This window comes from Alnus glutinosa, chromosome 2, assembly GCF_958979055.1.
Source record: "Alnus glutinosa chromosome 2, dhAlnGlut1.1, whole genome shotgun sequence".
Taxonomy (NCBI): domain Eukaryota; kingdom Viridiplantae; phylum Streptophyta; class Magnoliopsida; order Fagales; family Betulaceae; genus Alnus; species Alnus glutinosa.
The window spans coordinates 8,334,745-8,406,833 of record NC_084887.1 but is presented as its reverse complement, the minus strand read 5'-3'; the positions used below and the strand labels follow the sequence as shown (position 1 = coordinate 8,406,833).

At 35.4% G+C, this 72,089-nt stretch overlaps 4 protein-coding genes, 1 long non-coding RNA gene and 1 pseudogene across 5 annotated transcripts; 5 read left to right on the top strand and 1 right to left on the bottom strand.

Moving 5' to 3' along the window:
* Positions 1-5,741: 5,741 nt before the first annotated feature.
* Positions 5,742-9,287, top strand: LOC133861791 (uncharacterized). The gene is made up of 4 exons (XR_009899078.1): positions 5,742-5,825; positions 5,984-6,026; positions 6,385-6,517; positions 8,994-9,287. It is a non-coding gene; the product is annotated as an uncharacterized LOC133861791 (long non-coding RNA).
* A 4,963-nt stretch (positions 9,288-14,250) lies between these two features.
* Positions 14,251-16,810, top strand: LOC133862060 (probable L-type lectin-domain containing receptor kinase VII.2). Its single transcript, XM_062297913.1, has 2 exons — positions 14,251-14,726; positions 15,065-16,810. Exons 1-2 carry the CDS (start codon positions 14,339-14,341, stop codon positions 16,729-16,731), a joined length of 2,055 nt encoding a protein of 684 aa, XP_062153897.1. The 5' UTR covers positions 14,251-14,338; the 3' UTR covers positions 16,732-16,810.
* A 3,890-nt stretch (positions 16,811-20,700) lies between these two features.
* Positions 20,701-27,255, bottom strand: LOC133860861 (probable serine/threonine-protein kinase At1g54610). The gene is made up of 8 exons (XM_062296492.1): positions 25,902-27,255; positions 24,740-25,024; positions 24,203-24,520; positions 23,383-23,610; positions 22,833-22,939; positions 22,233-22,347; positions 21,419-21,892; positions 20,701-21,175 (listed from the first exon to the last, which is right to left on the bottom strand). Exons 1-8 carry the CDS (start codon positions 26,325-26,327, stop codon positions 20,990-20,992), a joined length of 2,139 nt encoding a protein of 712 aa, XP_062152476.1. The 5' UTR covers positions 26,328-27,255; the 3' UTR covers positions 20,701-20,989.
* Positions 27,256-38,425: 11,170 nt separating this feature from the next.
* On the top strand, positions 38,426-39,414 carry LOC133860257 (glycosyltransferase BC10-like; annotated as a pseudogene).
* Positions 39,415-41,615: 2,201 nt separating this feature from the next.
* On the top strand, positions 41,616-42,443 carry LOC133860994 (uncharacterized). Its single transcript, XM_062296685.1, has one exon. The coding sequence runs from the start codon at positions 41,702-41,704 to the stop codon at positions 42,233-42,235; it is 534 nt and encodes a 177-aa protein (XP_062152669.1). The 5' UTR covers positions 41,616-41,701; the 3' UTR covers positions 42,236-42,443.
* A 10,454-nt stretch (positions 42,444-52,897) lies between these two features.
* LOC133861706 (mannan endo-1,4-beta-mannosidase 2-like) lies at positions 52,898-70,322 on the top strand. Its single transcript, XM_062297501.1, has 6 exons — positions 52,898-53,057; positions 55,599-56,002; positions 61,406-61,606; positions 62,364-62,486; positions 63,235-63,446; positions 69,634-70,322. The coding sequence occupies exons 2-6, from the start codon at positions 55,604-55,606 to the stop codon at positions 70,004-70,006; spliced, it is 1,308 nt and encodes a 435-aa protein (XP_062153485.1). The 5' UTR covers positions 52,898-53,057; positions 55,599-55,603; the 3' UTR covers positions 70,007-70,322.
* The last annotated feature ends 1,767 nt before the right edge of the window (positions 70,323-72,089 follow it).

The following is a 72,089-nucleotide window of genomic DNA, read 5'->3' as shown; positions in this document are numbered from 1 at the left end:
CATAATCGTGTTAGCGGGTCAAAACACGATTTTAACCGGGTCATAATCGGGTTGGCCCGATTAAGTCTACGGTGAGCTGATTATTTTTGGTTCACACCCTGAACTAACTACTAATAAGCACAAGAAAAGATATATTGGCAACTTTGAGGGAGTTGACCTTCAAAACAATGACGGTACACGACAATATTTGGAACAACGGTATTATACTACAGGTACTTGGAATAGCGCCAACTCTAACGGGAGGGGGTTAAGGGCTTCAAATAGACCATATTAAGTATAGCTATTATTGTTAGGTATGGATAAGCGGGGCAATTATTAACCGCTACTAACCGCTAACCAGAAAATAACTACAAACGAATAATCGCATAACCGCCTAGGCCGGCTGTGGTTAGCGATTTTAGGGGTAAACAAAATCGGTTAATAGCCACTAATTGGTTTTTAATATATATATAAAATAATTAAATATAAAAATAATTAAAAAATAATAATATTTGAGTAGAATTTCTAAATTTCTATTAGCTCGTCTCCCTTCTCATTCGAATCGCGACGCATGTCATTTTGCTAGTATCAACTCATCGCTAAGAAAATTATGAATTCATGAACCATCCTGATTAAGGTAGTAGGACATGTTAGACCAACTAAAGGGTGCCAATGAATATAATGTTATCTGTTCAACTCTTCTCTTGAGCCTAGCTTGGTGGTAATGCCTTCAATATTAGAACTTCATCTTTTAATTCAACGACGTGATAAAATGATCAACATCAAATGTGTCATGGAAGTCGCTGCAACATCAAAAGGATGCAATGTGCTATATGATCATGCACCACCAGTATTCTGCATTGAGTAGGATAAAAAATTTTGTCGCTTTGCATAAATGGGTGAAAAGTAAAAACTGAAAATAAGGTTAATTAATTAACATCGTCTTTGGGGCAAAACGGAAAAGAGATGTTAATGATAAGTATGACTTCTTTTTCTTTCCTTTTGTATGATTTGAGGTGCTGAGTAGTTTCTACTCTATCTTTATAATTGAAAACCGATTAATGGTCAGTAACCGGCCTCAATAATAGCAGAACTGTCAGTTGCAGTTAACCACTGATCAGCTTAGCGGTTGCAGTGAACCAGTAACCGGCCTAGCAATTGTGGTTACTTAAAAATAATAACTGCCTAAAGTGGTTGCGGTTAAGAGGAAATAACTGCAACCGCTTGTAAACTCATAATGACTATTAATTAAAAACTATTTATTATACATGTTTCTTACATTAAAACATAAGTGACTTGTTACCTCACTTTAAAACCAAATCAATTTTCATATTTCATGGCATAATAATGATGAAAAAACTGATCCACTTTTCAAAGCCCATAACTTTGTGAAAAACAAGTTTGAGAAATATTGCAATTTGTTACCAAAGCTCATTGCATAAAATAGTTTTATAATAATTTACTTACTAAGTCGTGCAATTACGTAATTACTTTTTCACTTATGGAATAACACCTAAGTGTTTTGCAGATTATCAAGTTGCCAAGCCGTAGAATGAGCATTTCGCTAGGATGAAGATGCTGAGCAAATGGCTTGTACTGTCAAGTTTTGCATAGATAGTTGTATTGTTCTTAGTATATTCATTTGCAAGATCTAAGTCTATGTTGATGATAAACGATATTGTTTAAAGATATTTTGTTGTCTCAGATCATTTATTTCTACTTTCCGCTATAATATACTCTGATAGATTATTGTTGAGTAGTAAATCCAATTAATTACTAGCTAATTAGCATGGATAGGGGTGAAAATGTGGATGGATAATAACCGCCTGCATTCGCTATCCACACATGCGGATACGAATGTGGTTAGCAAAAATCAATATCCGCATATGTGGATAGTGGTTTTAGGGAATTCGGATGCAATTAATAACCGCATTCGCATTCCCTTATATAATATATATAAAATTCACTATAACGACGTTGTTTTGGATTTAGTAAGTTCAAGACCTTTCAGTTATGTTAGTTTTTTTTCACTATTATCTCAAAGTCATACCTCATTGCATCTTTTTTTATTTTTTTTATTTTCTTTGGTAATCCAAATCTCAATTACACTATGAGACAATGATCATCTATGATTGATAATCGCTAATTGTGTAACAAGTTGAATCTTAATTTCTTTAAACTTGTATATGGTAATAACTGCATTATTTAATCTTGCATATAGATTTAAATAGTAATCCAAAACACTCATTACCTTATATGCGGATAGCGGATAATAACTGCAATAACTTTTGGATGCGGATAATAATCATATAATGCGAATGCGACTATCTAAAAGTGGTAACTGCATTTTGCGGATGCGAATGCAGGTATTGCTAATAACCACATATGCATTCGCATTTTCACCCTTAAGCGTGGGGACACTACGAGTAACACTTCAAGTTAAGTATTTTAATTATTTAATTCTTGGTTGTTACAAGTTCTCTCTTGAAAAAAGTTGTTCCCACCATTTTTACAGCAAGGTTTACATGTTTTCTTCTTGTTAGCCGATGTATTAATTTGATATATCTAATTGACATGCTATCAGAAAAAGTATAGAGAGCCTTAAGGAAATAAAATCGACCAAGGCTAAAATGAATATGTATAGTAAAAAGACAATTAGTGATACTTTTCAACTTGATTAAAATCATGATTTAAAAGATTTAAGACGAAGTGATTATGCATATGGAGTAGTGTACGCAATAGTATCCTTTATTTCAACTGTGCTAGTTTGATTTTAAGAAACATAATTTGTTGTAGAGAGGATCCTTGCAAAACTAAAATCACTTACTTTAGCAATCATGTCATCATCGAGAAAAATATTGCTTGGCTTTAAATCGCAACGAACAATTGGTGTTTGACAATGATCATGAATGAGGATAATGTAGTGCAAAAGCTACATCAATCGTAACATTTAGTCCTTGAATGAGGTTCAAATATCTTGGTGGATCGACTTTCATTGCCACTATCATGGTGCAACCACTTATCTAAGTTTTCATTTGCCATGAATTCAAAAACTAGAGGTTTGAATTCATTTCTGTTATAGTCCACACTAGAGCAACAAGTTAAGATCTTAATGATGACGTATATTTCTTAACGCATTGCATTCAACTATGAAACTCTTGGAAGCTCCTTTCTGTTCAAGGTTCAATACTTTCACAGCAACTATATATCATTTTCTCCTAATCAAGAATTCCTTTATATACGGAGCCAAAACTACTAGATCCAATTATTTTTTTACAAGAAAATTTGTCAGTTGGTTATAGAGGTCATCGTATGAAACATTTGAAAGTTGGTTGGTTTTTGGGAGTGTAGAAGATGATGCTTTTTTCGATTTTCTCCTCCAATAAAGGACAACAAAGGATAAAAATAGAATGAAACATAAAACATCACTAACACTTATGGCAATTAATGTAAATATATGAGATTTTCCGTACTTCATAATTTTGATATCCAATGTTTGTAGTTGTAGTTCTGGGATACCTCCATAAAGCTTTTTATTTCCTAACACTAATATTCTACTTGCATTTCAGAAGAGTCCTTCTGTTGGTACCTCACCCACCAAATTATTAAATGAAATATTCAAATACAGTATAGATCTTTATGGTATGTTTGGATGCACAAAAAAAAAAAAAAAAAAAAAAAAAGTCTACTTGCTACAGTTCTAGGCTTTTTAGTAAAAACAGATATATAACACAACCCTGTTTTAAACCCGTTGCTAACCCAAATTCATCCCAAATTTCAAGTGTGAAAACCCAAATTCCAGCGCAAGACAAATGCCTAGCTTTTGTTTCGTCCAACGCGTCAGACGCGCGAAACAATGTCCTGAAATGCCCCCCCAAAAAAAAGGCCTGAAATGGCCAGAAAAAAATAAAAAATAAAATAAAAAAAATAATCCCTACCCCGAGTTATGGACCTCGTCCTTGGCTGGAATCCGGTGGAATGAGGTGTTGTTGAAGGATGTCGAATCGGCCGTGGAAGGTGACGGTGGCGCCGGGAGCTGGGGAGGGCTGGCAGAGGGTGACGTTGGCAACGGTGCCAGAGACAGTGAGGACATAGATGCCCATTTTTACTGCATTTTCTTGGCATCGGAACTTGTGTTTTAGCTTTAATCCTTTGGGTTTTGGCAGAAATGGTGGATGCGATGAAGCTGAGAGTGGAGCTGTGTCATGGGCAACTGAGAAAGGTCGAAGCTTGAAATTTGCAAGAGAGAGAAGAAATGAAAAGGGAGAGATTGAAGAGAAATTGAGAAGTTGGAGGAAGATAAGGTGAAGATGGGCTGAATGTCGAACTCGTGGCAGCTGATGAGACTTTTCAAAGAATAGTGCTTTCCAGCTAGAGAGCACTCGGTTGGGCCAATAAATTTAAAAACAAAAAAATAAATTAAAAGAAAAAAACCGTATTTTTATTTGATGGCAGATTATTTATTTAATTATAAATAAACAATAAATTATTTATTTATAATTTATTCGTATTTATTTATATTAAACAATTTATTTTAATCATTATTCCATACTAATTTTTATAACTCCAATCATTCTATCATCCAAACATAATTTTCATACCTCCAATCATATCTTACCATGATTTTCCGTGAAAAAAATACTCACATACAACTATCATCTAAGCATAATTTCAAATACAATTTAAACTTTATCAATCATCCAAACATTTTTTCTTTTCTTTTCTTTTTTGCATCGGAATTCGCGCATTAAATAATATTTGAATTCAGATTTCAAAGATCGAATGCCCAAACGTCCGTTAGGAATTATTTCCAACAAATTGTTTCGTGAAAAATCTGCATAGTGAAAGTCTTTCAAATCCATAGATTGAGGTAAGTTTCCTTAAAATGAGTTACCCTCCCAGTAAAGATTCTACAAACTCAAGCAATCTCCCATGGTGCTAGGAGTCTCACCAAACAAATTGTTTTAGAGACATATGCATCCACATAATTAAAATATTTTTCAAATCGCCTACCCCAACGAGCCCATTAATGAGTTTTGTGATGAGTCGAGTCCTAGTAATTGGGAAGGAAGACTCCGCTAAGATTATTTTTTGAAAGATCTAAGTATTGCAAACTTTTTCAGTTTTCAAAACTTGATGGAATGCTTCCTTCCAATTTGTTTTGTGATAAGAAAAGTTCAAACAATTGAGTGAGGTTCCCTAGAGAGTATGGTATGTGTCCCAGCAATCTATTTCCATACAAATACAATCCTAGCAGCTTTTGTAACTTCCCAAAATAAGTGGGAATAGTGCCTGTGAAAAGGTTTCCTGGAGTAATACTAAAATGAAGACTCATGTCCTCCTTGAGTCCTCCTAAAATTGATGTGGTTTTTAAAATCACCATTAGATATGTAATAGATCATCATTGAATTTTGATCCAATGGTAATTTTAAAAGTCACATCAATTTTGGGAGGACAAAATTCAATAGTGATCTATCACATATCTAATGGTGATTTTAAAATCACCATTAGATGTGTTATAGATCACTATTGAATTTTAATACAATGGTAATTTTAAAAGCGACATTAATTTTGTAAGGACTCATGGATCCTCCTTATAGCATTACTCGGTTTTCTAGCATCTTATATATATATAAAAGCTGAGTTTTGTCTAAGTGAGAGCTTAAACTCTGCCACGTGGCATGAACCGGTGATTGTAAAAAACTGAACCGGTGTTTAATGTGATGTGTTTTGATAAAAAATAATAGCTGTCAAACCCAAACGTTTTCTTCTCTCCCGTCTCTCTCCAAACCCAAACGTTTTCTTCACCACCGTCCCTCCCTTCTCTCTCTTAACTTTCACGGACGGTCTGTCTCCCTCTCCCTCTCTTTCTTCTTTATTCTTTCCCTTCTTTCTCTTCTCTCTTCATTCTTCCTCCGTTTTCCTTTTCTCTCTCTAAAGCATGTTCTCTCTCTGTTTTTGGTTTTTGTATTTCTCAGTCTTTTCTTTTTTGGCTTTACTACAGGATTGAAAGTGGGTCATTTTTCACGTTGATTTGGGGGCTTTCGGTACACATATTCTTCTCTTCTCTCTCCTATTACGGTTTTTTTTTTCCCCTTTTCTCTCACTCTCAGACGAACATCAGGGAAGATTTCTGTTGTCACTTTTGCTTTGGTTGTTTTCTTGCAATTCTACTTGAACGCTATATGTTTGATGAAATAACTAAATATATTTTAGGAGAGATTACTTCAATCTTAATATGGGTCATTTATTCTCTTTCAATTTTCAGTTTTTTTTTTTTTTTTTTTCCAATCCTTTTTCTACTTGAACTCTTTGTGTGTGATGCAAGGTTTTTATCAATCATGAATCCAGGAAGACTTTTTTGTGGCCTTCGACTTTATCTTTCTAAATGTGATTTAAATGCAGGAGGGGGTGCAAGACGCAAAGAAGGCAAAGCTATAGTATTCAAGGATTGGAAATGAAGTCGTGTCTGCGCAAGTTACTCCATTTTTAGTTAACTTTTTCTTGAATTCATAGTCTGAAAGTAAATTAAAAAAAGGTATAGAACATTGCTCCTACCAATTACCTACTAGCAGAAGTTTCTTTACAGTGGGTTCTGCTTGGTAGTATTCTCTGCTTTTGAGGGATATTAGCGTGAAACTGCCATGAAGTTTTTTTGCTGCCCTATTTTGGGTTTGGTTTTTTCATGACCGTCGTCTTTACTTTGATGTATATTGAGTTATTTATTTAGTTTTCTTATGGGGCATACCTATGATATTAAGTCAGTGTTATAGACTACTATGGGACTAAAATGCGCGCCCATATTTTTCATTGATCCAGTGTAAAGAAATGGGGTCCAAATTCAATATCAAATACGGCTTTGGCTGCTGTACTAGAGAAAGCCAAAGAGCTTTATGTGCCAAAGGATATTCTTGACCACAATATTAAGAAAGGTTTTGAGAAGGGATAAGATGCGTACATGGAGAAAATCTACGATGTTGGTATATGCTATGATGTTCAAATTGTTTAGAGATAGTTAGTCAAGGATTGACACGTCAATTATTTTACTTCATATTGATACATCTGGATGACTTTATTTGGTTCTTGAAAAAGGCTTCTTTATTATTTCCAGGTTTTTCTTGATTTTTCTATTTTCTAAAAAAAATTCTTGATATGTTTGTTTGTTTTCTATTTTCCTTGAATGAATTCTGAATCAGAGCGACAATAAAATTTGGATAGTGAGTATGATAGCAGTATGTTCAACTTGGTATAGGTATGTATTGGTTGAGGGATAATTATATACTTTAACATGAGTGCCATTTATATATATATATATATATAAGTAAAAAACAAATCAATTAGTCTATTAGAACTTTTGGTCAAGAACTAAGTGTCGTAACCCTCATGTGTTTGCTATTAGTTAGTTTCTAGCTTTATTGATGCAAATTTGTGTGTTAAAAATTTGATGATGACGGGATTCAAGGCTTTGAAAATGAAGTGGCAAGGGCTTTTATTATTGCTTCTGCTTTATTCCACCGGTATACATGGATTGTATTTACTCTTGACAAAATTGCAGTTAGGATTTTGATTGTTCATAATTTGCTCTTCTTCTTTATAGTGTTTGTTATGAAAAAACAACTTCATAAAAAATGTGGTATAGGCCAATGAATGATTTGTTGGATAGTTGCATTTGAGGGTTGCTGATTTTCTGAGTTTGCCGGGGTTAAATTTACTAAAAATATTTATGCAGTGTCTACATTTTTTTTGGTTAGTTCATACAAAAATAAAAAAAAAAATAAAAATAAAAATGACTTGAGACACCATAGAGTTCTATAAAAAATAAAAACACGAATGGTGTTTTGTAGTAGATCGAGAGAACCAAGTAAATCTAAGATAACTGTCATTTGTTTGAAACCACTTTATGTTGTTTGATTTCAAATATGTCAAAAATTAAGGAATGTGTATAATGTGCTGTGAGAACTTTTTGGTTTCTACATTATGAGTTGGCGTTGTTTAAATATTGATGTGAGAGATATGCTTTGTATTGCCTAAGTGGTTTAAAATTTTATACTGCTTCAGATTGTAGTTTCTTTTCTTACAAAGAATATTTTCTCAGGTTAATGATTGTGTATTGCTGGGTTTGTTGTGAGATATTATTTTTGTTTGTAAATTTTTGATCTTTTTCATTTGGTTTCTTTGTATGATTTTTAATACACTTGGGCATTCTATCTATTTGATGAAATATGAATAAAATATGATTTCCAGGTCTAGGGGAGATTTACTATAATGGCTATAAGTTCAACAAGTTTGTTTCTAAAAGACATTAGCTATTTAGCTTATATAAGCCAATATTACTTGCATATTTCTGAAATGATTGTGAGAGAAACACTTCACTTCTCAGCATGGTGTCAAGGCATTGGAGGAAGAGCAAGTAGGCTTTGTTTTGCATCTTATGGCTACAATCACGCTCTTATGAAATTAGGTTGATCTTATATGAATTTTTTCACTCACTATGCAAAAACCGTGGTTTCATGTAATAGAATGAGTTCACGACAACAATTTGTTTCATATGTACCCATTCAGTGCATAGCAATGCTAGAAATCATAATGGTAGGGCTCTTATTGATGTATTTTTGGCAATTCTGCTTCTTCATGGGTATAGTTCTAGCATTTTGCTGATAAATTGTCCAGTTAATTGCAATTCATTGATGTTGGAACCATTAAAAAATACCTTGACATGTTAAATTATTTCACATATTTATGATTAATGTTACTAAACGTTAAATTTGTGTAAGTCATATTGTAGTATGTAGATACATAGCATTTAATGTAGATAGCCCTGAAGTTCAAGAGTTGTTTGTATCCCTATTTATTAACCATTCATATTTTTTTTAATTTGTCCATTGTATTTGTATACATATATGCTTTTGTTCGTATTTTTCTTTGGCTCAAAATCATTACCTTATTCTAAGATTTCAACTTATTGATATGTTGTACATTGCTACTTTTGGTTTCACTTGCTTTTGGTTGGACAGATGGAGGGTAGTCTTGCAAAGAGCTCTACTCAAAAAGTTTGAAGCTATCAATTATGTATTTAGGTTCTTCTTCAACTTCCATAAGTGAATAAAGTGATTCACATTGTATGGCTGTAATTTATCTTTTTTGATATGAATCTGGTGGAACTGGGTACTTGACTTGCTATCTTTCTTTCCTACTTTTCTTTTTTTCCAAAGATGTTAAGAAATTAATCCAAGTCCTTGGTTGAGTTACTTCCAATTAAGATTATTCCCATGAACACCTCGTATCTGAACATTTAGTAGGTTTTCTAGATCAGTTGGATCTTGTCCCTAAAATTGTTTTGGTTTAGATCAAGTACTTCAAGTCGAGAAGCATTGGATAAAAACATTTCCTCATGAAGATGGGATACCTCCTTTTAAACTATTTTGGTAAACTTGAAGCCCGACAAGCTTCTTCAAAGAGCCAAGCTCATTAATTAAGAATATTCCCAGCAAGTTTATTCCTCAAAAAGTCCATGAATCTAATTAATGCTATGTTTGTTTCGACGTAAAATGGTTTCTGTCATAAAATAGTTTTAGGAAAGTCATTTTTCTGAAAAATATTTTTCGCCGAAAGCATTTTTCGGTGTTTGGCGCGTACAACAAATCATAAATATTTTTCATATTTTCATTCAATCATATTAACCTATAAAAATTAATTTTTATTCAAAACTTATAAATATTAATATAATATAATATAAAAATCATCGATGACGAGATTCGGTCACTGACCGACAAGATTCTGACAATTTTTACCTGATTCCGGCTAATATAGCCAGAATTCAAGATAAAGGTCGAAATCCAGACAGTTTCGTCGGAATCTGGGATAGCCAGATTCCTGTAGTTTCGCCGGAATCCGGCACAAACGACCGGATTCTGGCCATCTGGCCTGCCGACCAGGATCCGGCCTCTCTGGCCAGATCCGGCCAGCCGGCCGGAATCTGGCTCTCTGGCCATATCCGACCAGATGGTCGGAATCCGGCATTTCTGGCCAGATTCGGCCAGATGGCCGGATTCCGGTCATATTGGTCACCGGAATCTAGCTGACCGGATTCCGACGAAGGTGGCCGGATTTCGTCGCCAGATTCCGGCCACATTAACCGGATGTTGTCGGATTCCGATACCGGTAATATTTCGATGGTGGTCGGCTGCTTGAACGTGAAGGTCAACTGTGCCGTTTAAAATAGATCGACCGCGTTTGGCGTCTTCGGAAAAAAGCGTAAATCATTTTCCGAAATTTACTAAGCATTTTTGGTCAAACAGAAATCATTTTCCGGTTGACTATTATTTCCACCCCTACCAAACACCAAAAAATGCCAAAATCATTTTCCAGAAATCATTTTACGCCAAAACAAACGGAGCATAAGTTGAAGACATATGGTGAAGTTGCTTGTAATTTTCCCAGTCAACAAGTTATGCCTAAGAATGAGACGTCGCAGCTGGAACAGGTGAGTGACTTGTTGTGGAATTTCTTCGTGTAAGAATTTTTCTAAGAGGTTGACCACCCTAAGAAAGCTAAGCTTGCCAATGTATGGTGATACGGATCCAATTAAGGAATTGTCATTTAGGTTCGAGGCTGTAACTCTTTGCTGCTTGCGGCAGCGGTAACAGCAACGGCAAGTTGCAAGCGTAGTAGGCTTATAGAAAAGAGAAAAATCACACCAAGATATGTAGTGCTTAATGCAAGTAAGTTGCAGCTATGAAGCTTCATTGGAATGGAGAAGGGAAGCAGAGTATTTGTGAAATGTGTGAGAAGTGGTTTTAAAGGACTTGTTAGAAGAACTGAAAAAGACTTCCCTAGCATGACTAAAAGTCTTTAATATTTTTGTTGTTTGCTTAATTGCCTATTTTTGTTGTTTGTTTCTCTATGAAAACAAAAATAACGCTATTTTATATTTGTTGGACATTTTTAAAGAATTGGTAATGCCATACTTTGTAGTGAATGAAAGAATAGAAATGCTTGACATCCTAACATTTTTTTTCCATAATTTGGTTCCAACTTAATGTGTCACAATCCTATAAGATTATGGCATATTTCCAAATATGATAGATCTCATAGGATTATGACACATCAGATTGGAATTAAATTCTGGGAAAAAAAAAAAAAGTGTTTTGATGTTTAGCATTCTTTATGAAAGAAAAGATAATATAAAGAAAATTAAAGCGAAATAATAAAATAGAGACAAGAGATTTTACGCAGTTCGGTCTATGATGTACGTCCACATGATAAAGCCCAAAGGGCTACATTTTACTCTTATTTCTCTTAATAAATTTACAATACAAATGATCCCCATTCATAAGGATGTACGGAGAATACAAAAAGGTATGGAAGAAGATCAAATCAAATTAGAATCGAATACATTCAATTATGATTATTATAATCAAATCATACAATCTCATATATTCTCCTACCATATCCGATCACAATTATGTGGAGTATATATTCTTTAACAGTAAATAACGTAGTGTTCTCTTATGGCCTCTTTAGTTTTGCAGTGAATTTGGATTTCTGGAATTGAGATATCTCACTTCTTGGGAATTTTAATTATTACAACTGGAAAGCAACGTTACAAAGGGTATATTAGCATAAATTATATGTTAAAAATTAAAATTAAAGTATAAATATGCTAATTTGTTGTGAATGCATTTGTGAAGTTTGTGTCCCACATTGAGAATGTATAAAGAAAAAGAGTAATTAATATATCTAAGTGGACCTATGCCCATAAGCTTAGATTTTGGGCTAAAAGTGGTGTCTTAGTATATATATCAACTTATTCTTGTTTGACTCCCTTAGTGCTTCTCTCCCTAACAATTTGTATCTGAGAGCTATTGTTAACTTCCATTGCATGACACTCTTGGACACACAGGATAAGGGAAATTGGGTCAAAGTGGAAATGATTCACTCTTGAATTTGTAAATGACTCACACAATAGAGGGGGTTGGCTCAAAGTGGAAGAGATTCACAAGTGACGAGGGGATTGTTCTGCGTGCACTTCTAAGCTAGGTTGTTGTCCCCACATTAGTAAAAATATAAAGAAAGGGAGTGATTGTTGTTACCTAATTGAACCCATTAGTTTAAGCTTTTGAGCTATAGTGTTGTAAATATATATATATATATATATATATATATATATATATATCGGTATGAAAATTTCTTTTTTTAAAATAAAAAGGGGGGGGGGGGGGGGGGGGGGGTTTAATGAATTTATTTTTTGTCTCATCTGATTTATTTCGTATTGTAGATAGTACCTCGTTTATGGTTAAACACGGAGATGATACATTCTCCCAACTTCCGTCCAAACATTGTTAGAAGTCCACGTCATATGCCTTAAAAAATCGACACATGTCTTTATATATAATTAAAAAATAAAATAAAATAAGAAAAACAAAAGAAAAAGGAAAAGAAACATAGGGTGGCTAACTCACCCCACAAGCCCAAAATGAAAATGAATAAATAATAATAAAAAAAATAAAAGAAAAAACCCAACTCAAGTTAGGGTTTGGCCTGTTTGGGGTGGCCAAACCCACTCCAGGCCAAACAAGGGCGGCCGAGCCACCCCAAGGCTCTTCGGGGTGGTTTCGGCCACTCCTATTTTGCTCTTTGAGATTAGCCACCCCCAAACTGGTTATAGGGTGGCTCAACCACTCATCTTTCTTTTTTTCAAAATGGGTTTTTTTTTTTTTTTTTTTGGTTAAGTTTTTATTATTTTTTAGTTTTTTTATTTTTAATTATACATAAGGACACATGTCTATTTTTAAGATATGTGACGTGAACTTCTGTTAAATTTTAGACGTAGGTAGTAGGTACTATCTCTGTCTTTAGTCATAAACAATGTATTATTTACGATATAATTAAAATGAAATATATTAGACAAAATATAAAGTTGTTAAACTACAAAAAGTTGAAGGTATTTAAAAAAAATAAAAGAAATAAATAAATAATAAAACCGTATGTAATAGCTTGACTATTTGATTGAACTTGGCCAAACTTGGTGCCCTTTGATTGTCGGTTGCTGGTTGCACCACCAAAATTTAACGTCATTGTACTTTGTCGATGCAAACATTATTTAAAAGAATATAAAAAAATCGCTATGTTTAGCAATGCGTTCTATTTTTTAATTTATTTTTAAATAGTAATAAAAATTGATTGATATATTATAAAAGTGAAAAATATTTTCAATCTTTTATTAAAAAATTGTTTCATAATTTTAGTACAATTTTCAAGAATCGATGAATACTAAATCAATTGACGAACATATACTAAGAAAAGGAAAACAGACAAATGAGCTTGTCGGGAATATGATGGCGGAAGTTAACTCCGATGCCTAAATCAGGCTTTAGGACGTAGTTTGTATGAATGTATTGAAATCAAAGAGTATCGATCCCCTTTACTTAAGTCCCACTCTCCTTTTATAGGAGAGTTCGTGGTTGTACTTGATCAGGTATCAATGTCTTCCAGATGAGTTTAATCCTGAGATTTTCAGGATTTGGGTGTGTCTTTAGGACTTAATGTAATGTAAATGTGAATTCTTTCTTGAAATTTTTGTAAAATAAAAATGAAGAAATTTGCTTGACAATGTGAAAAAGTAAAAAGAAAAGAGTTAATTGTCAAACTGGATATAATAAGAAATAATATTTAGGGAAAAAACCAAAAACTAAAATAAAAAATAACATCATTTTGATAGTAAGGAATAATGGCATTGTTTGGTAACAGGAGGAGAATTGATAGTGAGAGTTAGAAGTGATAGATGTAATATAAAATAAAAAGAATTTATATAGAAAAGTAAAAAAAAATTATATTGTTTTGAATTTTTTTAATTTAAATAATAATAAAAAATTATTGATTTAATATAAAGTTGGAATGTTTCGAAGTCGATTATTTTTAGAATAATCGAAGAGTGGGTAAGAAATTTTTTTTTGCCAAACAAGCCCGATATATAGCACAGGGTACAACCGTACATGAGTGATGCTTCTTCTCTTGGAATTGTTTCTTGAGGAGTGCTACACATCCCAAATTTTTTTCCTAAAATTTGGTTCCCAAATGATGTGTCACAATCTCATGTGATTTATCATTTTGGGATATGTGTCATCATCTCATGGGATGATGACACATCATTTGAGAACCACTTTTTGGGATAAAAAGTTGGGAACTAGCGCATTTCCCTTGTTTCTTTAGCCCACAGGTGTTGACCCTGACTCTATCTTACTTTTTGAAAAATCTTCTGCAGGGCCATAGCCTTATCTGTCTCTTGCTTAATATATTCAGTATTCTTCTTGATCTTCCTTCTTTTTCCTTCTCCCTGTCTCACATTCTCTCTTTTCTCATGTCTTCTCCAGCTCTCCCTCTCCTCCTCACCCTAATACTTGCAATCCTCAGCTCAACTTCAGCGTCGACTGAGTTCATCTTCAACACTAACTTCAACTCCACCAACCTTCTCCTCTTTGGCAATGCCACCATCAACTCCTCGATCCTCGGCATCACTGATGAGACCTCCTTCTCCATAGGCCGTGCCTTGTACCCTTCCAAAATCCCCACAAAACCCACCGACTCCTCCACTCCCCTCCCCTTCTCAACCTCCTTCATCTTCTCCATTGCACAAGTCAAGAACCTCCTCCCTGGCCATGGCTTTGTATTTCTATTCACACCCTCTACAGGCATAAACGGCACAAGCTCATCTCAGCATCTGGGTCTTTTCAACTTAACCAATGATGGTAATGTAACAATTTAATGGCACATATGAAAACTGTTACTCTTAATGTTGTAAACTCTTGGTCAATTAAGAGAAGTGGGCTTTTATTTAATTTCTGCTTGATGGGAACTAGAATTATTGGTGAATAAGGAAATTATCATCTCTTTACCCTATAAATATACACAATTTTCATCAGCTTTGTGTAACTTAGGAGGGTGAAGTGAGTAAAACCATTTTCTGGTGTTTAGGCTTTTAGATTCTTGTATATATGTTCTTTTATCCGGTTATTGTGATGAAAATCATGATATACAGTTAAGATCTTGAAATTTATTGAATGTTATGTAAATTTTTATTTTACAGGTAATCCCAACAACCATGTCTTTGGTATCGAGTTCGATGTGTTTAAGAATCAAGAATTCAATGATATCAATGGTAATCATGTCGGTGTGGTCGTGAACTCGCTTACCTCTTTGGCTTCATATACAGCAGGGTTTTGGAGGGGGGAAGATGATGAGAAGTTTGATGAGCTGAAGCTTAATAATGGGGAGAATTATCAAGTGTGGATCGACTTTTTTGAGTCACGTATAAATGTTACCATGGCTGTGGCAGGCATGAAAAGGCCTCGGAGGCCTTTGATAAGTGAGTTTGTTAATCTCTCTACTGTTCTTTTGGATGACATGTATGCAGGGTTTTGCGCAGCAACAGGACAATTGGTTGAGAGTCATAAGATATTGGCTTGGAGCTTTAGTAATTCAAATTTTTCTATTGGTGATGCTTTGTTAACGACGAATTTGCCTTCGTTTGTGCCTGCAAAAGGGTCGGTTTTTCGATCGAAAGGGTTTATTGTGGGGGTTAGTGTTGGTAGTATTTTTGTAGTTGGTTGTGGGGTTTTAGTATTTGTGATTTTGTATGAGAGGAAGAGAAGAAAAGGGAAGATAGGGGAAGGAATTGAAGATTGGGAAATGGAGTATTGGCCTCATCGAATCAATTACCAAGAGATTTACGCCGCCACCAAAGGCTTTTCTGAAGAAAATGTCATCGGCCTTGGAGGGAATGGGAAGGTCTACAGAGGGTTTTTGCAGGGAGCAGAAGTTGCAGTGAAGAGAATCCCTTGGGAGAATGAAAATGGGATGAGGGAGTTTTTAGCTGAAATTTCAAGCTTAGGGAGATTGAAGCAGAGGAACTTGGTAGGATTGAGAGGTTGGTCCAAGAATGAGAAAAGCAGCTTGATTTTGGTCTACGATTATATGGAAAATGGAAGTTTGGACAAGAGGATTTTTGAATGTGATGAAAGTCTGCTGTTGAGTTGGCAGGAAAGGTTGAAGGTTTTGAAAGATGTGGCTTGCGGTATAACCTATTTGCATGAGGGTTGGGAAGCTAAAGTCTTGCATAGAGACATCAAGGCAAGCAATGTGCTGCTTGATAAGGATATGAATGCTAGATTAGGCGATTTTGGACTAGCTCGAATGCACTGTCACGGGCGGTCGGTTGACACTACAAGAGTGGTCGGGACCGTGGGGTACATGGCACCGGAAGTGGTTAGAACCGGCCGATCATCGACTCAAACAGATGTGTTTGGTTTTGGGATATTGGCTCTAGAGGTGGTGTGTGGGAAAAGACCAATTGAAGAAGGGAAACCAGGCTTGGTTGATAGGGTATGGAGGCTAATGGAGACAGGAGAATTGCATAGTGCTGTAGATGAGCGGTTGAAGAACATGGACGGTTATAGCATTGAGGAAGTTGAGAGGGTGCTGCATTTGGGTTTGTTGTGTGCGTATCCGGACCCTCGCGAAAGGCCTACAATAAGACAGGTTTTGAGGGTGTTGGATGGAGCAAACGAGGGGGCTGAGTCTGAAGGGGATGCAACAGAGGCGGCGAATTTGCTTGACAGAATTAGAACAACTGCAATGTGGTCTAATTTTAACCAGAACATTGGTGGCAGGCATCCTACGTTTGATGAAATTCTCAGGTCCGTTTCTTGGTCTGCTACACAGTCTGATTCAGACGTCATCCTAGCAGGCCGATGAAAATATCCGGCAGACGCTCTAAAACCTTCGTATCGTGTATATTTAGTTAGTATAAAATAAAAAATCACATCCAGCAGCTTGTCTTTTCTTTACGTAGAATACATATTTTGTATGGCTGACAATTTTGACACAACCCGACACGAAATTAGCGGGTTTGGGTCTACCCTAAACGGGTTTGGGTCATTAACGAGTCGACCCGTTTATCTCAGTCTGGCTGGTCGACACGATTGACTTTTTTTTTTTAAAAAAAAAAAAATTATATATATCTATTAAAAAAAAAAAGGGGGGGGGGGGGGGGGGGGGGAGGGGGGGGAATGAGTTCTTTTCTTCTTTTCTGTCGCACTCTGGATAAAGTATTCAAGAATTTTTGGTGGGGTTTCTCCAAGGATAAATCTTGCAATCTCTCCCTTAAATCTTGGCGTTCTTTATGTTTACCAAAAGATCGAGGTAGATTGGGTTTTCGGCTTATGAGAGATGTTAATTTATCTCTCATTTCAAAGCTTGGTTGGAATCTGCTCAATAACCACACCAGCTCCTGGGTCTCTCTTTTCCAGAAGAAGTACATCAAATATGGTAATCTCATTTCTTCCCCTCTTTTCTCATGTTCTTGGATTTGGAATGGCATCAAAGCAATTGTTCCCATCATTGCTAAAGGTGCTTGTTTTTTTCCTAGCAAATTCTCTTCTTTATCTATTTGGACTTCTCCCTGGATTCCTACTCTTCCTTCTTTTCTCCCTGATCCCCGTTTGCCTTATATGCCCTCCTCTTATCCTTTGTCTATCTCTGATCTTCTTCTCCCCTCCTCTTCCACTTGGAATTCCACACTGCTATCTTTTCTTTTTAAACCTTCAACCATCATAGAAATATTGAAAATTGTTCCTTCCCCACTACATGATTTGGTTCTCTGGACTCCTTCTGCCTCTGGATCTTTCACCACAAAATCAGTCCATCACCTTATCTCTTCCTCAACCCCGGTCTCCCCTTCTCTTTCCCAATCTCATTAGAAAGCTTTATGGAAATTGAACCTTAATCATAGATTAAAATTATTCTTATGGAAAATGGTTTGGAATATAATTCCTACCAAATTTCGCATTTCCCAATCTATCCATTCCTCTAATCTAGATACCTCCTATTCTCTTTGCTCTTTTCCTCTTGATTCTACTCTCCCATCTTTTTTTCTCTTGTCCGATAGCTCGTGTGGTTTGGCGCCAATCTTTTTGGCCTTTGGATAGTCTTGCTTTGCCTGTTTATAATATGACAGATTGGCTTCTCATTATCTTGAACCCAGCTACAATTGGTATTCCCCAAACAGCAATTCATATGTTTCAGATTTTTGCTGCGGTAGCTTGTGATCAACTCTGGTTTTCTAGGAACAAGGCTCATCATGATAAAATAATTCCAAATGCTATTACAATCTCAGCTACTATTAACAGGCTTGTCTTGGAGCATCACTCTGCATGGTCTTCGTCTATGATTCACTCACCTGAGATTTGGCAGAAACCTTGCCCTCCTTTCTATAAGGTGAACTATGATACAGCTATAAGACGTACTTTTTCTGCCCAAGCTGCTGTTATCAGAAGCTTCTCTGGATCAGTCATCGGTTGCAGCTCTATTATTAGCCCCCCGTGCTTTGCTCTTTATGGGGAGGCACGTGCGACTCTTTTGGCTGCTCAATTAGCCACTACTCTTAATATTACTTCCTTTATCTTGGAAGGAGACTCTCTAACTATTTCCATGGCACTTCAAAATCCAACTATTACCCAGGATTGGGACATTACTTCTATGATCTCCCACATCCGATCTATTATCCCATCTTCTACTAGCTGGTCAGCTAGTTACATCAACCGAAGTGCAAACTTCTGTGCCCATTATGTGGCATCTTGGGCCGCAACCAGACTCAATTTTGGCTGCATTTCCATCTCTTCCCCTCTTGTTGTTGGGCCTTCTTCTCCCTGTTTTGGAAAGGCTTCTCTTTCTTCTTTTTTAATTCCTTAAGTCTGTTTAGTTTCCTTATTTCGTACTTTAAAAAAAAATAATAATAAAATAAAATAAAAATAAAAATTCAAGACTCAAGAGTGGACAATTATGATGCAGTTTTTTGTATTTGTAAATTTGTAATGATGATATAGTGTTTTTTTTTTTTTTTTTTTTTTTGTTATTTGATTAGACAATTAAACATATTAAGTGATTTGGTGCTAGCCTACTAAGAGACTAGGAGTAGTAGTTTAGAGATGAATTGCTAAAATTATTATTATTTCATTTAAATACCCACAAAAAAATCCCCCCAAAATAATAATAATAATAATTTCTTTTAAAAAAAAAAAACTTATAAGCTAAACGGGTCATGTCGACCCGATTTGACCCATTATGTTAAACGGGTTTCACATGTTTTGTCGGGTGACCCGTGAAATTATCGTGTTTATGTCGTGTCTGGAGCCCCGACTCATTAACATAAACAGGTCGTATTTGGGTCTAGGCTAAACGGGTTGTGAGTCTTAACGGGTCGTGTCGGGTGACCCGTTTTGCCAACCCTAATATTTTGAATCATTTCTCTCTCTTTTCGCTACAATCATTTCTCTTTCTTCTCTCGGTTTAAGAAAACAATAAAAAAAAAAATACTGTCAGATAATATTCAACAATATTTTTTACAATCAAATTGTCAAAGAAACTAGTATCTTTTTAAGGCAACATTCATTTGCCGACTTGCTTGTCTCTGCCACTGTTTTTGACCAAGAAAAAAGAGGTCTTCCAAAGCAGATTTGGACAGAAATTAGTTTTATAGACAATTTCACCCAAAAATAAATAAATAAAGTATATGGATATTGGCAATCAAGAGAATGACAAATCTGACAAATTCTAACCCCACACCAAAAGAATGAGGAAAAAACAATGGAATTTAACAGGTATCATTGACATTATTCCAATTTGAGATCATGAGATCTTATTTAAATTGCTCATCCAATCTTGACAGAAGGGCTGAAAAATCAAAGCCTTGTTCATATTTATATGATCATATGAGTGCACTAGCAAAGCTGACAAAGTCTGACTAATAATGGTTAGTAAAGTCAGTCATTCATCTCATATCAATCCGTTTGGCAATGCTTTTTCCTCAATTTTATTTTATTTTATTTTTTTTCGATTTTTTACCAAAAAATTAGATACATTAATAGACAACTCAAAACATAAAAACTCAGAAAATATTTAAAATTACTTTTTATCTTTATGTCAAATTAAAATACTTTTCAAAGAAAAAACAAAAACCACCTTCTAAAAGGTTTTACCAAACAAACTACTAATCTCTCAAGAGAAATACCAGCTATTTTGACAGCCTGGTATCACAACCATTTTCTTTGTTTTTTCACTCAATGTACTGTTCACTTGTGTCTCGCCTGAAAGTTATTTAAACCAAATTTTTCAAAGCTATTATGACTAATGGAGTCGGGTTGGCCAATTTTTTAAACCAAATTTGACAATAAGGACTAAATTATTGTTTTTCTATATAACAAGGAACTCTTAGAATACACTAAAAAATCAACTGAACTTTGAAAACGGATTTTACATTTTTCTCTATATTTTAAATGAACACAAATCTGTCATTTGATAAAAATAAAAATAAAAAAGACGCTTGGTAATAGTTGAATTTGACTATTTTGATGCATTTGACTAGCATGCTGAAGATGTTCAAAGAGTTCTTTGTGATATACTTGATACAGAAAAACAATAAATTAATCCTTACTATCAAATTTGGTTTTTCATTTAATTAAAAGGAGAAAGCAAAAGAGAGAGAAAGAGAAAGAGAATCAATTCAAAAGATATGCATTTGGCATAGATTTTTGAAAGAGATGCACTATGCAGAACCAAACCTATTTTACCCAAGAGCAAATATACAGCTAGAATTTTATCACAAGAGAAACAAAGAAGGGAGGGAGGAGAGCAGAGTCCCATTCTGATAGCAAACAACAACAGAGGGAAAGAAATGGTGGTGATATTCTGTGATAAATAAGCAAAATACAATCTAATCATCATCAAATTTCCAAACACCTCGACCATGTCGGGTAGCATTGCAAAAGAGAAGATTTATACACTGCCTTTTTTCTATTATTGTAGAGTGTGTAGTTTAAAAAAAAAAAATAAAACAGAATTATAATTACAAAAGAGCAGAAATAGCTTTGTGCATGGAGCCAGAGACGATTGATTATCCATGACATTGTTGGATGCCATTGTTAATTTATCCACCTACAGGATTAAATATGAGGCACTAATTAGCACTCACTCGCCTCCCTTGAGCATGAACTTTGTCAACTCTCGTCTTGTCAAGTCGTGCTCGTCGAGAAAATTCTTGGATCTTGCGATCGTGCTCTTTAAGCATCTGGTCCACATTGTTTGATGAATTTAGTAAGGGACCAGAGACATACATCTTGCTTCCCCTTGACCCAGGACCATGCTGAAACAACATAATAAAAAGCATCTAGAGTTAGATAACCAGACTAACCTTTGAGATGCATGAACACTAAGTAGAAGAAAATCATAAATGTCATGCATGATAGAAGAAAAGGCGATATTAGCACTAGAAGAAGCATTTGGACTTGCTCAAATTACATTCGTCTATGCCTAGCAAAATGTTGCTTAGAACTTCTGGCAGGTGAATGAGAAATAACCGAAGGAAAAAGCATGATAAATAACTTACCAGAGATGGTTCTTTAGAACGGGCCTTTCCATCAATCTGACAGAAATCTCCATTCATCTGCGAGTGACGTTTATGATCCAGCCTTCTTTTGGACTCCGATTCACTAACTGCTCCTGACAACCTGCCCAATTGCTCTGTTGTATCTGACTGTGCAGGACCAGGTTTTTCTTGGTGATCTTCGGACAACGACAAAGTTCTAGTCGCTACCAAACCAGACAATTTTGATAAGTTGGATGCAGTAGAAGCAGCTGATTGAGAATCAAGTTCCTTCCCAGACTTTGTCCATCTAGGCCCATGAACCAATGGTCCTGATTGGGAAACCCTTTTTTGAAGATGCTCCAGTTCACCTGTTCCTACTTCTTTAACAGGTCGTGCCTGTTTAGGTGGAGCAACCAAAAGACCAGAATGAGCTTCCTCCCTGTGAGAGTGGAACAATTCACTTTTGCTCTGGAAACTGGATTGGCCTTGTCTTCTCTGTAATAAAAAACCAAATGAAGTTGAAAATAACTACACAGACAAAATAAGTAGTAGTTTTAAAAAATAAGTACTTGAAGATCATAATAGAACAAAATATTTGGGGGAAAGAACAATTCATCCCCGTATGGTTACGCCATAAAACATGGAACTTCCCTCAAGTTTAGTCTGTGGTACACGGCCTCTAATGGTCAGGGTTCAAAATAGAAAGTCAATTCTATAACCAACCAAATTATGCCGCATCACAAATTAACTATGTTGACATCTAGGTAGCATAGTTTAATTCAATCAAGACAGTAATCACTGCCAAAACCACGATTTAGACCCAATTTCTAGTCACCTGCATTGGCTTGAAAGGCAGAGCATCAGCATTTGATGCAGGAATTGCCCGGGATTCTTTTTGTACTCTCTTTTTGAGGTCAAACGTCCGGTCTTTGTCTCCAACATCTCCTTGCCTGTGAGAATTAATGAAAGGTTAACTCATGAACAACACTCTTAGAAAACAAATAAGCCTCCCTTTCACAAAAATCAGGGCGTTATGCAGAAATCACAAAACTTGAATGGAGTAAGACTACTAAAGCATCCACGCAAACTAAAAGTTTCAAAAGGCTAATAAGAAAAGCTATCGCTTTCGTGAACATAATGAAAAAATAATGTGAATATTTAATTATTTATTTCAAGAAATGACTATGTTTCACCACCACTTAAAAAAGACATGCATCTTTCCTTTTTCGGTTAAATGAGGATCCCTCACAAATATTACTACTGTGCTTGTCACAAAAACATATATTTGTAGCTGACTATTTAGATAGTAATAATTAAATCTTGAAAACATTTAAAATTTAGTTAGCAAGCGAGTTACTAGTTTTCTACAAACTAAAGCAGAACACTTATCATCTTATCTTACCACATGAAATAGAATCAACCTATAATTGTGTACCTTCTAGCTCTAGCTACTTCATCCCGCACTTTCGCATCAATCTCTTTGCTGGGAGGATATTTTGGCAAAGTTGAAGGATCACAAGCAAGAGGTTTCGTCGTAAAGAACTGTAAAATTAATTACTAATTAAAATAGCAAAAGATCATGGGCCTCAATATAATATAGATGAAACAAGCAGCTCATAAATATTAAGCAGAAACAATGCATCAGCAACCATCAAGAATAAGTAATATATTGCATTGCCAAGGAAATGTTTAGAGATTTGGTATCCTTTTAACATAAGGCAGCAGAGGGGGAAAAAGGTTTCTGGCAGCAAGAAGAAGAAAAAAAGTGACTTTAAGGAACCAAAAAAAAATAACACGAAGTTTATCAAAAGAAAAGGAAAACAAAAAATAATAATAATTTAGAATCATGTAAATCAGCATCTAATAACAATGCCATTCAGTGTTCCATGTAAGAAGGATGAGCATAAACAAGTTTCAGTTCAGAAAGGGTTCAACATCAACCAAATTATTTTTTAGAGCATCTCAGAAATTTAAAACATGCATACCTCACTCTTTAGAGCCAATGCTGCAGTTCCTCGATGTGCAGGGTCTACAGAAAGCAAGGTCTCAATAAGCCCCATAGCAACAGCAGGAAAATCTTTGAATGTTTCGGCAACACATCTTCTATAAGGCTGTGGTGGCCTGAAGAATGTTGCATGTGACAACCGCAAATTTCGCCAGTAATCGTCAGAAGGTGAGCCACAAAGCTTAAAAATCTTATGCAATTGCTCAACCTACAAGGAATGCAAAAATAAGCTCAAAGGAAACAATTATATGTAATACTAACATGCTAATCTGTGGAAACTGGGAAAAGCCAGTTCTACACACTTGTGAGTGAATATGATGTACCAGCATGCGCATCAGAGGAAACACCTTAAACATAAAATGGGGTACGGAAAAATTGTACTTTTGACGCACAGGACAAAAACTTATATTGAATTCAGCCAATGAAGGCCACCAACAAATAAAAAATAACAAGAACAAGAACAATAGTTTGTAAATGACGGGTGGACATCTATCACAATCCAAAAAATGATCCTAAACAGAGTTAGAAATATATAGCTTAAACGGAAAACATGTTGAGAATTAGGATTTATCCTTGCAAAACAGTATATGAAATGGCTTCATCTCAATGTAGTGCCAATCTCCAAACAACCACTCAAGTTAAAATATGATTGAAGCATAAGGATAGATCTTTTTGTCCCTTTTCTTTTACCTTCTTTCTTTTCTCTTTTATTTTTCCTAAGCTTCTGCAGTTTATGGTAATCCCAAAGGATATTTGCAATAAGAGGTAAAAGGCATCATTAATGCATATAAACATGGTACCTCTGTCTTTCCTGGCAAGATAGGCTTGCCAGTATATAATTCCCCCAGTATGCAACCAGTACTCCATAAATCCACCGCAACACCATAGTGAGATGCTCCAAGCAAAAGTTCTGGTGGTCGATACCAAAGAGTGACCACACGGCTTGTCAGTGGAACACTATGATGAGGATTGTAAGAAGTAGCCAAGCCAAAATCCGCAATCTTCAAAACGCCATAATCGTCTATAAGAAGATTTGAACCTTTTATGTCACGATGCAGGACACCACGACTATGACAATGATCAAGTCCACTTAAAAGTTGCTGCATGTAACATTTAACCTAACATAGAAATAGACATCAAAATTCAGACGTCATAGCAAACAAACACACTAATACTTCAATCGAAGGCAAAATTAAGAAAAATGCTGCATCAAAATGGCCTCCAGATATCTGATTTTAGGCAAAAGGCTGAGAAATATATCTGTGTTTTAAAATCTCAACAATGAGAAACCTCATGAAACAGAAGTCTGGAAGAACCTAATAACCATTATATGGTACCTGTGGTTCTGAGAACTTTATGCCAGGGCGTGATGCAAGCCCAGTAAGATCATGTTCCATATACTCAAAAACAAGGTATAAACTGCGTGACATTTGTGATGTGATCAAGCCTTCCAGCTTTATTATATTAGGATGATCAAGCCTTCGCAAAATGATGATTTCCCTTGCCATAAACTTGACGCTCTCAATATCCAGATTATCAAATCGTACTTTTTTCAAAGCAACAATTTTATCATGGATAACATCACGAGCCTTGTAAACACTACTATAAGTTCCTTGGCCAATCTGCAGAAAAGAGATGCCACCACAGATGAAACCAAAGCAGAATTGAGAATATCAAAATGGAGAACAGTAATTAAAAACACATCATTCTCCCTCCCGAATCATGATAAAGGATTTAGATAGGAGAAAATGGCATGAACTTTCAACAACTTCATTCAAATTCCCTTTACAGAAGAAATGAAAAGGTATTCTATCATAAGCAGCAGGTACATAAAATGGAGTAAACATGAACTACAAATACAAATTATAGTCAATCCATTTCATATAATTACAATTCCATTGATCAAAGTGCATTATTCATTTTTAATTTAGCATGCGTGCATAAGTGGGTGGTTTTTACAAGGCTGACATATATTCTGATTATAGACTCAGCTATTGAGGAAATATGTTATTTTTTAGAGGAGATGCACGACTGCATTATTTTTCTTTTTTCTTTTTCTTTTTTTTAAGTTTAAAACAAACTCTTTAGCTAATGATAGTAAGAAATGGTTTCTCTAGGCATGAAGAAGCGTCCAAGTTGTTATATTTTCAATCAATGTTAGAAAAATCAACAATCTACTAAATGCTTATTGGTGTAATTCTTCATCAAAGTGTTATATACAGAGTTTTTCCACTGCATTCCTTTTCACTCCTCATATTTTTTCCTTAAAAAACGTAAAATAAACAGGGAAATATGGTTCTGACATTCAATCCAAAACCCCAAACATGTCATAGAATAGAACTAATATCATATCTGTAAAATTCATTCAAGCAAACTAGCAATCATGATTTAGACATGTTAATTTCCTGCGACTATTGTGATAGTATTCACTAGGCAATACCAGTGATCAAACTTCAAAGCATGAATGTAATTGAGCATCAAAGAAAGAATGGAACATACTTTTTCTAATTTCTCAAAAGTATTTGCCCTCCGCGGTATCCATCCCTTGATAGCTTCCCCGGCCACATTAGATAGCCAAGCTGGCCACCCTGCCGCAATCTGCTCTCCATGTGTAGCCTTTGGCACCCTTCCCACGCCTGGATGATCAATAGCAGAGACTTCAGACTTCTCTCTCCTCTTCTTCTCAATCTGATCATCATAAACCCGAATCGAACCGTTGGCTTTCTTATCAATGCGCATAGCTTTCACTTCATCACTGTACAATCCCAATCTATCATTACCCCGTACTCCATCATGTCTTCTTGAAGAATTCACTCGCAACTCCGATGATGATCGTCTACTCAAAGACGACAATTTCTTCCTCGAGCTTGCCTGGCTGTCTCTGTCTTCGACAGCTGAAGAAGCCGTGGTGCATATACCACCCATGTTGCACTTTACACCCAAATTCAATCCACTAACAATACTTTTCTTGTCGCTAAGACAATAATCTTCCTGAAATCAATACCAAACTTCCCAAAACACACAAATTCAATCAATTAACAGTAATTTTCTCCTTCACTAACACCCATGCTGCACTTTACACCCAAATTCAATCAACTAACAATACTTTTCTTGTCGCTATGACAATTATCTTCCTGAAATCAATACCAAACTTCCCAAAACACCCAAATTCAATCAATTAACGGTACTTTTCTCCTTCACTAACACAAATCTCCCCCTAAAAAGAAAAACAGACTTCCTGAAACTCCCTCTCTCCATCATACCCATCAACAACAGTTTTGAAATACAATCAACAAAAGCTATGATCTTTTTTCACCATCTCAAACTTTCCCCAATACCCAATACATCAAATAGAACAAACCTAATCAAAAACTACAAATCTTTCAAAGAATTGACGATCACAAGTCCAAAAACCCAAGCTTCTTCAAATGTCATTGAAAACTAGAAACTAACGAAATACGCAATTCACCCACCATATGTGAAACACCCTACCTTTCGAATCTGCAAAGATTAGTTAACTTCAAAAAGAATGAAAATGAAGAGGAAACCCAGTTCAGTGATGCCGATAATACCTTGAAAATCCATACAAGTCAGGAGTTTGATATAGAGGGATAGGTATAGACTTTAGTCGCCAGGAAAGAGCGGCTTTATTTGGATTGGTTTGATTGTTCAACGCGTAAACATTTATTTCTCATTTGAATATAAATTTTAGTGAATATATAAGCACTAAATAGACGGCCGATGCCGGCTGTTTTCCCAGTCAACAGAATGAATCAAAACCCCAACACACTCTCTCTCTCTCTCTCTCTCTCTCTCTCCCGGGACAGCTGAGCGGTTCGTGGAAAGAGTTGTTTGCCTTTCTGAGTTATTAGCTGTTTAAAACTGTCTCCTGAGTTTTGTACTTTTGTTTTGACGAAACGTTATCGTTGAAAATTAATGCAATAGTTGAGAACTAACGGTAAATAAATAAAAATGTGTGACAATGCCACGTAAGCCAAAAAAATATTAATGATTGAGTGTGCGATTTTTTTGTTTTGTTTTGTATTTTTTTTTGAAGTTTTCAAAATTACATATACCGAGAAAAAAATAAAAAAGTTGAGACGTAATATTTGAAATGATATTTGGGTGATAGTTGTTTTTTAAAAAAAAAAAATTAGAGAAGAAAATAGAAGAGTTGAGTTGGAACGGTTTCTTGACATTCCTGAGCTTTATGAGTAACCAACCATTTTCTTGAAAGCAAGGGGCGGTTGGTCATCTCCATCGAACCTATCGAGATACTGGGTGAACCTAAGTATTAGTTTTGAGCAAATGTTATGCGTAGAACTTTTAAAATTATTATTGAATTTAAAGTGAATTACTATTAAATTTTGATTCAATGGTGATTTTAAAAACCACATCAGCTTTGAGAAGATAGAAAATGATAAAAGTCTTACATTTAGCATTACTTATTAGTTTTTGGGGATAGAGTTTTCGGACACCAAAACTTTAGAAATTTTTGTAGAATCTATATTTTTTTTATAAGGTGAACCTCTAAAAATTTATTATTTCTCCTAAAAAATAGTCTTCTTATAATTCTTATTCCTCCATGTCAAAATTTCTGATTCTGTCCCTACGAAAATAGCCGCACCATGTCTAAAACCCTTAGAGTGGCATCGGTCACCTCTTACGAGCCATTGGCAATTGTCGGGTCACCCCCTACATACGGTGATAGCAACCACTAGATTTGATAGTCATGACCACTTCCAGCGTAGTAATTGGGGAAGGCATTATTCTTGGAATTGCGTTGGAAAATAAAAATTTTAAACTCATAAAAAAACATTTTAGAAAAATAAATAAATAAAAATCATTTTTACGCCTTTTTTCAAAAGTGCGTTTTACCCTCTCTTTTTTTCTTTTTTTTTTTTCTTTTTTCTAAGCAAAAGGTCAAATAAGTTCTTTTTGAATTTTTTTATCAAACGGCCAGGTTTTTATTTGGTACACCATTTTATGTATTAAAAATATACTTTAAACTGTTTAACGCAATCTCAAACAGGCTGTAAGACACTGTTGTTTTTGAGGTGTGTGGTTTTTGTTTTGGCGAAACGTTAGTAGTAATATATTTAGGGATAAAAATGAATTAGTTTGACCTCCTTTTGTTTTACCCTAGGGTGACCTAATTTGTTTACAAGAGGTTATATTGTGTTCTGTCCGGAGAAAATTAAAATTTATTCTTTAGGTTTTTCACGTGATTTTGTATAATAATCTCAATTTTGGTTTCGAATTTCAACGGATCGATCACTGCCATTGATTTATCCAACTCATCCTAATACTAACGAAATCTGGTCCGCTAACTACTAAGTATGCACGACGCTGCATTAGAATTGCTATCTCACTGTCACTGACTAATCAACCACGTTATATTTGTTAACGAATTATTTTTTTAAAAAAATAAATAGAAAGGAAAAAGAAGAAGAAAGGTTTGCTTTCCTTTACCATATATAAATTCTTTTTCTTCTTCTTCTTCCTTCTTACCAAGCTTCTCTCTTGCTCTTATACTTTTCTTCTTTCTTTTTTTGGAAAAATATATAAAATCAGTTTATTTTGTTGGCATAAATTACAAATTTCTCTATATTATGTCATTTCGAAGTGAATTTAAATGTCTCTAAAGTGTTCCAAAAAAAAAGTTCAATTCTTGTAATCAAATTTCGTTAAAACATTTAACGGATTCCGTTAGGTGTTATATCAGCACCAATAAAATAATGTTACATGCAATTCTTAATAAAAAAAAATAAATGAATATATAAAACTTAAAAAAATAATTCCTTTTTTTAAAGAAAAAAAAGAAAGAGGTGGCTCGCTAGCCACATCAGAAGTAAGGGTGGCCGCGCACCACTCCACCCACCCTTGCCCCGGGTGAGATGGGGGCGGCTGCCCAACCAGCAATCACCCTTTAACTATTTTTTTTTTTTTTTTTGCATGCCTTAGAAATATCTGAATTCACTTTAAAATGATTTGACGTTATTTGTAATTTAAGTCAATCAGATAGACCGATTTCTCGTTGGTACATAACTTGTGTCCTTCCTGTACGAGTCGTACGACGTGTGCGTAGACGGAATAAGAGTAATTTACGAAGTGTTTGCGCAAAAGATTACTAACTTTCAAAGTCGTCATCTAGTTGTATTTGCTGGAATGGCGGGTCAACGACTCAACGTGGACAAAACAAAACTACAAGGCCGAAAAAATAGTCTTAAACAATATGATTTCCTTCATTAACTCTAATGATCTTTCTCTCTCACTCTCTTTCCTTTTTTTTTTTTCTTTTTTTTTTAAGCATTTTCCATAATTTGTTTGAATGAGACCGGGGGCTATATATTAAAGAAAAAATGGGAGATACCTATAGAAATTAACGATATTTTGCTCATCTCTTTTGTAAATTTATTATTGAATTTGTATCTCACGTATTCAATGATGAATTTGTCCATTTTTTGTACGGAGATGAATAAGATATGAGCAAAAAATAAAAACTAAACATTTTTCTAAACATTAACAGCCATATCTTGGAATTAAGTACGTAGATATCTTTAATGTTAGAAACTATATTTTTATTTCACAATGTTAACGTAACAGTTTCGTTCAACTTTGGATCAATCCTTGTTAAAAAAGCAAAAACTCAAAGGTTAATTGAAACTAACAAGTTATTATTGAAAGTAGATTGTGAAATAAAAATATAATTTATGTCATTACTCTTAAATGACCTATTAAGATTGCTAGGAAGCCCATTTATATTAAAGTAATAAAACTGTCTTTTGAGTTTTGTACTTTTGCTTTGGGTTAAACGTTGAAAATTAATGCAACAGTTGAGAACTAACGTTAAAAAAAATAAATTAAAAATTAAAAAAAAAAAAAAAAAAAAAAAAGGCGTGACAATGCCACGTAAGCCAAAAAATATTGACGTTTTGAGTGTGCGATTTTTTTATTTTGTTTTGTATTCTTTTTAAAGTTTTCAAAATTACAAATACCGAGAAAAAAAAAAAGTAAAGACGTAATATTTGAAATGATATTCGGGTGATAATTATTTTTGAAAAAAAATAGAGAAGAAAAGAGAAAAGTTGAGTTGGAACGGTTCCTTGACATCCTGAGCTTTATGAATGACCAACCATTTTCATGGAAGTAAGGGCGCGGTTGGTGACTTCCATCAAACCTATCAAGATACTAGGGTGAACTTAAGTATTAGTTTTGAGCAAATGTTATGCGTTGGATTTTGGAAATTACTTTTGAATTTATAGTGAATTATTATTATATTTTAATCTAATTGTGATTTTAAAAGTCACATCAGTTTTAAGAGGATAAAAAATAATAAAAGTCTTATATATAACATTACTTATTAGTTTTTGGGGATAGAGTTTTCAGACACCAAATTTTTAGAAATTTAGAATCTATATTTTTAATTAGGTGAACCTTTACAAATTAATTATTTCACCTAAAAAAGAGTCTTCTTATAATTCTATTCCCTCACGTCAAAATTTCTGATTCTGCCCCAATAAAAATAGCCGCACCATGTCTAAAACCCTTAGAGTATAGCATCGGTCACCTCTCACGAGTCATTGGCAGTTGTCGCGGTCACCCCCTACATACGGTGATAGCAACCACTAGATTTGATGGTCATGACCACTTCTTGTGCAGTAATTGGGGATGACATTATTCTTGAGTTTTTAGGGGTTTAAGAACTTGTTTTGAATTGCGTTAGAAAATAAAAATTTTAAACCCAAAATGAACATTTAAAAAAAAATCATTTTTACGCTTTTTTCAAAAGTGCATTTTAGCTCTTTTTTTTTTTTTTTTTTTTTTTTAAGCAAAAGATCAAATAAGTTCTTTTTGAATTTTTTATCAAACGGCCGGCTTTTTATTTGGTACAACATTTTATGTATTAAAAGCATACTTTAAACTGTTTAACGCAATCTCAACCAGGCTGTAAGACACCGTTGTTTTTGAGGTGTGTAGTTTTGTTTTGGCAAAACGTTAGTAGTAATATATTTAGGGATAAAAATGAATTAGTTTGACCTTCTTTTGTTTTCCCGTAGGGTCATCCAATTTGTTTCCAAGAGGTTATATTGCGTTCTGTCCGGAGAAAATTAAATTTTATTCTTTAGGTTTTTCACATGATTTATAATAATCTCAATTTTGGTTTCGAACTTCAACCGATCATTGCCATTGATTTATCCAACTCATCCAAATACTAACGAAATCTGGTCCGCTAATTAAGTATGCATGACGCTGCATTAGAATTGGTCACTGACTAATCAACCGCGTTATATTTGTTAAAGAATTAATTTTTTTTTTTTTATTTTCATAAAAATAAAAATAAATTAAAAAGAAAAAAAGAAGAAGAAAGGTTTTCTTTCCTTTACCATATATATATATATATATATATATATATATATATATATATATATATATATATATATATATAAATTCTTTTTCTTCTTCTTTCTTCTTACCAAGCTTCTCTCTTGTTCTTCTTGTTCTTGCTCTTATACTTTTCTTCTTCTATTTTTGGAAAAATATGTAAAATCAGTTTTTTTTTTTTTTTTTTTTGCCTAAATTACAAATCTCTCTATGCTATGTCGTTTCAAAGTAAATTCAGAGGTCTCTAAAGTGTTCCAAAAAAATAGTTTAATCCTTGTAATCAAATTTCGTTAAAACATTTAACGGATTCCGTTAAGTGTCACACCAGCACCAATAAAACAAAGATATTTGTCATTTTTAATAATAAATAAATAAATATATAAAACTTGAAAAATTAATTTTTTATTTAAAAAGAAAAAAAAAAAAAGAAAAAAGAAGTGGCTCGCTAGCCACATCAGAAGTAGGGGTGGCTGCGCACCACCCCCGGCCACCCCTGCCCCCTAGTGGGATGGGGGCGGCCGCCCAACCGGTACACACCCTTCAATTTTTTTTATTTTTTTTTTCATACTTCAGGTACATCTAAGTTTACTTTAAAATAATTTAAAGTTATTTATAATTTAGACCAATCACATAAACTAATTTCACAATTGGGCCATAAGTTGTGTCCGTCCTGTACGATGCGTACGTGGACGTAATTAAGAGGAATTTACGAAGTGTTTGCACAAAAGAATAAAGAATTTCAAAGTCGTCATCTAGTTGTGTTTGCTTGTATGACGGGTCAACGACTCAACGTGGACAAAACAAAACTACAAGACCGAAAAAATAGTCTCAAACAATATGATTTCCTTCATTAACTCTAATGATCTTTCTCTCTCTCTTTCCTACCTCCTTTTTTTTTTTTTTTTTTTTTTTTTTTTAAATTTTTAAATTTTTTTTTTTTTTTGAGCATTTTCCATAATTTGTTTGAATGAGACCGGGGGCTATATATTAAAGAAAAAATGGGGGACACCTATAGAAATTAACCATCTTTTGTTAATTTCTTTTGTAAATTTATTATTGAATTTGTGTCTCACGTATTCAATGATGAATTTGTCTATTTTTTTGTACGGAGATAGATAAGAAATGAGCAAAAGATGAAAACTAAACATTAACAGCCACATCTTAGAATTAAGTACGAAGATATCTTTAATATAAGAAACTGTATTTTTATTCCACAATGTTGGCGTAGCAGTTTCGTTCAACTTTGGATCAATTCTTGTTAAAAAAGCAAAAACTCAAAGATTAGTTGAAACTAACATGTTATTATTGTAAGTATGTGATGAAATAAAAATATAATTTCTATCATTACTGTTAAATGGTCTATTAAGATTGCTAGGAGGCCCATTTATATAAATATATCATACCACGACCTCATGTACTTCAATAAACAAACTACTTATGCATGCAAAGCCTTTAAGAATGTGGTATACTTTATTATAACGCTTTAAATAAAACACCAATTCATGAGGTTTAAGGGATACGCTAAACAAGATACGCGTAACAGATGATAAACCGTTAATTTTGACTTTAAAATAACAATGGGACCTATTTCAAACTTGGGTAAACCTTAAGGACTTTATTATTAAAATTAGTTTTTAATTTTTAATTTTAGATCTCAATTTTCAATTTAATATCCGAGTTTACAAAGATTTTAAATCTAAGCCCTCTCGCCATATTTTTCTTATTTTCTCACTAACAAATAACAAAAATCGTACAAAAAATTCTATTTCCTATTGTGAATATTCATTGACATGCGTTATATACCTAGATAAGTATTTGCCTAAGGATATGGTTTTAAACATTGATTGAATGGAGAAAAAAGATTAATATAGTCAACCCGTCAAATTTGGTTTTAAGACTCTTAAATTCCACTTCATATGAGATATGTATTTGGCGAAAATTTCGAATTTTTGTTTGAAAATTTCTCGGGTGCTATACCTTTTATCACAATCCTTTATAAATTCACATGTCAATCCACATTTTATAGAAACGACTGCAATATAATGCAATAATGTAATGACTCACTCCAACGACACAATATTGTCCGTTTTTAGCTCTCTTGAACTAAACTTTTCAGGAGGTTACCCATCTCGATACTACTCTTGTAGAAGTACGCTTAATTGAGGAATTTTGATATGTTAATGGCCGTCACAGCTTTAAAACGCGTTGTGTCAAAAATGGTTCGAATATACATATAAGCACATCTCCAATCACATACCCAGGCGATGTGAGACGTCACAAATATGCAACACAATGCACGTTTCAATGGCGGATGTGAAAGTGCCAAATGGATTGTCACGTCAATTTGTATACGTAATCATTTTTATTTTTAATGTCACTTAAATTGTAATACCCGTAACAACGCAGCATTAGTTATGGAAATTTAAGGATAAGTAGAGGATACAATATGTGGTACCAACCCTACCAATTAAGTTAGATGAGTAACGTCTAGAACAAAATTTCCCACCTTAATTTAATGCCGCAAAAGTTGAACTAAAAACGATTCTAGCCAGCTTGCTTCTCAAGTAAGCTTGATGGGGCCCTTGCATTTGAATTGGGTGAGCGTAGCCGGCCGGCAAAAAATAATTGGATTCAACCCCCCCCGTGTTTAGTGCGTGTAGACTCATAAGTTTGATTTTGAACTTTATCCTCTTGTGCTTCTCTCTCCATCCATGCTTTCAAAAGTACTTTTTTTTTAATCCCACACAAATAAATATCTTGCATAATTAATGTAACAAGGTCTAGTAATTATATATTTTCTTCTTCTTTTTTTTTTTTTTTTTTTCTTTTTTTAAGATGGTTGGTTCAAGGGCTACCAGACCCTACCGTGTTAGCTTTGTAAGATATTTGTTTGGTACGTAGCATTATTCTTTTAAATTTGTTTTGAGAGTTAAGAGCGAATGAGGTGTCAATTCATAAATAATTATATTTTTCTCAAAAGTAATACTAGAAACTACATTTTTATACCACAAATATCACACAATACTGGCATGATAGTTCTAATTAACCATTGGATGAGTTGTCGTTAAAAGAAAAAAAAATAATTAAGCATTAGTTGAAACTGACACTCCAACATTTTAAAATATTTGTGGGATAAAAATGTGATTTCTAGTCTTACATTTCTCAAATATCTTCTAATATCCATTTAAGAATTTCTTTAGATAATAAAATTTCCAAAAAGAAACATTGATAAAATCTTATAACTTTTCTCAAATATCTTATGACTTTTATTTGTTATGTAGAAAATTGCAAATGCTTTAATTTCTTCAAAAAGAATTCTCCAAACATTATTAGTCTATCAAAATCTTTGTGAGATATTTAGTATATCATGAAAGAATCTTTATGATGTAACTGGATCATATATTATACATGGATCATGTCTCACACAAATCAAGTCAGATGAGATCCACCCACTTGTGTACTCTTCCACCTTAAGCACTAATAAAGGTTTGGCAATCCTCTGATTTTGAGGGGTTTTTTATTTTTAATTTGTTTTTTATACAAGATAAATTGAAATGTTTCTTAAATAAGTTTTTTTTTTTTTTTTTTTCTGAGCAATTATTTGCACCTAAGAATCTAAGATATTAAAAGAAAAAAAAAAAATCTAAGATATTTCATGTCCAAGGAAAATGTTTCCCAAACATTTTTTTTTCATGAAAACCAAGAGTCACAAAAATCTCATTAAGCCCATGACGGTCCAAAGACGCAAATACCCAACCCAATACAATTCTAGAATTCCAAATCACCTGAAAAACCATTTCCCAAAACTTCCCAAAATTACCGGTAAAACCCGCCAAACTCAACGGCCATAATACACATAACTGTAACCGTAGCTACATGTTGGGTTTTCCCTCCCTCCCTCGCATCCCAATTTCGAGAAATTCTAGACTTTATATTATACCATTTTTGTCATTAAAATTTAATAGTGATCTATCATAAATCAAATGATGATTTTAAAAGGACATTAATATAACGTCTAAAATCACTCCACAATTCTAGATTGGATTCTATCCATCCCACGCATTGAAATTCTTAGTCACATCGGGCATTTCTCATTTCTCATTTTTTAAATAAGCTCTAAATTATTTTAGAGGAAAATATACTGAAGCTCTAAACTATCATCCTTTTTTAAATGCGCCTCAAAATTATTAAGTATAACACTTGAATATGTCAAACTACTATCGATTATTTGATAAAAAGGCCCATCCTTCAGCATCATATGTTAAAATGAATGAAATTCTTTCCAAAATACCCTATAAGAGATAAAGCCTAAGGAGATGGGACAAGATAAGAGTGTTGATTTGTTTGTCTTCTGTTATTTGATATTGATATGTTATTTTATTGTCTATTTGAATTAAGGAGCAGATTAGTAGTAGAATGAGTTAGGAGGAGGTTGTTAGACTTGTTGTGTTAGGAAATTTATCATATTTCTTAATATCTGTGAGATGTGAAAAATAAGAAGACAGCAAAATTAAATCAATCACACACGACACTTAGATTTAAGTAGTTCTCTTAATATGAGGTACGTCCACTAGTGGAGGCAATCACGAAGAAATTCACTATGAAGATGGAGTACAAAATAGCAAAGAGAAAATCACCAGAACCCAAACTCTTCTTTTGCTGAAAACAGATGGCGGCTGGTCTCTCTTCTTTTTCTCTTTCACACCTTTCCTTTTACTCTCTTGTTTTGGGTCCTGCAAAAAACAAGAAGAAAAATTAGATTCGGTGTTGTGTGGTGCTCTCTGATCTTCTGATGCACACCTCAATAAGGGCTGAAAAACATGCTTTTATAAAGAGAGCACTTTCTATAAGGATGGGTTGTAAAAGTGATGTTTTACAACATTCAATAAAGATTTGACACATCATCTAAAAGACTAAAATACATTAAGCATGAAAGCATCAAATATTTTCCCTTTCAAGAGCCCAACTGGTTTTAAAAAACCACAACCTCCTCAACCCCACCTGTCACCATATTCCGCCGACAGCTACTGCCAAATCTACGCCAGAACATGGAGTGGCAAAAAACGGCCAGATCTGGCACTATTGCCCAGCACCCCGGCCAACCACGACCCCGACCACCGGCCAGCTCCCAGAAACCCACGCCCTCAATCCAGACCCCGACCCTGATCCCGACCACTATTGCCCAGCACCCTGAAACCCACGCCCTTGACCCACCAAACCCACTCGGGCGAAGCGTGAGGTCGGATTCAATGTTAGAGAGAGAGAGAGATCCAGCAAGGGAAAGAGAGACACGACAAAGGAAAGAGAGATCTGGGCAAATTCTGATGGTGGCCGGCTCCAAGGATTTCGGCGGAAGCTTTGGCTGGAGAGGTGGGTCCGGCATAGGTAAGGGTCCGGCAGAGATTAGAGATAAGGGAGATGAGTAGGGGATTGAGTGTTTTCATGTTTATATTATTTTTATTGTATTTTTTGGTTTTTGATGAGTTGTCAACTTCTAATTGGATGCTGTAAAATGAGGGTTTTATAGCCCATCCTTGTTGAAGGTATTCTCTTTATAAAACATGAAAGTCAGTCAACCCAGTCCTACTAGAAGTAAGTCTTCTTTTTCAAATCCAAATAAGAGTAGAATTACTTATCTCCAAAACCTACAAGTAAAAAAGAAAAGACTAGTGGGCCCCACACAATGTTGATGGGTGAAAGTCACCCTATGGTCCAACATGTTGGTTATCTAGTAAGCATTTGAATAAGGGGATTGGGTGAGTCTTCTATATGTATAAGAGAGCTCATTTAGCCTAAGGGGAATTCATTGAATAATTAGATGCAGACGGATATTAACCGCTCATCCGATATCCGTAGTTATCCACTATTAGCAAATGTAGATGCGGAAGATGCTTATACACAAGCAGATGCAAACATGATTAGCAAAAATCATTATCCACATATGCGAATCTGGATAGCAGTTTTAGGGTATGAAGATGCAGTTCCGCATACCCTTTATATATATATATATATATATATTATTTATCAAAACGACTGGTAGTTAATACCAAAATGACATCGTTTTGGATTAGGTATATGTTATGTTTACATTGGTTTGATTGGTTGGTTGTGTTGCTTTCTCATATAACACTTGAGCAAAAAGGAAAAAAATAATGTGAAATCAATATTTTTTTTAAAGATTAAGGCTTAAAAAGAGAATTAAAACAAGCCCAAAATACTAAAAATTGACATAAATTATTTCAAAATCGTTTAAAATACGCACTAATAGAGACTCAAAGAATGTTCAAAAGACTAAAATAATTCCAAAATGCCATTGCCTAATATGCAAGTAACGGATAATAACCGCAACGACCCCATGGATGTAGTTATTAAAAACATAATACGGATCATATATTACAAATAACAACATCGAACATGTACACCCTAATATTTTTGAGAAAACCTACAATCCGGACTGGCTGCAAAACATCACTTTTACAACCTCCAATAAAACACTAATACGTTGGCTAAAAACACCAAATAGAATGGTGAGGAGAACACATGATTTTTAAGCCCAAACCAGATATCATCGGAAAAAAAAAAAAAAAAAAAAATCCCATTTTCTCCTACTCGTTCTAATCACACCCCTGCCATGTCACCCCTCCCTCCCCATCCCACTCCCCAACGAGCTCCATGACATCGTGCTCTTCGACCGCACCGTCTCTCTCCAACCCCTCCACATTTTCCCACCTGTTCGCCTCCAAACCCAACCTGAAAATCGCCTTTCTCTTCCTCACCAACTCCGACCTCCACTTCACTCCCCTTTGGCAACACTTTTTCCACAGCCACTCCAACCTCTACAATGTCTACATCCACGCGGACCCCATCGCCAACGTCACGCGCCCAAATGGCATTTTTGATAGGCGATTTATCCCCACCAAGCGCACCTACCATGCCTCTCCCACGCTCATCCTCACCATTGCTCTTATCGATGACCTTGACAACGCCTTCTTCGTCGTCCTCTCCTAGTATTGAATCCCCCTCCACTCCTTTCGCTACATCTACCACTCCATTGTCTTGTCCCTGTCCTTCGATTGGACCGACTCCAACTTGGAGTCCACCCTGTTTGGCTTCCGGATCAGGTACAAGAGCTTCATCGAGATCCTATCCAAGGAGCGCACGCTTTGGAGGCGCTACACCTCGAAAGGCCAGTTCGAGATGATGCCCAAGATCCCCTTCGAGAAGTTCCATGTCGGATCTCAGGACGCTTTGGCGGAAATTCAAGCTTCCGTGTTACAAGGACGACGACTGCTTCCCAGAGGAGCACTATTTTCCGACGCGGTTGTCAATGGCGGACCTCAATGGATGCACCCACTACCCTGTCCCAACCATTACCCATTGCATAAGAATTACTCCAAGAATTTTCAGTGAAAACCTCGTCGCAGTGAGGATGAGAAAAGTGATCGATGAGTTGGTTTGGCCGAAAGAAATTGTGTTTTCATCCTATTATTTCGTACAGTATTTTTCTGATGTGTCAAATTTTTACTATAGACCGTAAAAGTGATGTTTTACCGCCCATCCATATAGCAGGGGCTCTCGATATTTTTTTTTTATTTTATCAATTTCACTATATATTGTCTTTGTGGACCCGGGAAGAAACCTTGAACATAGTCTGCCGCCCCCATTCTTCTCTATCAAGTTGTTCATCTTTTTCAATACTCTAAGAAAAGCAAGGGACCAAAGCAACACGGAAGTACTAAGTAGTATAAAATTGGTCGGCAATGTGCTGTACTATTCTCTTCTTTTATAGTACCTTTTTTTTTTTATATGTTATTATTATTATTTCTAATTTGGGGGTTACGTTTCTTTATGAGTAGTGACATCCATCCATTTCCCTCTTCTTTTTTACTGCCTCTACAATTTCCTTTTACAAATATTATGACAGGGCCATTTTTTGGTCACCGTCCAAGCCCAAACAATGAAGAGATTAATACTATTTAATAAATTGTTAATGTAGTAATTGTTAAAATAAGTGGTTCATATTCTTTTGGGTATAGAGAGTAATACGAGAGTATCAATATAATGGTACAAGGTATTTTTGAGTTTTTCATATCTATCTGTACAGTTGGATTTTGATATAAATATATTATGCTGCAACTCTAAATCATTTATTAAATATAGCCGCACTCTTGTGGACGTAGGCACATTGACGAATCACGTGAATCAGCGTCTTAATTTTTTCTTGCCCTTTCTCTTTTTGATTCCAATTATATAACAGTAGTATAATATATTTTTTAATAAATTGTTATATAATTATAATATAATTAAGATGATGCGACCGAAAATGAAAAAAAAAAATGGAGTTGGCGTGCCACAAAATTTGAAGAGAATATGTTAAGGAGTAAAGTGAGAGGTTGGCAACCCCAATAAGAAAGCAGTCGATCCCAATCAAAGGAATCTCCAAAAGGAGTAGAGGAAGAGTCCCCAAATGGGACTTTTGGTCCAAAGGCCGAAACGGGGGTGCTTTGCTATTTCCTCACTCAAAACCAAGAGCTGAAAAGCCCAAAACAAAAGCTTCAGAAGGAAAGAAGAGCCCAACTGTCGTTTCTCTCCATGGACATGCGTTTTTGTGTACTTGTTGTACCAACTCAATACAATCAAATGTCAAGACTGTCTCAAAATTAGGTGGCCATTGGTGTTTTTCTGGTTGAGTTGATTTGTGTCTAGACATAAATATAATATTATATAAGTTAATTATAATTCAATTTATTAATTAGACAGGTCAAATTCTTAAACTTTACACTGATAAATTTGTGACAGATTTGTAAGTCGTGTAAAAAATTGTCAGCTCTTACATTTCGTGTCAAGTTTGGGCCATGACAAGTTATGTGTATAAAACTATATATGACAGCTTTAAACCTGACCCATTTAATTAGATAGCTCAGACTATTTAGTTTTCGAGAAATGCTACTTTGTATTCTCTTGTACTTTTTTCATCATTTTTTGCTGATGTGGCATTGTCAAATCTCTATTAGATTTTTATTTTTATTTATTTATTTTAATTAAGATTGATCTAGAGGTAGATTGACAATGCCACATTAGCAGAAAAGAATGTGATTAGGATCGTTTACAATTATTTGCTTGCATTTGAGAGAATTCAGGCACGTAATTGTGAGAGATCACATATGAGACTTACCTGACCAAATAAAAGTTGAACTGTTTAACTACTTATCCGATCAAATGGCTCCTATAAATAATATCTTACAATCACTTATCTGAATTTTTTTAAATTCGAACTAATAATTATGTATCATCCTATTGGAATGTGACTATAGCAAATCTTAATTTTAACCAGTTAACCAGATCGGTCAAAAACTGTCAGCCGCCACTGATTTAACTATTTAGTCATAATTATGATTCTCTCAAATTATTTATTCGAATTTGAGAGAATTCAGACAAATGATTATAAAAGACTATTTATAAAATCCACTTGACCGAATAAATAGCTGAATAATCCAATTTTTATTTGCTCATATAAGTTTCATAAGTGGTCACTTCTTCAAATTCTTTCAAATTTCAACAAATAATAATTTGAGAAAATGCATATCCATTAATCGGACGGTCCGGTTAACTAAAGAGAAGCCGGATTCATAACACTAAACAGTCCACCATTTTCCATTTTTCCTACAAGGAGCGTGGGTACACGGCCCAGTAGTATCCCATTAAAGTGCTGTGCGCACCAAGATGAGATAACTGAACGGAATGTTTACCCCACGAGGGATCTGCTGCGCGTGGTGTTCTGTCTCATGTTTTAAACCCCCAATCTTGTAATATCTACTTTCGTCATCTATCATCAGATACCGACACAGAAAGGTACTCGTAATAATATAGAAGAGATCGAGAAGAAAAATTTGGGAGAAAATCAAGCTGTTTCAATGGCGGACAACATAAAAGAAGACCAAGAAACCAGACCCACTTCCCCATCAGCAGCAGCAGCAGGATCAGCGTCATCATCGTACATGTTACTTCTTAGGATTATGAGCAAAAGGAGAACATGGGTATGTATTTTCGTTACGGTATATGCCATCCTCTTAACATCTTCATGGAATTTCCTGAAATCCATACTTTCATGGTACAAATTACAAGCCGAGCCGTCTTCCTCAGCTTCTGGGTGGCCTGCCCTTTATGCTTCTGTGCTTCTGGGGGCAGTTTTCGGGCTGCTTTCAATGGTTGCAGCCCTGGCAGTGCTGGTTCCTGCCACGCTGGTCACGTGGATCACGGTTGTGGTTTTGCTGGCCTTCTTTGGGAAGCCCAGGAAGACTTTGGTTGTGGAAGGGAGGAAGATTACTAGGGAGATTGGTGGGTTTGTGCTCAAGATTTTGTTGAAGGAAGGGAATTTTGTCGCTGCTGTTTGTGCTGTTTTGGGATACTTTGCACTTGTTAGGAGGAACAACGAGGTTGATTTGTAGAATAATTACATGTTTTTTTTTTTCTCTTTTTGTGTTTGATTCTGACGAGGTGGTTTCTGCCGTGCGGATCGATTTGGGCGGCCGGATTTGGTAAAGTTTCGCTTGGTTTCTATTTTGGGCTTTAGGGGAAACCTCTTCTTCATGAGATGCTACTTCTGATGTATGTTTTTTTTTTTTACCTATATTAATATAATGAGCTCTTCTTCTTCTTCTTCTTCTTTTTCTTGAGAGTATTTTGCAGTAATTTTCAGTGATAACAGTAACTCCTCAAGTGTTCTCATGAAAACCCTAATGGGATCGATCTGAAAATCTACTCAGAAGTACTCATAGCCATGTTCTTGATTGTGGAAGAAATTTTCTGCTAGACTTGTGCCTCACCAAAAATGGGTTTGATAAACGACATGTTGGAGGATAGCTCCAAATCCAAAGAAATTAAGCATTCTCCTTTTATCATTGTCCTTCTTGTTTCTTTAACTAAAATGGACAAACTTCAACTCCATATGCTATTCACATGAGAGCAAGAAGAGGCATTAATTCTTGCCCCATTGAGCAAACATTCAAAATTTTGCAGATCATTTTGAAAGGTGCCTACAGAATATCATGAACATTCTTAAGAAGACCAAAAGAATGTATAGGGTATGTATTTTTTTATTCTTCTTTGAGAAAATAACAAATATATATCGCCTTTGCACTTTGACATAATTTGTCAATTAAATATGGGAGCAGCTCCAACCAGTACAGTAGCAAAAAATAATTCCAAATAATAGACAAGAACATGGCACAAAGTATTGAGCTTTTAGCAAACAAGGTGAACAACTGACTATATGCCCAAAAAAAAAAAAAAGAAGAAGGGGGAGTGAATAACTGGTGTTTCTATATCACTAAAACGCATCAATTTTGGCCTCGTTTTACTAAGATGATGTGAAATTTATTTATTAATACTTGTAATTTTTTTTTTATTAAATCTTAAAGAGAAATGTTACACGTACTTAAACTTTTACGGAGTGAGTTTTACAAAGATGGTGTAAAACTTATTCATTAATACTCGTAATTTTTTTTTTATTAATTCTTTTCATCATCTCTAATAAACAAGATTTAAATAAATTAATAAAACTATTTTTATAACATTTCTCGATTTTAAATAAGAGTGTGTAGCTGATGTTGCCGTAGCAATAAGCAATAAGACAAAATAGCAACCTGTGGGCCAAGTCAAGGTGGTGACCATTGGAGATAAGTTGCGGATGGTTGCAAAAGAATGAGAGGACTCTTCCGGAACTCTCTCTCTCTCTCTCTCTCTCTCTCTCTCTCTCTTTCCCTTTCAATCAAAGCCTTCAACCTACTCAAAACTCACACCGCTGCCGTTGCCCATTTGACACTTCAATGGCATGACCACTTCCTCTCCATTCACAATGCAATCAAAGCCAAACTCCAAGAAATCCATGTATGCATAAATATAATATTGTGCTAAATGCCTCTTTTTTACTTTCTCATTCAATGAATATTCTCAATATTATGCCTAGAAGAGGACTCGAACCTCCACACTTTTTTGCAGGTGATTTTGATTCTTGTGCATGTGTCTACCATTTCACTGTCAAGGCATCTTAAAAACGACCAAGTGTTTCATGATGTTGTTATCTTGTACAATAATTATGAATAATATGAAATTAAAAAGAGATAGTAAGAAAAAATTAAGACACAAATTTACATGGTTTGACAATGTGCTTACGTTCATAGGAGTGCAGCTATATTTCAGTATATGATTTATGGTTACAACATAACGGGCTTGTTTGGTAAGTAATTGGGTTGGGGAATATTTGTGTATTGTATAGTAAAAAGTGATTTATGTGATATAAAATTTGAGAATGTTTTATAGAAAAGTGAAAAAGTTTTGTTTTGTAGTGAGTTTTTTTCATTTGAATAATAATAAAAAAATTATTGATGTGATATAAAAAGTGTAAAAAAGTTAAAATGTTTTTGATTTGGTATTTTTGAAAGAAGTGAAAAGAAATAGAGGGAGAATGAAAATAGTTTGCCAAACTAGCCCAACATGTTTATAAGAAAACTCCAATTGTACGAACGTATTTTGAAAAACTCCAAAATACCCTGTATTGTACTCTGGGGGTGTTGCCCCCGCATCCTCACTAGTATTCTTATATTGGTATTTTAATATTACTTTCTATACCTGAAAGAATATGAGCCACTTGTTTCAAAACATGAATATAAATGTATCTAGTTTGATGTATGAAACATATGGCAAGGATGGACTGTTAGAGTATTTCTATCGATTGATCAAGTCATATAGGCTTGAGTTGGACATCCAATTACTTCGATTTGAATTATCCAAAGAATGCATATATTGTATTTCAAAAAAAATGGACAATTAAACCTATTTTTTGATTTAATAAGAGCCCAAAGAGATGAATAAGTTCCAAATAATGAGAAATATATAAAATGCTGATCTTTTTACGCTTATAATTCCTAATCCTAAATGGAATATAACGACTTAGGTATTCGTATGTAAACTTAGTATTTATTTAGATATGCTTAGACAACCCTTTCACATAAGTAAAATTTATATAACCTAACTAGGGGTGTAAATGAGCCGAGCTCGAGCGAGCCAGTGCCGAGCTCGAGCGAGCCAGAACCGAGCTCGAGCTCATTCATTACGAGCTCGAGCTCATTCATCACGAGCCCGAGCCGATCTCGAGCTTATTCATCACGAGCTCGAGCCGAGTTCGAGCGGTAATAATTAAGTCAAGTCGAGTCGAGCCGAGCTTATACGAGTTTAACATTTGTTCTTTTATTACCATTAATTCTACTTTCCATCAAAGTTAGAATTAATTAATAAGAATCATTAACTTCTCGTAGTTAATTAACCAACACTTTATTAAGGTGTATTAATTAACCATTAACCAACAATTAATAAAGGAGGATTAATTTACACATTAAGATCGAGTCTAATAAGTTGTCTTATGTGTCAGGTCATGTGGGACATTGAATTCTTACAAGAAGCACTTGTTATTAAAACATGTGATTCTCACATGTTAAGGGACACATGTTAATCTTATATGTGAGTTGTATTAAATTTCATACCTACTGGTTTGTAGGAAATTTATGTCATTTAATTATAAATAAAAAAAAAATGTAACAATAGTCAATATAAATATTAAGTTAAAACATTAATAATTATAATAATTATATTTTCATATGGTTCTATATATCAAATGATAATAATACCTTTTTTTTTTTTTAAAGTCTAATGATAATTCTTAGATCATATGATTCATATCTAATGGTTATGTAGCACAAATGCACAATGTTATATCATATGATCTAAATTCTAATGATAACACCTAAATTATTATCATAATTAACACATTAGTAATTCCAATCGAACCAATCGACCAATCCTAATAACTTAATTTGGGATTATATGAATTACATTGTCATTATATATGAATAATATGATTAAGTTTAAAAAGTGTTATTATAATTCGTATAATTAATATGAATTCATACTTATGTATATAATCTATATACCTAATCATTGTATCTAAGACTCTAAGTATTATTAATAATTATTAGATACTTAAAATCTTACATCATACTTAATCAGTGTATCTAAGTATCTAAATACTTAATCATTTTATTTGTATGCTCATATGATCTTAGATTTTGAATCACGTGATGACGGTGATGTAATGATTCATAAGTATCTAATAATAATACTTATAAGTTATAACATTGAATATAGTGAATCAATAATTACATGTTATATGCTACAATGTTAATTATATTATTATATGATCATATAATCATATTATATTACATAAATAATATAATATGAATTATATGATTAAGTATTTGAATTGTCATTATATCATATGATTATATGATTAACAATTAAGTATTAATATTATTCACTTTTACTATTTTATATACATATTGATACAACCAAATAATTATAATCAATTAATATTTATTGACTATTTTTATTTGTTACTTAATTCATGCTTATATATAGTATATTGTACAAATAAGTTATATATTAACAAATTAAAACTTATTTTTAACATATATATATATATATATATATATATATATATATATATATATATATATATATATATATATATATATATATATATATATATACGAGTCGAGCCTTAATAAACGAGTCGATCCTTATACGAGCGGGTTCACGAGCTTTAATCGAGTCGAGCCGAGTTTATACGAGTTTGCATTGTTTAATAATCGAGTTTGATTTTCGTGTTCACGAATAGCTCATTTAATAATCGATTCGAGCACGAGTCGAGTTTATTCGAGCCGATCCCGAGTAAGCTCACGAGTAGCTCAGCTCGTTTACACCCCTAAACCTAACCCTATTATGGTTTGTCCCGACATGAAACGAACTTATAATCATGAAATCGACTCGATCATTATATTAGACATTATAAGTTTATAACCCTAGCCCTTTCCCATTTTGAGTGGAACAAATCAACTAATTATTTAATTCCAGTTTAGGTAAGAGGGATTTTGAACTAAGAAATAGATTCTAGAAACTAAAAAAAGGTATCCTAAGCAATTTCAATAATCAGGTTTTGTAATGCCCCCAAAATTAACTGTATTTACTTAACTTGGAGAGTTATTGACGATTCCCTCAGTTCAATTAACTGGTAATTAACTGCAGGAATTACCCTTACACTTGTCAGAGTAAAAAGTTATGCAAAAACGGAAATCATGATATAAAACTTTTATTGATAAATCCACATGGCATAATCACGTATCATCGATTATAGACTCTAAGTATCCAAACATACATCACTATAATAATTAAATTCTATTTACCCCAACTAGAAAATATGAGCCATTCGTTTGGTGTCTTCATCCTAGCGAAGTTATCACTCTACAATCACTTAACCCGCTGATCTGCAAAACACCGAGGTGTTTCTAGTGGAAGAGAAATCACTGCGTAAGTCCATGACTTAGTAAATAAATAATTACAAAACTGGTCGTACAATCACACACACACACACACACACACACACAAATAAGTTCATAACTATTCTCCATATGGTCTACCTATGATATTAACTATTTTTCGGTAGGGTTGGCACTATTCCGAAGGACTTGTAATACAACAGCGGTGCCCCAGATATTGTACGCATACTGTCATTTACTAGCAGCCCGAATGAGTCTAACGTTGGGTGGCCCATTCTATTAACAAATCCATAACCATGACCAAATGGTGCGCCGATCACAAAACAACTATTAGATCCAAGGCCCATTAGCATCTTAAAGTAACCTTTGTGACCATAGGGTCAAGCTCGTATAGTAAGCCCATAGTCGTCCTACCGTACGTACCAATACTACATGTCATATGACGTAAATATTGTTAATTTATTATCATTGTAAAATAAGTAATACTCATCCCGAAGCAGTTATAAAAATTAGTAGGCTCATGACATATCATTACAAACATAAAATATGCTCAGTCCGCTTACATATCACACACTATCGTGAGACAAGTTTTGTAAGTATTTACTTACTTTAAGAACTCATCCAAATGCTCAGACATCCTGAACTCCCACTTCTGCAAAACATACCATAATATTAACATAATACAATAAGAGTTCTAACTAATGCACATAAAAATTCTAAATATAACCTTAGCACTCAAATCTATCAGTAAAACCCTAATTAATCCTTTCGGCATCGGGGTCGAGTGTTCGACCAACAAAGGTTGAATATTATGTCAAATGCAACGAACGTTCGAGAGTTATCAAAATGCATGAAAGCTCAAAGCTCAAACCCAGGCCATTTTCCTTTATAACCAAGGCTCAAACTAGCTTAACAATAACATGTTAAATCACGCCAACATGAGAGTTTATAAAAAATGAATGTAAGCTCTCAACTTTTTAAAAAATATTCTTCTTAAGAGTGATGAATTATGAACATATCATAGTATGTTTAAGACTCATTACAACACATGATCAGGACACTAACAACATGAAAAACAAGTTTAAAGTTCAGGGCTTACCTCAATGAAGATATACCACACCAAGATCACATATTCTCTCTCTAGAATCTCTCTCTTACTCAAGAAATAAGGTAGTAAGGATGCATGGAGGTGTAAAGAAGTCTGAAGGGCGTGTGAGTGGTTTAAATAGACAAGAGTTTGAAGGAGATAAGTTTAAATGAGGTGGATAATATGTTAAAATTGCTTTTCAAGCAGGATCGAACGTTCGTCGTTCGTGCTTGAACGTTCAATGTATTGTTTTTAACAAGGAAGTGGGTCCACATCGAACGTTCTAAAGATGCTTCTAACGTTTAGTGTACTGTGTGACGTTCTACATTGCCTGGGTATAGGAATGGGTATGTGCTTAAATGTATAAATTTGACACAACCCGTTTTAAAGTTATGATGGCCATAAACCTATCAGAACTTCGCAGTTAAGTGTGCTTCTGCAAAAGTAGTACCGGGATGGGTGACCTTCTGGGAAGTCTAGTTGGGGGGAGCTAAAAGTGAACAATATTATGTCGTTTGGAACGAGTTGTTACAAATAGTATCAGAGCCATTGCCCAGGCTGAGATGAGGGAGCGTACACAAGCCTATGAGGGTTGCTAGTGGGAGGGCACTTGCTGGGACGCCAAGAATGAGGTGATCCCATGAGGGTCGCTAGTGGGGATGCTGGGTCTCAAGAGGGGGTGATTGTGACATCCCACATTGCCTGTGTATGAGAATGAGTATATGCTTATATGTATAAACACACCATTGTTGATACAACACGTATTAAAGCCATGTTGGCCATGAATTTATCAGAACTTCGCAGTTAAGCGTACTTCTGCAATAGTAGTACCGGGATGGGTGACCTCCTGAGAAGTCTAGTTGGGGGCGCAAAAAGCGGACAATATTGTATCATTTTGGGGTGGGTCGTTACATATTGTTTCTGAGTACGAAAAAGGGGTCCACCTCGAACATTCCAAAGATGCTTCAAATGTTCAAGTAGAGGTCCATATCTAAGTTCCAAAAATGCTTCGAACGTTAAATCAGGGTTTAAAATTTATTATTATTTATTTTTAAGGTAATTATTTTAGTAAATCAATAACACAAGTATATTTTTATGAAAGTGAGACTTAGTTACTGATAAATGTACTAATTTTTATTATTTTCATTTATCATTATTATTATTACCATTCTATTATTATTTAGGGGTAATTACCTTTTCCACCCATGAACTACCGGCCTGTGTCATTTTGCTCCCACGAACTACCACTTCGACCAAAAGAGAGCATCAAACTACAATTTTTACACACTTTGCCCCTTTCCGTCAGTCTAATTCATGGAAAGACTTAAATGCCCTAACTCAATTTAAAAAATGACTTAAATAGCCTCATCTTAAAAAAAAAATGAAGGAAAAGGGGGTGGCGGCAGCCACCCCCTGAGGTGGCCGGGTGGCCTGCGAGCCACCCCCAGAGGTGGCTCCGCCACCCCCAGAGGTGGCTCCGCCACCCCTTTTCCTTCAGGTTTTTTTTTTTTTTAATATATTAATTTTAATATTTTTTATTAATTACTGTAGAGGGCATTTTGGTCTTTAAATCAAAATTAACGGTAAAAAATAGCATATTCCATCCAAGTTAACGAGATTCCTGACGGAAGGGGGCAAAGTGTGTGAAAATGGTAGTTTGATGCTCTCTTTTGGTCAAAGTGGTAGTTCGTGGGGGCAAAATGACATAGGCCGGTAGTTTATGGGGGGAAAAGGTAATTGCCCCAATTATTTAAAAGTATCATTTTTTGTGCATTACAGCTTTATTGATGTTCTTGCTATAGTAGATGCTATCACATATACAACAATACTCAATTCAATGGATTTGCTTGATCTTAAACTTAAAGAGGATCTTCTATATATAATTACGCATGTGAGGGGTTATTTCTTGGTTTCATCCGGTCATTAGTAAATTGATTATTTCTACATAATAGTAGATTGAAACAATGCTCGTAAGGAGTCTTATGAAAACCAGGAAATATATACTTTCCTTCCATCCAAACCATAATAAATGAAGTTTTCCTAAATAACCTTCTAGTGGAGGAAGACCTCCTAAGGATAATCCTGTATAATTTCGAATGTTATCAGCACTAAACCAAATGATATAGTGCAAGCAAAAGTTTCTAAATCCATGGAGATATAGAATAACATATAAGCTATCATGCTTTTACATATCCACCATTTGTGTCTCCAACAATTATTCTAATAACTACATATCCGATTTGACCTATGGACGAATACAAAAGAATTCATTAAATGCTTGTTTGAGTAATAACAATGAGATTCTCAAATATCACGCCTAGATATCCACTATTTGTGTCTCCAACAATTATGCTAATACTTACATATCCGATTTGACTTATATATGGCCAAATACACAAGCATACTTAATGATTGTTTGAGTAATAGCAATAAGACTCCCAAATATCATGCTAAGAATATGTAGGATTATTTAATCTCTTCAACAAGTTGAACAGAAGAACCTTTGATTAGGTCTTTTGGAAATTTCCAAAGGACCAATTTGAACAAAATCTTTTGAATTCTTTTTTAACAATGTTCCACTTTATGCATTCCACTGTATCTAGAGTGCATTGAATTGAATTTACAAATATATATGGTTAAAATAGAGAAATATTTTTATGCAGTGCTAACAATGTAATAACTATATTTCTAACTCCAGAATATTCTAGTTTATGCTCCTCCCTATTATCTAGATATACCAAGAAAAAAAATGAGACTTCAATGAACTATTTACTCATGAGGGGTGCAAGTTCTTCTATTCTGATTCATGGCTTCTTTTGACTATATGGTTCATTCGGAGGAGAGACCGAGCTTCAAGAAATAGTGAATTAATGGGTCTTATCAATACACAATGAGCAATGAAGTTTTCTATACTCCTTAAACATGCCGGACAGAAATGAAATACCACTCCAACCAAGACATAATAACTTTTAAGAATTTCTTGAGAAACTGAAGATATATAGAAAAGAGGGGAAGGAAAAGCCCTTTTAATTATGTCGAATTTCTCAGACCATCGACCTTGGAACAGACAATCAACCAATGGGCAATGATTTCATGATTTTTTTTTTGTCTCCTTAATTAGTTTTGATTGGTTTATGATAAATGATGGCTTAGTGGGTTCGCAATAATAAATAATAATATAATCACAATTTTTCTCAAGCTAATATTTTATCATAGAATCGATGTAAAAGAGATAAAAAATAACTTATTGAGTGTTTTATATTGATAAACTGATAAAAATACATAAACCGGAAGTTAAAGTCATATTAATAAGCTTATATAAAGCCTAAATTCAAAATCCTAAAAAATAATAATAAAAAAACAAAATAAAAACACTTTGCATTATAAATAATACAAAATGACAATTTGCCTAGTAAGTATTGGAATTGCGAACTGCTCATGAATTACAAAATTGTAGCCCTCTGAGTAAACTTTCCAATGTCACCAAATTTGTCTCAATAATCTGATGTCAAAATAAAAAAAATTGTTTTTTTTTTTTTAAAAAAAAAAAAAAAAAAAAAGTAAAACAAATACAACAAAAAACTGATAACATGCACTGCATCAATTTTATGAGTCATGTCATGCACTTTTTTATTATCTCTTGGCATGGGTTTGAGTCGTAGTACACATGCGTGACACACGACGGCTCATATCCAATTAACTAATAAGTCATAAAATTTATCTTTGATTAATATAAAATAGTGTATTCAAATCATTAAATTTAAACATTTTAGGTTGAATAAATGATAATACAGTTAGATTATGTTAAGTACCCGGCCACTTGGAGAGGTATACGCCTTACCTCTCCGATATTGATAACTCTCAAACACTTATAAAATGGATTCTTTGTAATATATAGCTTTATATTACAAGTCTGTCCGTTAAATTTTTAGATATTATTAGACTTTTAATGGCTTGATAGCTAGATCAGCCATCTTTCCTTTGTTGTGGCGCTTTATTGTTAAATAGGAGCGCATATGTCTGTTCTTGTAATATTTAGCATTTGTAGGTAACACTCAAATCAAAATTTTTATTCATTGTAATTGCCTTCGAACGTTTATCAAAGATCGGTTTTCTTGTTAAAAAAAAAAAAAAAGGAATTTTGCATGTGTGTCTCCCTAACATTGAGAAGACAGTAACTCTCAAATATTTAAAAGGTAAAATATTTTTTGTTTGTTATATTTCATTTTTGTTATAGTAAATTATGCCTTACAAAGAATATTATTTATTCTGTTGTTCTTCCATATTTTTTTTATTACTATAAATTATTACTCTAATAGATAAGGAAAAGTCGTCTCCTTAATTAAATCTCCAAATATCGATCCCTTTTAATAAAGCAATATACAGATTAGAGCAGACAAAAAAGTTGTCCTAATCTATTGATGAGCATTGAGTATAAATTTTATCCTGATCATATTAAATCTCAATAACAATCACATACGGAAAGTCAAGGGATTTTATTTTTATTATTTTTATTTCATTTTCATATTTCTTTCAAAACTACGAACTAATTAAATTAATATTCTTATTCATAGAAGGTTTATATATAGGAGTGTTAAGCCGGACGTGATTGGAAGCTTCTGGGTTTCCCGCGTCATTGTCCTTAATTCTCCCAGCATTCACCTCCCTCGTTCTACTTCTACACCCCCTTTTGTGCTCATTTTCCCTTACAAAAATCCCAGAACTCAGTCGATCACACCAACGTACAAATCCCTCTGCTTCAAAGTTACAAACTTTAGTTGCATTTCGACAGAGGTATGTGAAACTTCTTGAGTTTTATTTAAATTAGTGGATTTTTGGTGTCTCAGTTTCAAGACATGCATCCTTGGTTTACCTTTTACATAAGGGCATCGATCTGGGTGTACGTCTTTGAGATATATTAGATGCTATGTTTGTTGATATGGTGACAGCATGCGAAGCATTAGAAGGAGGTTGAAAAGGAAGACAACAAAAGGTTAGAGGGGTTCAATTAATGGATGTGGTTCAAAGTTCATTAGAGGTTCGATCGACAGAACCATTTTTGTTGCGTAAGTTTGGTGAGAGTAGGAGAGAAAGCAACTTGACAGAGCCTAAGTAAGTGTGTATGAATGCGTACTTAGTGAAAGGTCTTCCCCTCCTTATATAGGCTCGCCGTTCCCGCCCCTCTTTGGTAAGGCTTTGGGGACTTCTGCTCAAATGTTGTTGTAGGCATGGATGATTCTCCCCGGCCCTTCAAGTGAATATTAGGAGAGGTTAATAATTAATTTCTTGGCTTGACAAAATTCTTGTTTGACCTGACGAGAGGGGTAATTAATTGGTTGTGGTGCATCCTATGTATCAAGGTATAGGTTAGGGATAAAGTCAGACATTTTAATGCGAGGGGGCCGAGCCAAATAATTTATTTATTTATTTATTTATTTTTTTTTAAGTAGGGGTTAAAGTATATATATAAAGGCAAATTTTAAGTAAATTAAACATAACCCAGTTTTGATATTTTTATTATTCCCTTCAAATTAAAAATTAATAAGCAAAAGTGAAAAATAGTTTTTTGGAAAAAAAAGTACAGAAAACCGTTGTCCAAAGATTCAGAAAAAGACAAATAAAAAATGTCTCAGTTTCTTTATTGAAATTGAGAAATTTCAGTTGGTTAAATTGTATGCTTCTCGGCCTTCTCGTAAGGCTTTATCTGAATGACATGGTTATTGAAGCTAATATTTTCTTACTTCTTTTGTTAGAACAATCCACTCTAACTAACATAATAGCCCACTAACTGTTATACAAAACACACTATATTCTACACAAAACACATTCTGATAAACGCAACACAAAACAAATGAAACGCATATCTTCTAGACTTTTCTAATGCCATTTTGTTATTTTTGCTCATTTTACGTTATTTTTGCCATAAATTCTTAGGAAATCGAGCTTTGTTAGGCGCGTGGCTCCTCAAATCTACATCTATCTTCTTCCAATGCACTGCTTTACTAAATCATTTTCATTTATTTTGAACAAAGCCTTTATAACTTTGTAAAGTTTCTTCTATTGTTATCTTTTCAGACATGACTGTTGCTACCGTGAAATATTAAAAGAAAAAGTTTTGACAATAAAGTTATGGTTCTAAATGAGATGAAACCAGTTGAAAAGATGATAAAAGGAAAGGGGCCAAAAAAAATTTCTTGTTAGGAGCCGATAGGCAAAAAAAACTTAATTATTATTATTATTTTTTTCTTTAGATGAAACCATTGGTATAGGTGTATCCTAGTCTTAAAACCGGATGGGTCTTTGAGCGAGGCCGATGGGCTTCTTCATGGCCTGCTAGTTCTGGTGCCCGTATAGGCCGGCCAGATCTTACGCAGTGAAGTTTTTGACTGTGTTTGGGTTCAAGGGGCCCTAGGATGGATGAGCTATTTACACCAGCATAGCCACTTAGCTTTGGGTTGGTCCGTAGGAATTCCAGCTAGTAGGTCATGAGTTCTAAACATGCGGGCCTTATGGGCCTTTCGGCAATGAAAGGTTTCACTGTGTTCGGGCCGGAGGGCCCTTGGATAAACGGGCTTCATGGGCCCTTTGGTAGTTGGGTAATTCCTATGTCTCATTTTGGCGTCAGTCATTCTATGAGTTTCTTGGTCTCCGTTTGTTTCGACATAAAATGGTTTCCATTGTAAAATGATTTCAGGGAAGTCAATTTTTCTAAAAAATATTTTTCGCTGAAAGCATTTTCCAGTGTTTGGTGCGTACGGAAAATCACAAAATTTTTTCAATGTTTTTATTCAATCATATTAACCTATAAAAATCAATTTTTATTTCAAACATATAAATATTAATTTAAAATAATATAAAAATTACCGACAAGATTTCAACCACTTTTACCGGATTCTGCCATCCAAGATAAAGGCCGGAATCCGAACAGTTTCGTCGAAATCTAGGTTGGCCAGAATACGGTCGCCGGAATCCAGATTGACCGGATTCCGGCGGAGATGGTCGGATTCCGGCGACATAGATCGGACAGTGTCAGATTTCGGTACCGGCAAGATTTCGGTGATGGTCGATTGCTTGAAGTGAAGGTCGACTGTGTCGTTTAATATGAGTCGAATGCGTCTAGCGTCTTCGGAAAATGATATACGTTTTTTAAAATTTACTATGGGTTTTTGGTCAAACAGAAATCATTTTCCGGTTGACTATTATTTTCGCCCCTATCAAACACTGAAAAATGCCGAAATCATTTTCCAGAAATCATTTTACGCCGAAACAAACGGAGCATTAAAATAAAGACAAAATAGTATCAAGAATCTTTCTAATCTTTGCAAATTTTGGCAGGAAAAATGAAGGCAGGAAAAATGTTGTTTTGCTCAATTCTTGGTTCGGCATCATGGGTGGCTCTCATTTACATGTCCTTTGGTGATCACTTGATGATGCACAGTCGCAAAGTACTACATCATGACTTGATGCTGAGCCATCGTCATGAAGAGAAAAAGTTGGGTTTTGTGGAGAGGAATGGGACTCAGTTCATGTTGGATGGAAGAAGCTTTTACATAAATGGGTGGAACTCTTACTGGTTGATGGAGCAAGCTGTGGATGAACATAGCAGACCCAGGGTCCGGGGAATCCTCCAAGCCGGTGCAAACATGGGTCTCACCGTCTGCAGAGCTTGGGCATTCAATGATGGCGCTTACAATGCCCTCCAGCTTTCCCCTGGTCGGTTTGATGATCGAGTTTTCCAGGTATATATTAGAATTAAACCAATTGATCATATTGGGAATTAATCCTGTAAAAAACAAGGATAAATGATGTAATTAAATCCCTTAAATATTTATGCACTAAAGAATATATACATATATACCATGAATTAATAAAGGCATCAATAATTGTTGATTCAAAAAAATATCTAAAAGTTGGATGAACAAGAGAGCCCAATCGATCTCTAGAAGTTTTTATTGGCAAAATACATGCAATGACAGAACGAAGCCATAAATTATAATTTTTAGGAAAAAGTTCACTTATAACTCTTTTAAAAAAATAGTCAATTTAGAATATCCAACTTTTTTTTTTTTAATTAATTTCAATAATCCGTTACAATTTTCGGTTAAATCTTGTAAAAATTTTCAAAATACCCTTCAAAAAATTGTATAGATGGAACGGAATTTGTAAAATACTCATGCCTGAATCTTTGAAAATTATATATATATATATATATATATTTAAAAAGAGGGGTATTCTGAGAATTTTGATAAAATTTAATGAAAAATTCTAACGGATGGTTGAAATTGAAAAAAATTGAAAGATGGATACCTCTAAATTGATACTTTTTAAAATTTGAATACTTAATTGCAAAAACGCTCAAAGATCAAGAGTTATAAGTGAAGTTTTTCTTTATCTTTAAATAGGTTAGAAGTCCAAATATTACTAACTAATTCTAAATTCTAATCACTAGAACAAAATTGCTTTAGCAACAACAATAGTCGTTTGTTGCTAAAAGTCGATTAATGTTATTGCAACAAATTATCGTTGCCAAGTCGTTGCAGAATGTTTGTTGCTATAAACGGCAATTGTGATTTTAGGGTCCCTAAAAACAAATTTTGTTGCTAATTATGACAAATTAGCAAAAAAATGTTGTCGCTGATTGTCACATTTAGCAACAAGAATATATTACATTCCAGGGACTAATTTTTTTTTTTTTTTTTTTGGTACACTATAGGTGCCTCTTAATTTACTTTAAAATAAAAAAGAGCGATTTGTAATTTAAGCCAATTATAAAGACTGATTTCTTATTTTTTTCTTAAAATTATTTGAGTTACTAAACTGTTGCACCATAAACAGCTAGTTTGTCATCTTTTGATTATGTTTTTCGTAAAAAAAATTGAAATATTAAAATATAGTTGGAGGTTTAATAGTCGTTTCTACATAGGGCGTCTTTTAATTCATCTTCTTCTTGATATTTGGACGGCCCTTACAATAATTTTTATCTAACTCCGCCATTGTACGGGCCCATCTAGTCGAAAGAGCCCAACCCGAGCGATGCCATGGTCTAGGCCTAAAATATCAACAGAAACGTCCACAGTTCGATTCCTTTGACTACTTGGAAGAAAGGAAGGATTCCACCAACTAAAGGAACTGGACAAAACAAAATAGATGGAGACTTAAGATTTGGACACATACTCCGTCACCCACCCTTTATCATCTTAGGAAGGTCAATGAAAGGTCGCCAATTTAGCTCATCTTGGAAAGGTCGATGACCACTGACCAGCTAGCTAAGTTCGATCACCTATCCAATACCTCCTGAGAGGGTTCACGACCCATGTTGTAGAGGTCAAGGTCCAGAGGCCCGACCAACAATTCACTATTGGATTGATTATGAAGTAAGAAGGAGACAAGACCTGCGATCGAACCCAACACCATCCATACTGGTAGATACAGAAAGCCCAGGACATTCAACCAACGCTAGTAAACGAATGCTCGAGCCAAAGCTCAATATCCAAGGAAGTTCACATAGGCCGAACGGTTGGTAAGATCATGTTACTCTCAGTATTTTTGGCCACTAACCATTTTTGCGGTATTCATAATTTGGGGACTAAGACCGAATGTAACGACCGAAGAAAAAATGTTAGTCACATATACGTTATAATCTTAAAATTAATCAATTTGAAGCTTCCCTACAATCTCTTATAAAGTCGAGTTTTACTTAATAATTAGACAATATGTAACTTGACAGACTATCTTTATAAGCTACTCACTCCATGTAGGTTACTCATCTTCTTGATCAATATAAGACCAGAGTGTTACAAACTCCTGACATCCTTGTTAGGGTTACGTCATGCAGCATTCCAGTAACACATGACTTGGTATTACTAAACAAATATCTTTTCTCACCAACTTATCGTGTTGCGCGCTGCCAAAGAGAAAAGGTAACGTCACATGACCTCTTTTTCTACCTCCACAAGGCTGGTTCCCCTATATAAGGAGACCTGTGTAGGCCTTTGGCAAAGCATAACAAGCCTAAGAGTAAAACATAGAACAACAGAGTAGTGGAGAACTAACCTGGAAAAAATACAAGTGCTGAATATACAGGAGTTTGAAACTCTCAAGGCACAACCCCAATACATGCATACAACCACATACAGTGAGCCATACCCACTCATTCAAACAAAGGAGAAAAACACCAGTCACAAGCTACTAGAGAGAGAGAAAACACCCTTACCTGAGAGAAAATGTAGGAGGCAAGAAACCTACCTAGGCTACCGCTGGAAGGCAATCAGATTACTATTGACTTGAGGTAATGCTATACTGCTGCATAACCACCCGGTCACATCATTTTTCCCTTACGTACTTAATTCATCATTTCCTCATTATTTTTATGATACATCGTGATGATCCTCTCGAGATTGGCTTTGGGACCCTAGTTGTTATTCATTATTGTACTTTTGCAACTATTGTTATTGGCAGAGCCATAATTGGCGTCCATGCTCAACTTGAATAGATTATTATTATTGATTACACTCACCTAGTGTTAAGACAGTTTTCAATCGGTTTTCTTTCCTTTTCTGCAAAACATGAGTAGGGACCGGTGAAGGTGTTTGTTGGAGTGCTAATTGATCTTACTAAGAGCACTTCCATCAATTTTTTAACCCCATTTTTTTTTTTTTTTTTTTTTTTTTTATTATTATTATTATTATTTTTTTTTTTATATATTTAGAGAATAAAATTACTTTTTACTTCTCTATAAAAAACCATTCCACAATAAATTTCTTTTTAATTTTTTCTTTATCAATTAAATACTCTCTCTTTATCTTATTTTATTATTTTTTCTCTTTCTTATTTTATTTCTTTATTCTTTATTCTTTTTTTCTCTCTTCCTCTCTCTCATCTTCTCCAGAAACTTCCCCAAATCCCTCCTCTCTCGCCTCCGCCTCCCTCAACCCTCCATGGCCTCCTCAATCCTCTCCCCAAAACCCTCTATCTTCAACCACAGCAACCTCAATTCCTTGCCTTTCACTGAATTCATCTCTCTGCAATTCTCACAATTCTCCCAATATCCTCTGCCTCTCTTTTCCCACATTCCAAACACAGCCTCAAGTCCCGAGCTTTTTCGCCAACAGATCGCCCGGTTTACTCCCTGCCGATAGCGACAAAGCCTTGATTATTGGCAAGAAGACGCCGCCGGCCCTCGTTGATCGTCAATCCGTAGGACAACCCCAAGGTACTCTTGCCTAGCCATTTGACGAAGTAGATGGCGATCCTATTGCCCAAGCCAGTCTTGACGAAGCCGCGGGCAAAGAAGAAGGAGATGACAATGAGCCAGATGACCTAGTTGGTCAAGGCGGAGAAGGCGCAGCAGAAGGACAGGGTTTTAGTGACGACGGAGGCAGTGAGGCCGAGGAAGGCCCAGGCTCCGACTGGTAGGGGCTAAGGACGAGGCCGACGATGGTGGAGATGAAAATGAAGAGCAATTGCCATGCCTGTGGAGAGATTTCGGGGGGTTTGGGGACGAGGAACTGCACAATGAGGCCGACGGAGATTGAGATGAGGAAGGGGATGGGCTTGACGCCTAGTGGAGGAGGCGGGGATGGTGAATTTGTGGAAGAGGAGGTGTGGATGGGTGGGAGGCAAGGTTTGAAGCCGAGGGAGAGCTTCGGTGATGGGGGGAAGATAGAGGAGGAGGAGAGAGGAGAGAGATCGAGGAGAAAGCTGTTTTTTTTTTTTTTTTTTTTTTTATTATTAAAATAATGGGTTGGGAATCAACAGTACTTCCCAATGGGTTGGGAAGCACTGTTGCTTCCCAACCAAAAAACCCAATTTTAGGGTATCTGATGAAAGTTGGTTTTTAGTTTTTTTTTATGATATTTTCCCTAAACATGGGGAAGGGAGCCATTTTAAGGAGTCTGATGGGAGTGCTCTAAGATGCTTAGATCAATTTTCTAGAGAGAATACGTAGTAAAGTCTTAATCGCAATAATTTGGATGTCCGTGGGTATTTATATTGAGGGTGAGAATTGGTTTCTCTTGGATATGGAGGGAGCTAATCTTCTGATCATGAGTCTCCTAGTATTTGGAATGTAGGGTCTTCACACATCTGGATCGTGGGTCTTGGCTTTGCCACACAGTGAACCACGTGGCCCGGCCTTCTCGATGAATTGATGGGCCCGATTAATGGACCGTATAGCTAGCTTTTTTTGGGATCATAACTTGTAAATGGGCCGACTTAAATTGTCGGGCACATCTATTGGAATATTTCCCAACACATAGGCTTTTTCCCCGGTGAGATTTTGGTCTTTTTGTTTCTTTTGCAGGCCTTATGGTATCCTGGTAGTTATTAGCTAGTATGGCTGATATGAGTTTTGGACTAGACTCCTTTATTTTTTTTAACAAATCGGAGCCCAAGTGATTGTCCATCTAACATTTGGACAAAACCCAAAAAAAAAAAAAACAACAGAGCTCCCAAAAAGACTAAATAAAGCTTAAACATTACAGATATTGGACAAGCATTTAGGAATTTGATACAGTAGAACTGAATTCCTGTTGTCCTCTCTCTCTCTCTCTCTCTCTCTCTGTAGGGAAATGATTTTTAGGGGACGAAAAACCGTCCCCCAACAGGCTCGTTTTAATAAAAAAAAAGCAAATATAATCAAAAAGTGTCATTTGATGTGATATCAAAGGACACTTTATCACATCAAATGACACTTTTTGATTATATTTGCTTTTTTTTTTTTTTAATATAAAAGGGCCTGCAAGGGGACGGTTTTTGCATACCACCTCTCCTCCGTGCACGTGTTCGTCAACAAAACAAACTAACTTGAAGTCTTAAGGGATTATTTGGTACATTATTATCTTATTTCCAATGTTTCCAATAAACTAATCTTGAACTTCGATCTCTTCCATGAAGTGCTTAGAAACGTTTGGCTGGTCATTATTCAATGAACAGTAATACTGTAATAGGCCTCATGCCAAGAAGAAACTAATTTTGAAAATAAAGAATTCTGCATTTATCGTCCTAAAGGAAGATGCCAGAATGCTTTCTGTTACATTTTTGCTAGTCCTTCTAGATTGATCCCTAATAACTAATAAGAACAATTGTTTAAGATTATGGTAATCATATTTTTGTTTTCATTTGACAACCGGGTTGGGTGGCAGGCACTGGATTATGTCATTGCAGAAGCAAGACAACATGGAATAAGGTTGCTTCTTAGCTTAGTCAATGACTGGAAAGACTATGGTGGGAAGGCTCAATATGTTAAGTGGGCATTGGAAGAAGGCAGAGCAGGTTTAAGTGCCTCTAATGATTCCTTCTTCTTTAATCCATCCATCCGCAGTAACTTCAAGAATTACATCAAGGTATTATATATCTTTTCCACTTCTACTATTTGGTATTTTCATTTACCGAAAATTTCACATTGTAATCTTTCATCACTTTTATAACCATATCCTTAAACTTTAAAAAATATCTATCACTATCTTTCAATTTTTTTACAATTTCAACCCTTCTGTCCTAATTCAACGTTAAATCCTAACAAAAAACTGAAATACCCAAAATATCCTGTCTTTCCACAAAAAAAAAGAAAAATTGTGGGTCGGACTTGTGCGTTTTTATTTATTTTTATTTTAAAAAAAAGATTAATTATTAAATCAAGGTATTTTGTAATTTTATAAACATCTTAAGGGTATAAGAGATATTTTACTCATCTATCATTTGATTTAACGCTGAATTTGGACGGGAGAGTTGACATTGCAAAAAATTGAAAGATGGTGATCCTAAATTGACACTTTTTAAAGTTTAAGAATATGATTATAAAAGTGAAGAAGATAAGGGTGGTAAGTAAAGTTTCCCTCGTTCATAAAAAGCATTGGCAAACGGGCCGAAATTCTTTTAATAAACTCTTTTGTTTTCCCTTCTCAACATAAAGCATCAATAGTCTTTCTTTTAACCAATACTTACTAAAAAAAAAAAAAAATATTATCGTTTAACCAATATATTACAGTTTTCAATTTGCAGGTGTGATGAGTTTGCTGTTGTGTATATATATATATATTCAGTAGTGATATTTCTTCAATATTTTTATATTTGTTAACTCTTGCATATATCCTTTTGCAGAGTATCCTGACAAGGAGGAACTCCATTACTGGAATTGAATATAGAAATGATCCCACCATCTTTGCCTGGGAATTGATAAACGAACCCCATTGCATGTCTGATGCTTCAGGCGATACTCTTCAAGTGAGTCCTAAATTCTTGACTCTACTCCTTTTTACGCCAAATAAAGAAGAATACATCAAACTTAGGAAAACTTGGCTTACCCCCGATTATCGACGGCTTTGCAATCATGACCTCGAATTATCAATTTTTATAATTAATTTTGGTATCCCAAATTTTAATTCTTTTTAATTTCACCACTTCATTAGAATTTTCTATTAAATCCTAACTGAGGATGTCAAAATGACCAAAATACTCTTTTAAAAAAAGAAAATAGAGTCGAAAATTTGCCTCCACGGTCACGTGAGTTACCCTAGCAGTGAGTGGACTGGTGTATTAGGTTTTTTTTTTTTTTTTTTTTTTTTTTTTTTTTTTTCAATTTTTGATTTTTTTAAAGGGTAAATTTGTACTTTTATAAAGTTACAGGAGGTATAAGAGATATTTCACTTGTTTGCTGTTTGATTTAATCCTAAACCTTAACGATAGGGATGGAATTAAAAAGGACCGAAATTTAAAATACCAACATTGCAAAAATTAATAATTCGAGATTATAATTGCAAAACTGTTAATACAATTGGGGGGGGGGGGGGGGGGGGGGGGGGTAAGCCAAAGTTTTGGGTTTCTTTTGGGATTTAAGTGTTAAGGTTGTCAATACACAAAACCACGCCTACATGCTAGATGTGTGAAAGAGTATATTTGAGAGAGAGCTGTTCTGCTACCTGTTATTTAGACAATTTTTAGTACAAATTGATTAAATGGCATAGAATTGCAGGATTGGATAGAAGAAATGTCAACTTTTGTGAAAACAATTGACAGTAACCATCTACTGACTGTTGGCCTAGAAGGATTTTATGGTCCCAGTAACCCCAAAAGCTTGACCATAAACCCAGGAGAGTGGGCTTCCACGCTTGGAACTGACTTCATTCGCAACTCCAACATCTCTCACATTGATTTTGCTTCTGTTCATGTCTACCCGGATCTTTGGTAAGTGCTGCATGACAATTAGCTCTGTTTTTTCGTTCATGAATAAATATTATGCCAAAATAAGCAGCAAAAAAGATTCAAGTACTTCTAATCATGTTTGTTTAAGCAAATCAAAGAACCTTAGCAACATAAACTTGACATAAACGAGAGAGAGGTATCTTCTAACGTGCCTAATTGTGCCTTCAGACTCATATTAATGGGATACACAGATTCTATATTCGATCTCTTCTACATTCACTGTAGCACTTTATACATTTTACCTACTCTCTAGCTAATCTGCTGGAGAAGAAAAAGTGGTCATATTAGCTAAATATGTTAAGGAAGTGAACCTAGTGGAAACAGAAAATCAGAATGCAGAGGAACAACTAGTCACTACCAAGTAACGGCTAGTAGCCGTTACTCAGCCCCTGCTCTCCTTTGATTATTTTTCTATTTTTTCTCAGCATTCATCCTTGGGACTCAGCATGCACATGATCCTAAGACTGATCATCAGCATCCTAGATTGGTCTGCTCAGCCAACTTGCAACAGGATTCCTTCCAGGATTTCTGCTGCATTTTCTTCTCCTTGTTTCCTGCCTTGTTCCACGGATCAAGACACACCCTCTTCTCTCTTTGTTTTCATTTCATATAATTCAGTTGTTGTAAAGTATTGTGTTGGCTTTACCAAAACTGATGTACATTGATCAATATAAATAACAAATCTTCTCTGGTTTGGTTAAGTAACCAAAACCAGTTTCTGTTTAAACTTTCATGGTATCAGAGCCAACCCAAAAGCCAACGCTCATCCATGGCCACTCCTGACTCTCCTACCAACTCAGCCTCCTCCTCTCAACATAATGCCCCACCAGCAACCAACCAACCAATAACCAACCTCAACAACTCCACTGCCTCTTCCAACCCAACAACTGAATTCACATCATCCCTATCCAACGTCCCCTCCTTCTCTCAACTTTTCAAACTTGAAGGGCCAAACTAGCTGGCCTGGATTGCACAATTTCAACCCATCCTCCGAGGCAATGACCTCCAAGGACTTGTGGATGGCACTGATCCTTGTCCACCCTAATTCCTCACTAATACTGACAACACTCAAGTTCTGAATCCTGCCTATGTTGCATGGCAGAAGAAAGATCAGCTTCTCTTAAGCTGGATCATTTGCTCACTTTCGCCTTCCATTGTATCAACAATGTATGGCCTGAAAACATCATCTGAAGCCTGGACAACCTTGGCAACTAGATATGCCTCTCAGTCTAAGTCCCGAATTTCCCACCTCAAGCGGCAGTTACAAGGCTTGAAACAAGGAAACAAGTCATGCACTGAGTACTTGAATCTGGCCAAACAGTGGGCTGATCAACTCGCAGCTGTAGAAAAACCAATCGATGATGATGACCTCATCTCATTTGTTGTAAGTGGTTTGAATCCCATCTTTCACACCTTTGTCACAATTCATTCCTATGCAACCCGTGACCATGACATGACATTTGCTGATTTTCAATCTGAACTTCTTAACCATGAAACCCTGCTGGAAAACCAACAACGTCCCACTATCACACCAGAAACTGGGTCCTTTGCTTTGTACACTAACAAGCAAGTCAGTCCCTCCAATCACAACACAACTGACCCCACTCAGTTTAAGAGATCCATATTTCCACCCAGGCCCAACTTTTGTCCTCAGTCATTTGCACCAAGAAGCACATTCAGAGGGAGTAGTGATCCTCATGCTCCCAATCTACCTTACCCTGCACCCAACCAGCGCTTCAGGCCTCCCCACCTCAGGCCTAGCTCTCTCAATCAGCAGGGAAATGCTCAAATGCGCACTGCTCCTACAACTCCAGCTCGTTCACCCTGCCAAATCTGTGGCAAAAGCAGCCACAATGCGTTGGACTGCTACCATCGCATGGATTTCTCCTATCAGGGCAGACACCCTCCTCCTCAACTGGCAGCTATGGTGGCTCAACTCAATGATGGTTTTGAGACTCAAGACTGGATTGCTGATTCCGGTGCTAACACTCATGTCACAGCTGATTCTTCAAACATTGCCAATCCTCAACCCTTTGATGGAGGAGACACTGTCGGTGTAGGCAATGGGGCAGGTTTGAGTATCAAAAATTTTGGTTCATCGTTGGTTCATGGCAAAACCTTCTCCCTATCTCCCCTTCTTCTCAAAAATATTCTTCACTGTCCGAATGCCTCGGCCAATCTCCTTTCCATTAACAAATTTTGCTTAGATAACAATTGTTGGTTTGCTCTTACTGGTTCAAGCTATTCTGTGCAGGACAACCTGACGGGGGCTGTGCTACTTCAGGGACCAAGTGACAATGGCCTGTATCCCATTCCTCTGTACTCCCTTAAATCCAAACATGTCAATCAATGGAAATGTCTCATAGCTCACCTAGGTGTTAAAACTTCAGATATGGTGTGGTACCAACGGCTTGGACACCCTTCACCTGCTGTTTTCCAGCAACTTTTGAAGAACCAACACCTCCCACTCTCTGGTTCAGTAGATAGGACAAGGGTTTGTGAATCATGTCAGCTAGGCAAGTCCAAACAATTGCCCTTTTTTGATTCCAACAGGGTCTCTACCAAGCCCTTAGAACTTATCCACTCGGATGTTTGGACATCCTCTGTTGCTTCCTTAAGTGGTTGTAAGTTCTATGTTTTGTTTATCGATGATTATAGCCGGTTCACCTGGTTATATCCTATCCTAAATAAAAGTGATGTCTATGCTTGCTTTGTTAAGTTTAAATTGTATGCTGAAAATCTCTTCTCAACCACCATCAAGCAATTTCAATCTGATAATGGAGGTGAATACACCTCTACTCACTTCAAACAATTCTTAACTCAACATGGAATTGTGCACCGCCTAACTTGCCCACATACCTCTCAACAAAATGGCATTGCTGAGAGGAAACATAGACATGTAATGGAAATGGGACTCACTCTTCTTGCTCAGTCCGGTTTGTCGCCTAAGTACTGGGTGGATGCCTTCCTCACCTCCATTTACCTAATTAATCGTCTGCCATCCCCTGTACTGCAACAAGAATCCCCCTTTTCCAAGCTCTTTCATCACCCTCCGGACTACTCTCTCCTTAGAGCCTTTGGGTGCCTTTGCTATCCTCTGTTGAGACCCTATGCAGCTCACAAATTGTCATTTAGGAGCAAGCCCTTCATATTCATTGGCTATGGCTCTAACCAAAAGGGATATCGATGCCTAGATCCTCTCACCCACAAAGTATACCTATCCAGGAATGTCATATTCGATGAGACTAAGTTTCCTGCAAAGAGCCCTTCTTCTCCACTTGGTTCCTGCAAGGTCACGGCTTCTCCAGGTAACTCACTAGTTCTCATTCCATCTCAGTTGCACACTGACTTCAATTCTATTGCAGCACCCTCTAACCGTTTTGAAGATATGACCAATCCTATAGACACATTATCTCCTCACCCATCACAGACACCTCTCATTCACTCACCTTCACCTTTATCTTCTCAACATGATCCTCCTGCACCTCAACCTGAACACTCTGCCACATCCACCACATATGACGAGTCCTCTACTCCCTTAGACACACCCTCAGATTCGTCTCCTTCTCTTCATCAACTTCCTCAACCTTTCCTTCCTCATTTTTCCTCAGCTCCCCACTCCACACCTTCTGAACCACCACCCACCCGGATTGTGACTAGGTCACAAACTGGTCACTCAAAACCAAAACACTTTCCTGGCTTTAAAATGTTCCATTCCATCAAATATCCCCTCCAAGTTCTACACACAATTCACCTTCCAACAGAACCCTCAACCTTCAAACAAGCTACCTCCAAACCCGAATGGATTCATGCCATGAACCTTGAATATCAAGCCTTGATCTCAAACCAAACATGGTCCCTCTGCCCGAGACCTTCCAATCACAATGTGATTAGAAACAAATGGGTCTTTAAAGTCAAGCAAAAATCAAATGAAAGTGTGGATAGGTACAAGGCAAGACTAGTAGCTAAGGGGTTTGATCAACTTGGTGGAATTGATTATTATGAAACCTTTAGCCTAGTCATTAAACCAGCAACCATCCGACTGGTCCTAGCCTTAGCTGTCCAATTTCATTGGCCAATCCACCAACTGGATGTCTCTAATGCATTTCTCCATGGGGTGTTGGATGAAGAGGTCTATATGGAACAACCCCAAGGCTTTGTTCATTCTTCCTACCCAGACTATGTGTGTTGTCTACATAAGTCAATCTATGGTTTAAAGCAGGCCCCGAGAGCATGGTTCACTCGGTTATCTCAAGCTCTTCTTGACATTGGCTTCACCGGCTCTCAGTTGGATCCCTCCCTTTTCACCTATCATGCCACCCATGTTCACATTTATCTATTGGTTTATGTTGATGATATCATACTCATTGGCAACAACAAGGACACCATTTCCTGGATATTCAGCAAGCTTCAATCAGAATTTGCTCTCAAAGACCTTGGTGAACTCAGTTATTTCCTTGGGATTCAGGCTATCCGAGATTCAAATGGCCTCCACCTTCGATAGTCCAAATATATTAATGACCTCCTAGACCGCACTCAGATGACAGATGCCAAGCCTTACCCTGCTCCATGTGTTGCCGGCACCAAAATGTCCAAACTTGATGGAGCCCCACTGCCTAATCCGACTATCTATCCCCACATTGTTGGAGCACTCCAATATGTGACCCTCACCCGGCCAGACATAGCCTATTCAGTCAATCAACTATGTCAACATATGCATGCCCCAACATCAACTCCTTTCACAGCCGCCAAACGTGTCTTACGATACCTCAAGGGCTCCATTGATTCTGGCCTTCACTACACGAAAGGCCCCATCAAGCTCACAGCTTATTGTGACTCGGATTGGGCAGGGAATCCGGATGATCGGTGGTCTACCTCCGGCTTTGGTTTATTTCTTGGTCCTAATCTCATCTTCTGGTCTGCCAAGAAACATCACATTGTTTCTAGATCCAGCACCGAAGCCGAGTATAGAGCATTATCATTGGCTACTGCAGACATGTACTGGCTGCGTATGTTGCTTAGAGAACTTCATGTCACACTTCCTTCTCCTCCGGTTCTTTGGTGTGACAACTCAGGGGCTCTTGCTCTGGCTTCCAATCCAGTCCACCATGCCCGCACCAAGCATGTTGAAGTTGACATCCATTTTGTTCGGGAAAAAGTTGCCAATCGGGATATCCAACTCCACTATATTCTCACCCTCGATCAGTTGGCCGACATCTTCACCAAAGGTCACACAGCTGCTCGGTTTTGCTTCCTCCGTGACAAACTAATGGTCCTTCCTCCCATCAGTTTCCGGGGGGGGGGGGGGGGGGGGGGGTGGTGTTAAGGAAGTGAACCTAGTGGAAATAGAAAATCAGAATGCAGAGGAACAACTAGTCACTACCGAGTAACGGCTAGTAGCCGTTACTCAGCCCCTGCTCTCCTTTGACTATTTTTCTATTCTTTCTCAGCATTCATCCTTGGGACTCAGCATGCACATGATCCTAAGACTGATCATCAGCATCCTAGATTGGTCTCCTCAGCCAACCTGCAGCAGGATTCCTTCTAGGATTTCTGCTGCATTTTCTTCTCCTTGTTTCCTGCCTTGTTCCACGGATCAAGACACACCCTTTTCTCTCTTTGTTTTCATTTCATATAATTTAGTTGTTGTAAAGTATTGTGTTGGCTTTACCAAAACTGATGTACATTGATCAATATAAATAACACATCTTCTCTGGTTTGGTTAAGTAACCAAAACCAGTTTCTGTTTAAACTTTCAAAATATAGCTAATATGAGACTTTTACCTAATCTTCTGGAGATGTTCTTATAGGTTAGATCAGAGACCCTCAATCAGAATTTTAGCTTATTTATTTCTCCAGTCAAGGAGTAAGAAATCAGAACAAAACAATTCTGAATTTGATTCTACAAATAATTTCTTATTTGGAATAAATTACCGAACACCCTAAATTGGTGACAATCACTCTATTGGAAAATTTCTTACATAGAAAACAAAATATGAATATATAATCTTTGCTTGATCAGTTATAGTTTGCAGTCATTGCTGATTCATTGATGCAAACCTAATGAACTGTGCCTATATATCTCTCCCCTTTGGATTTATCTTTTGTTTTAGCTTCAAGGGTACCTCTGATCTATGTCCAAATTAAATCATCTGCAAATTTCTGGTAGGTTGAACAAGAAGCAAGAACTAGAAGACAAGCTCAAATATGTCTCAAAGTGGATGCTTTCACACATTGAAGATGGAGATAAAGAACTGAGGAAGCCTGTCATGTTCACTGAATTTGGATCGTCAAACCAGAGTAATGACTTCCAACCATCTCAGCGAGATATGTTGTTCAAAACTGTTCTAGATATCATCTATCAATCTGCAAAGGAATATCGGTCCGGTGCAGGTGCATTGGTCTGGCAGTTCTTTGCTGGAGGAATGGAAGAGTTTTATGATGAATTTGGTTTTGGTCTATGGTCAAGGCCTTCAACCTATAGGCTCATAACAGAACAATCATGCAAGTTGGCTACAAATTTCCTTCCTCCCTTTCCTTGATTAATTCACTAAAATTCTCATTTACCACAAATATAAAATTAAGAAAAAGGAAGAATTAATATCAAACAGTCTTAAATAAGGTAATGACTCTATTAGGGTTAGATAAGTGATAACTTATATCAGCACAGATAAGCATTAGCCTTTTGCCTTGTAATAAGCTGTTGGTTTGTTTTCCTTTGTGTATCTGTTTATCTCCCTGCGTGTATATAAGCACCCCTCTGTAATGATAAGGATAGAAACCTTTTGATTAATGTGGATTTGATTTGTGATTAATTACCCTTAATTCACTAGACTTGTTTTGTATTTGAAATCACCTTAAAGCTCTATAAATAGATCCATGTACTCAAATCACATATCAAGGAAAATGTACCCAAGAAAAGGCTTTACTGTGACCACCTTAATCTTTGTGTCTTTATCTGTTTCCTTTATCTCTTTATTTCTTTATGTAATACTAAGTATACCAATATATACAAGAAGTTATTCCAAACTAATCTGATTTTTGTCATGGTATTAGAGTGTTGTTGTCTTTATGGCATCATCTTCTTTTTATTCAAGTCAGGCTGAAGATCCTTCCAGTCCATAGATCTGCTCAATAATTTGGTCTTATCATGGATCTTACGTTCTTTGTTTAAGGAATAGCTTGCTGCAAATGTGATTTATATTGAATCCGCTCCTGAGATGTGGCCTGATCTCAGGGAGCCTTTTTCACAAAGGAATGACCCTGCATTTTGAACCTTTAGAAGGCCATGCATTTCATCGATCTCTATCACAGAATACAAGATCAAGAAGAAAGATGATAAAGATTTAAGAAGCCATCAACTCAAGTACAAGATCAAGATAAAGAGGTGTTAACAGAAGATAAGATGATGTAATTCACATTTGATTTTGTAACTGCTGCAACAAAATCCATACTGTACAAACTGATTATAAATACAATTCACAGCTCCCACAGAAAGACAATGGAAAGCATATATATATTCATCAATTCTATTCATAACTCTTTATGGTATATATCAGAGCTGTCGGTAGCCACAAAGTCTCCTCTTCTTCTTCAAGTACATCTTCTTCTGCTTGCTGCACTAAATATGACCCGCACAAACGACTTATGTACGGTTCTGTCCCCAACAACATTCATATGTACATCTTCTTCTGCTTGCTGCACTAAATATGACCCGCACAAACGACTTATGTACGGTTCTGTCCCCAACAACATTCATATGTACAAACATACAAACAGCAATGTAATTGTAGTATAGTGATTTTTCGGATCAGATTCTCTTTCTTGGACCATTCTTACTTTAGTGCAGAAGAGGGTTACAGGTCATTTAAACGAAACTTTCTTCTTTTTTTCCAAATGCAGCCAAACCCGTCTAACTCAATCTTGCATAATGTTTCTCAAAAGAGAGGAAAATTTCCAATGCTAGCGGAAAGCAAAGTCATTGGGGCCATTTTACGTCTCTATCAAATGTTAAAAAGTTTTCAAAATTAATATCATTATGTAAGATTGAGTTAGACGGGTTTGGCTGATTTGGAAAAGGAGTCCTACGTGAAAATAAAATAAAATTAAAGGAAACATTTATAGGGTCCAATTAATTCACGTCAAGCTATTATTTTAAAGCAAGCAATAGTTTAGTACATGCACTTGTGTGTATACTTAATATGATACGAAGCACTTGACGCAGGCATGCATGGCAGTCGCGCTTTTGTGGTGCAATTGGCACTTCAGATGATGCATTAGAGCTCGGAGTGATCAGATCATGACTGTTAATTTTTGGACGATCATGATTATACGATCATGTAATTTGATCTTGATCGTAGGATGCTTTTACTATAGATCCAACAGTTGGATTTGATTAACTTCAACTGTACGTAAGATTAAATTTAGTTTGATTTAATGGTTGAAATTAAGTAATCGTAACTAAAAATTATGATCTAATAGTTATAATTAAATAATTGTTAATTATAAGTTTAATATAACGGTCAAGATTAAGTGTTTGTTAATATCGAATGGTTAAATTTTAATTACGGTTGAATTAATAGTTATTTTTTGATTTCTTTTCTCTCTAAAAATCATTTTACAGTT

Bases quoted from the DNA above. Each gene is read 5' to 3' on its own strand.
- LOC133862060 (XM_062297913.1), top strand. From the start codon at position 14,339: ATGTCTTCTCCAGCTCTCCCTCTCCTCCTCACCCTAATACTTGCAATC. The intron at 14,727-15,064 runs GTAATGTAACAA...TTTATTTTACAG, and splicing joins TTTCAACTTAACCAATGATG to GTAATCCCAACAACCATGTC.
- LOC133860861 (XM_062296492.1), bottom strand. From the start codon at position 26,327: ATGGGTGGTATATGCACCACGGCTTCTTCAGCTGTCGAAGACAGAGAC. The intron at 24,521-24,739 runs GTACCATATAAT...TTTCTATGTTAG, and splicing joins TAAAGTTCTCAGAACCACAG to GTTAAATGTTACATGCAGCA. The intron at 21,893-22,232 runs GTGACTAGAAAT...TTTTTATTACAG, and splicing joins TGCCTTTCAAGCCAATGCAG to AGAAGACAAGGCCAATCCAG.
- LOC133860994 (XM_062296685.1), top strand. From the start codon at position 41,702: ATGGCGGACAACATAAAAGAAGACCAAGAAACCAGACCCACTTCCCCA.
- LOC133861706 (XM_062297501.1), top strand. From the start codon at position 55,604: ATGAAGGCAGGAAAAATGTTGTTTTGCTCAATTCTTGGTTCGGCATCA. The intron at 62,487-63,234 runs GTGAGTCCTAAA...ATAGAATTGCAG, and splicing joins CTTCAGGCGATACTCTTCAA to GATTGGATAGAAGAAATGTC. The intron at 63,447-69,633 runs GTAAGTGCTGCA...AATTTCTGGTAG, and splicing joins CATGTCTACCCGGATCTTTG to GTTGAACAAGAAGCAAGAAC.